The sequence below is a fragment of the Triticum urartu genome, chromosome 1A (assembly GCF_056163025.1).
Source record: "Triticum urartu cultivar PI428250 chromosome 1A, HENAU_Tu73, whole genome shotgun sequence".
Taxonomy (NCBI): domain Eukaryota; kingdom Viridiplantae; phylum Streptophyta; class Magnoliopsida; order Poales; family Poaceae; genus Triticum; species Triticum urartu.
Genome location: NC_141873.1, coordinates 314,727,160 through 314,799,248, shown reverse-complemented (window position 1 = coordinate 314,799,248; position 72,089 = coordinate 314,727,160). Strand labels below are relative to the sequence as shown.

General features: G+C 47.0%; 3 protein-coding genes and 1 pseudogene across 3 annotated transcripts in view; all 4 read right to left on the bottom strand.

The window, feature by feature from the left end:
• GRXS17 (thioredoxin family protein) overlaps window positions 1-1,722 on the bottom strand; it is a 3,182-nt gene extending 1,460 nt beyond the window's left edge. Inside the window, exons 1-2 of the mRNA XM_048671327.2 lie at window positions 1,353-1,722; window positions 803-877 (exon numbers count right to left, since the gene is read on the bottom strand). Coding sequence (XP_048527284.1) covers window positions 803-877; window positions 1,353-1,532 — 255 coding nt within the window. The 5' untranslated portion in view covers window positions 1,533-1,722. The remainder of the gene's footprint in view (window positions 1-802; window positions 878-1,352) is intronic.
• A 1,254-nt stretch (window positions 1,723-2,976) lies between these two features.
• Window positions 2,977-6,043, bottom strand: LOC125506513 (acyl-UDP-N-acetylglucosamine O-acyltransferase). The gene is made up of 4 exons (XM_048671319.2): window positions 4,125-6,043; window positions 3,630-3,854; window positions 3,423-3,542; window positions 2,977-3,319 (listed from the first exon to the last, which is right to left on the bottom strand). The coding sequence occupies exons 1-4, from the start codon at window positions 5,277-5,279 to the stop codon at window positions 3,260-3,262; spliced, it is 1,560 nt and encodes a 519-aa protein (XP_048527276.1). The 5' UTR covers window positions 5,280-6,043; the 3' UTR covers window positions 2,977-3,259.
• A 16,664-nt stretch (window positions 6,044-22,707) lies between these two features.
• Window positions 22,708-56,847, bottom strand: LOC147991023 (E3 ubiquitin-protein ligase SINA-like 10; annotated as a pseudogene).
• A 13,638-nt stretch (window positions 56,848-70,485) lies between these two features.
• Window positions 70,486-72,089, bottom strand: part of LOC125506547 (uncharacterized) — a 6,833-nt gene continuing 5,229 nt past the window's right edge. Inside the window, exons 4-5 of the mRNA XM_048671342.1 lie at window positions 71,431-71,490; window positions 70,486-70,964 (exon numbers count right to left, since the gene is read on the bottom strand). Coding sequence (XP_048527299.1) covers window positions 70,734-70,964; window positions 71,431-71,490 — 291 coding nt within the window. The 3' untranslated portion in view covers window positions 70,486-70,733. The remainder of the gene's footprint in view (window positions 70,965-71,430; window positions 71,491-72,089) is intronic.

The following is a 72,089-nucleotide window of genomic DNA, read 5'->3' as shown; positions in this document are numbered from 1 at the left end:
GAAGGCAATATAGAAAACTTCCAAAGCATTCGATAAAATATACTCCCTCCGTCCGAAAAAGCTTGTCCCTCAAATGGATGTATCTAGCACCAAGTTAGTGCTAGATACATCCATTTGAGACAAGCTTGGGACAAGTTTTTTCAGACGGAGGGAGTAGTGAGCTAAGCAAATATCACCTTTTTCACAGCCTAACCTCACATATGTGCAGGGCAAACACAGCATCCCAAGGCTGTGTGACACATAGGTTGGCATTACAAAGGAATCTCACGATAACAACAAAATGCCAAGTGAAGCCCTGATTAACTAGCCTAGCAAACAAAGACATCGCCGACCTCATGAGGCCCCATCGCAATATCATTAGATTGGTTCTAGTCGTACAGAACATTTCATTGTCCATACAACACTATAATGACATGTACCAAAAGAAACAGACGTCCATGCTAGGATGAACCAATTAACTAGTACAGTCATGCAAAATCTTTAGGGTAGGCAGGAGTGTGTATCTAACTTCATTATCCCACAGTATATGGGGCATGGGCACACATAAGTTATGTCATTGCTTGCAGAATACATCATTCTTAACAATAATATCAACACACGCCTCATCATGAGGGCAGAGCACATGCTTGATTTTTTTCCCTTTAAAACTGGACAAGAGAACTCGTGCAATTCAACTTTAACAAGGAAGAAGGGTACCGTGAGTCCGTGACCCTACCAGGATTTGATATCAAGTACAAACAATGTAAAGAGGTTTATTAGCATGAACAAATCATGTTGCATGACAACTGTAAACAGTAAATACCTTGCATAAAACAAAGTATGGCACTGCTGTAACTCCATATGCCTCTGAAATTTCCGGTTGTTCTTCAGCCTCAACCTGACAGAAGTTACCAACATGACGAGGATAAACAAGAAAAGGATTCAGATATCCAAATTACAAAATGGTGTGTCATTAGCAGACGATAAAGAATGGATCATAATTATATGTTATCTCATGAGCCCATACCTAATGTGGGGAGGGAAACGTTGCAAGCACAAGTGGGGCTGGATTCAAGTTAATCAACCGCATACACATCACATGTTAACTACACACTACAGATAGTGCTTCTCGCATCGCATAATAACTAAATAAACATGAATAATCACAATATAAATAATAATCAAACATGCGAAAAAAGTAACTTGGACAGCAGCATGAATCACGCGCCAGAACCCTAAACGCCAACCGCGAATCTGTACCCAGGGGCCTAGACCGCCGCCGAAGGATCACGATCCACCGGAAACCGGCCCGAACCCAAATCTACCGCGACTACATGAGGGGAATCAGAGTGCAGCAGGCAGCGCGTGCGTACCCTGAGGAAGAGCGCGTGGGGGAAGTCGACGGCGAGGTGCGCGAAGACCTCGTCCATCTGCTTGGAGGCCTCGCACCAGGCCGCCCAGAAGTGCACCGCGGCGGCCCGCGCGCCGCCGACCGCCGCGTCCAGCTCCGCCCTCGACCCCACCTCCCTCACCGCCCCGCCGCCGCTCGCCATCGCCGCCTCCGCTCCCTCACACTTCCCCACCAAAAAACAGCAATCGACGGCGAGAGCGCTTGAGATGGTAGCTACCAGCGGGGGCGATCCGGGGAGAGAGACGACGGACGATGACTCGTGCCGAGGGGTTGCGACCTGGGGTTTTCCTCTCCAGCCCCGTGCGGTGCGACGGCGACGGAAGATTCCAGAAGGGGCCGGAAGCCCGGAACTGACCGACCTAGGCTGTTTGGGCCTGGCCGGAGCGGGCTAACGGCCCAAGAGACAAAAGAATCGGTCTGATGACGCGGACCCACGCGGCCGGCCCGGCAAAAAGCCAGAGGCTGCTGCGGCGGCGGGGTCCAGCCGCCGTCCGGGGGTCCCTCCCCTCCCCTCGCCCCGGCCGACGAGTCTATATAAATCCGAAGCATTTCTCAGCTGCCCTCGGGCGGCCAAAAACGAAACCCTAGTAGTAGTTGCCACAAAACCCTTCTCCTGAATCCCACACGCTGCCTCCACCAACAGATCTGGGCCTGATGATGGTCTCCTGACCTTCCGTTCACTCTTTTCAGTTTGATTCTCTTGAGGTTTGTGTGAGTTTGCTCGATGGTTTGGATCGGTGATGCTCTTGTAGAAATACTGCGTTATCTTCCTGATCAACGTGAGGCCGCCACGATGAGCGGCGGCTTCCTGATGACACCATTATCTCGCTGAGATCCAAGGCGCAGGCAACCTCGCATGCCTTTTGTTTTTGTTTTCCTTTGTCTCTTTGGCCTGTTTTCCTCTGGATGTTACTTTGAAAAGTTAGAAGGGAGATCAGTGTTATGAAGTTCTATCTCTCAACCTCTCTCGCTAGCACTCTTTGAAAAATTGCATAGAAAAGCAGAGAAAAAGGACCGCAATAATTTTAGGTGGCTAGTTTAGTTGTATGTATTTACAGAAATACATCACATTTTCTAGTTAGAAAGCTTTTGCGGCAAAAAGGAGCAGGATTTTGCCGCCTCTTACCAACTAAACTTGCCAAAGAATTCCCCTCTCAGCTAACGTTTGTGAGAAGCCATGTATCTAAAAATTCACGATCAGATAAGAAGCATCACTCGGATCAATTTCCATTGATTCAATATCCTACGAACAAAATCATTCCTCAAATCAAGCTCAACATCATCAACATTGTACAAGCAGTTTGACAACATGATTACACGAAGCGATGGTTCAGAAATTATGTAGCCATTTTAACCACATCTTAAAACAAAATAAAGATCGTGAGCAGTGCAACATGTATATTGTTTATGGATACTACTATTCAGATAAGCAGCAGCACTAGGATAAGTTTCCGTTGATCCAATTTCCTATGAACAATCACTCCTCAAATCAGCATCAATATTGTACACAACCAGGTTGACAACACGAATACACCAAGCGATAGTGGAGAAATAATGTGGCCATGTCTCAAGCAAAATAAAGATCGTGAGCAGTGGAACATGTATATTGTTTATGGTTACTACAACCCAGTCTAGCAGTTTTGCTGGATTGTACCTGGTTGGCAGACAGGCGTGTCTGCGAACATAAACATCATAGATACAGCACGATTACAAGCAAAATAAATGTCAGCATCTCTAGCATACACTGTTCCCAGTATAGTCATGCATGCTTATTTACAGCTGTTCTAGTAGATTTACAAAGGCTCTGGCAGAAAAGTATAGCTCATTTCTGGCGTTAGCGAGGCCTGGTCCATGAGCTTAACCCACGAATTATGCCATATATCCATCAGCTGCAAAGAAAGGAAGTGACTTCAGTGGCATCACCTGCTCCTGCAACAAAGGGAATGTGAATGTGGTTGTGGTGAGTTCAGATCCAAGTAGACTCGTCAGCAAAACAGCAAACAAAGGGAGCTTAAATGTGTACTGATGATACCTCGGCGTTCTCCAGATGTTCCGCAGGGAAATGGAGCCCAGTGGAACAGTTCTCCAGCACCTCAGGGGTCTTCATCCACGCCTTGTGGGCTTCGATAGACTTCAGCTTGTAGCGAAACATCTGCAAAAATAAATCCAGTTTTCAGGACCATCTTATTCACACAAAGCTCAAAGTGTAGACAGTAGCTGATCATGTGCTCCTCCAAACCTCAGACAACGAAATAGTTGGCTTTTCGAGCTCATCTCCCTCGACGTGAATCCCTGTACCCTGACATTCTGGGCAAAGGATGGACATTATTTTGCTCTTTGGAGCTGTTTTCGCCTTTCTTCCTCGTTTGCTCTTTCCCATCTTTGCAATTTGATCAGCCAGCACCTCGTATTGGCACAAAATTGTCCAGTGAAGTAAGCATGAAGTATGGAATAGATGAAAAGCCTGGAAAAAAAACATGTTGTCACAGCATAAGGCTTTGAATTTAAAGATGGAATTATCTAGCTAAATTTGTTTGAAAAGAAAGCAGCATATGTTTGTACTGTACTAAGGAATCTCAGATAACAGTTAAACATAGTTATGTCTCTACTCACAAAAGACTTTTTCAAGACCTAACTTTCTTATTTTATTTTCTTTCTGTTTTTTCCTCTATAAAGAGAAGCAATTAGGGCTCGCTTTGCCTAAATGAAACAGAAAGTGTTTGGAATTACTAACCCCACTGGAGTTTCTACTGCTGCAAGCTAGGTTTCCTGTGCTGCAGTTCAGCAAGGTGGCTACATCCTTTCCAGGAAGCATTGATCGCCCACAAATATCACAAACTTTCTCAGCAGCAAGTCGCTTCTGCTTCCTCAGCTCTCTCCTCATAGACTTGCTGGACAAGGGGCTGACTTGAAGATTGCATGAGGTACCTGTTGGGGAGCCAGTAACAATAGCTTGACTTCTGCTGTCATGGGTATGGCCATTAGACTCTTCTGAAGATGCTTCTTGATCAGAAAACGACTTCTTCCTTCGCTTTCCACGATGTCCAGCCTCATCAATGACAAAGAAAGATCCAGCAGAGATGGGAAGGTCCTGATCTTCAGAAGGCCACTTCCTTCCCAACTCATATGCATAAGAGAAGTTGACTATGGCAAAACCAGATTGTTCATAGATGGTACATGCCTCAGAGCCCTGTGAGGCTTCTTCTCCTACCCAAGCACACCAGATTTTGCTGATCTTCTTACGACCTTCGCTAGTTTCAGCAATCTTGTACGCAATGTTTCCATAACCCAGGAGATGCACAGGCAAATTCAACACAACATCCTTTATCAACACGCTAGGAATAACAAGCGGACCATCGGTTTCGCTGCGGTTTGACAGAGCACTATCTTCAGTTATGGCAGAAGATCTACCATTCGGACGTCCATTTGCACCACTGAATGAGCCTTTTGCACCATTGTGGGAGCTCGAACCATCTCTCAACCTTGATGTCACCTCAGTGCCATTCCCTGCAAAGTCAGGATGGGGAACCAGAGCAAGTTCGCTGGTGTTATGCGAGCTTGAGTCCAGCAAGAGTGGATCATTCTCGCGTGAGTTGTTGAAGAAGAGCACACCATCATTGAACGGCCATGGCATGGGCCCAAACAGGGTGACCTTGGCCTCGGCATACCGCCGTGAGTGCAGATTCCCCTTGAGGTGATCAAACAGCACATTGTCGCTGAAGCACTCGGTGAGGCAGATGGTGCAGAAGAAGATGACGCGCTTCCCGACGCGCCGGAGCTCCACATAGGTGTGCCCATTCTGCCGCACCTCCCGAAGCGTGGCCTTGGCAGCAATCTCACGGATATCCACAGGAGCATTCCTTTGCAGCACCAAATCCTTCCCCACCATGGTGAAATCCCCTCGATTTACCACCACCAGTCCCTTCTATTCCGCCTCTCTGGCTTACAAATCCCTCCAAATCAACCTCCAACACTGATTTTCCCTCTTTGAAACTCTCTCAAGTTTCCACACACAAAAAAAAGTCACCGCACTTGAGATCTTAGTTTCCTCCCGAGCCCTAAGATTGCAAGCTTCTTAACAAAAAGAGACTGTAACTGGTAGTACACGAATAGAACCTAACACGGACGGTCGTATTCGTATCTTTCCAGCCATGGGAATGGAAGCAAGCGTGAGGAATCTGCCCAGCAGCGCGAACTCCTCGCCGGTGGCACCAACCCTAGTCATCAAATCAAACACGGGAGGCAGCAAACCCTAGACTCCTGACGCCCGCCAAATTGGCGCGCCGGGGGGTGGGGTGGGGAAGCGCGGCTGGCGAGAAACCTAGCAGAGGACGACGACGAGTCGAGGCTGCTGTGGCGGGGGAGGAGGAGGAGGCTGATGCAGGCTGCGGACGGTGCTCGGCGAGGCGGCGGAGGAGCGGAGGCGGCAGTCGGACAAGAGCGCCGAGGGCGACGAGGCCATGTAGTGCCAACACGGCGGCGAGGGAGGTCGTCGGCGCGCGGAATTCGCCCTCCCTTTTTTTCGATTGTTTGCTTGGACGGGGAAGTTTGGTCTGGAGGGTGGTGGACAAGGAAGGGGAAGGTGCGCGAGGAGAGGGGAAAAGGAGGCAAGCGCGTGGCGTGTCTGGACTCTGGATTGATGGAGGAAGGCGGGGTGAAAGAAAACGGGACGGGCAGGTAGCTGTACCCAAACCCGGCGGGTTCACAAATTCCTCTTCTTCTTTTTTGCGGGAGGGTTCACAAATTCCATATCCTATAAATCCAATTTGTATCCTTTAAATAAATCCAAATCGTATGCTTTATTTCAAAAAGGTTATTTTTAGGAGATTAAATTTCTTCATCTCGTAGATCCTCTACATCTTGATTTTCAAAAAAGAAAAATATTTTACTCCTTTTCAAATGTTTGTATACAAGCTTTTATTTGGGCATATGTTTTCATAACATGTTTAATTCTAAACTTGATATAGGATACATACGAAATATAATGCCGAGCTGTAAGAACTTTTGTTATTGATTCAAGGTGCATATTAGTAAGAACATACTCCCTCCGTCCCAAAACAAGTGTCTTGAGCTTAATACAAATTTGTACTAGAGCTAGTACAAAGTTAAAACACTTATTTTGGGACGGAGGGAATAGTAGTTTCTATAACTAAGTGCTTAAAATTGCAATGGCTCCCACAAGAAGAAATGTTGTTGCTGATCCAAGGGAGAATGGATTAAATCATTACAACAACATATGTGTAATGTTCTGGATCAGCAGAGGATTCACTTAGTTTGGGACGAATGGAGTGCAAGCTGAAGCATCTTACACTTTCTTCTCCGGGCTTGCATCTCATTGACTTGAGCTTGCATCTCCTTGATTTGGACTTGCTTTTCGTTGATTTGGACTTAATCTCATTGACTTGAGCTTGCATCTCCTTGATTTGGACTTGCTTTTCGTTGATTTGGACTTAATTCTCGTGTGTATCTATCAGCGCAACATCTAGTTTTTCTCTCAGTGGTCGCTAATAGTAACCTAGCATTTGGTTTACGTAAAGCTTTAAAAGATCGCCCATATCCATCTGCTGCAAGTGAATCCTCTTTGCATGTGTGTAATGTTCTGAGCAACGAGATTCATATACCAAATTGCTAACACAGAGGGATTTGTGTTATACCTTGCTTTCACGGCCCCACAAGCGAAGAAGTCTCGCTTGGGGTTCTTAGGTGTGTGTCAGGTTTTTTGAACAATGTGGTATTGCAGCTGCAAAGGAGTAAGGAGGGAAGGGGCTCGCTAGATTTGGGGCGGCATCCATGCCAACGGTGTATGATCTGCGAGTGGATCCGATAAAGGTGCTACTGTGGTGCGATGAACCGCCGAGTGGGCATGCCACCACGAGGAGGTCATGTTCAAGCCGATGGCAGTGGTAATAAAGAGGACTATTTCACTCTGTCGGCCTGCATGCACTCGCGGGCGAGGCTCCTACCTCTTCCCCAACCTCATGTGGCTTCATTTTCGGTCACATGGGGCTCGCCGATGACTGATTGATGCATTGCAATAGCAGTGGTGACAACAAAGAATTTAGCATAAGCCCTAAGCCGATGTCATCGACAGAGGAGAAGGTGGGGGAGGGTGTGACGCCCCCGATTCTATCGTACACTAATCATACACGCAAACGTGTATGATCAAGATCAGGAACTCACGGGAAGATATCACAACACAACTCTACAAATAAAATAAGTCATACAAGCATCATAATACAAGCCAGGGGCCTCGAGGGCTCGAATACAAGAGCTCGATCATAGACGAGTCAGCGGAAGCAACAATATCTGAGTACAGACATAAGTAAGCAAGTTTGCCTTAAGAAGGCTAGCACAAACTGGGATACAGATCGAAAGAGGCGCAGGCCTCCTGCCTGGGATCCTCCTAAACTACTCCTGGTCGTCGTCAGCGGGCTGCACGTAGTAGTAGGCACCTCTGGTGTAGTAGGAGTCGTCGTCGACGGTGGCGTCTGGCTCCTGGGCTCCAACGTCTAGTCGCAACAATCGGGTAAAGAAAGGGGGAAAAGAGGGAGCAAAGCAACCATGAGTACTCATCCAAAGTACTCGCAAGCAAGGAGCTACACTACATATGTATGCATTGGTATCAAATGGAATAAGGGTATCATAGGTGGACTGAACTGCAGAATGCCAGAATAAGAGGGGGATAGCTAGTCCTTTCGAAGACTACGCTTCTAGTGACCTCCATCTTGCAGCAGAAGAAGAGAGTAGATAGAAAGTTCACCAAGTAGCATCGTGTAGCATAATCCTAACTGATGACCCTCCCCTCGTCGCCCTGTGAGAGAGCGATCACCGGTTGTATCTGGCACTTGGAAGGGTGTGTTTTATTAAGTATCCGGTTCTAGTTGTCATAAGGTCAAGGTACAACTCCAAGTCGTCCTGTTACCGAAGATCACGGCTATTTGAATAGATTAACTTCCCTGCAGGGGTGCACCACATAACCCAACACGCTCGATCCCATTTGGCTGGACACACTTTCCTCGGTCATGCCCTGCCTCGGAAGATCAACACGTCGCAGCCCTACCTAGACACAACAGAGAGGTCAGCACGCCGGTCTAAATCCTATGGCGCAGGGGTCTGGGCCCATCGCCCATTGCACACCTGCACGTTGTGAGGGCGTCCAGAAGCAGACATAGCCTGGCAGGCATTCCAGTCCAATCCGATGCGTGCCGCTCAGTCGCTGACGTCACGAAGGCTTCGGCTGATACCACGACATCGAGTGCCCATAATTATCCCCGCGTAGATGGTTAGTGCGTATAGGCCAGTGGCCAGACTCAGATCAAATACCAAGATCTCGTTAAACGTGTTATCTTGAAATAACCGCGAACGCCGACCAGGGCCAGGCCCACCTCTCTCCTAGGTGGTCTCAACCTGGCCTGTCGCTCTGCCACAAAGATCCACTCAGAGGGCCGTCGGGACAAACGTCCTTTCGAACCCAATCCATGAATCACTCGCGGGTACTCCTACGAGCCGACCCATCTTTAGTCACCACAAGTATCATATATTATGTATATAAGTATATACCCGTGACCACCTTCCGAGTGATCATGGCCCGGTAGTATAGTGTGGCAGACGGACAAGAATGTAGGGCCACTGATGATAAACTAGCATCCTATACTAAGCATTAGGATTGCAGGTAAAGGTAACAACAGTAGTAGCAAGGACAGGCTATGCATCAGGATAGGATTAACGGAAAGCAGTAACATGCTACACTACTCTAATGCAAGCAATATAGAGGAGAGTAGGCGATATCTGGTGATCAAGGGGGGGCTTGCCTGGTTGCTCTGGCAAGAGAGAGGGGTCATCAACACCGTAGTCGTACTGGGTAGCAGCGGCGTCGGTCTCTATGTCTAGCGAGAGAAGAGGGGTAAGAAACAATAAATATAATGCAAACAAATGCATGACGATGCATGACATGACAAAGCGTGATGCTAGGTGTGCCCTAACATGGTATGAGGTGGTACCGGTGAAGGGGAAAAACATCCAGGAAATTATCCCGGTGTTTCGCGTTTTCGGACAGATGAACCGGAGGGGGAAATTTGCGTGTTTGCTATGCTAGGGATGCGTGGCGGATGGACGGGCTGCGTATACGGATTCGTATCGTCATTCTGAGCAACTTTCACGTACAAAGTTTTTCCATCCGAGCTACGGTTTATTTTATATTAATTTTAAAAGATTGAAATCATTTTTAGGATTTATTTAATTAATTAAATCAACATTATCCAGAATAATGTTTGCTTACGTCAGCATGACATCAGTAGTTGACCTGGTCAACCTGACAGGTGGGTCCCACCTTTCAGTGACACATTTAATTATCCAGTTTAATTAACCTAATCAGGATTAATTAGGGGGGTGGGCCCCACTGTCATTGACTAGATAATTAACTAACAGCAGTTAGCTTAATTAGCCATTTGGTTAATCTTAATCATGATTAATTACTTTAATTAATTGTTTAGTTTAATTAATCAAGATTAATTAAGTTAATTAGTTATTTAATTATTATTTTATTTATTATTTTATTTATTATTCATTTTTTAAAGCCTCTTTTTTTTAACGTTCTGGGGCATGGGGCCCCACTGTCATAGGCCCCGGGGGGGCTTAACGGGCGCTGGGTTTTCGGGCGCTCGGGTGCGGGCGCCGTTCCGGGCGAGGCGCCCATCGGGATGGACCCGAGGCGACGGGGCGAGCGCGTGTGTGCGCCGGAGCGCCGGCGCCGGGAGTGTGGTCGCGGTGCAGCGGGTGGAGGTGACTCAGGGGCAGCGGCGCGCGTGCGCTAGGACGGCGATGGTGCGGCCGGACGAAGGCGAGGCGGGTGCGGGGAGCAGGGGCGCGACCCTGAGCGGAGGCGGCCGGAGACGGACGGAGGCAGCAACAAACGAGCAGCAGCGGCAGCTAGCAGATCAGCCACTAGGAGCAGCAGCACGGGCGGCGCCGAAGCACAGCAGGGGCATGACCGCGGCGCGGTGAGCGCGCCAGGGCGCGGGCGAGGAGGTGGGCACGGTCGCGGTGACCGCGGCCACTGGCCGGAACTCCGGCGGCACGGGGTGGCACAACGGAACGACGAACAAAGGGGAGACGAGGGGAATTGGCATGGCGCTCACAGGGGAAGGCAGAGGTCGGGGCAATGGGCTTGGCGGAGGTCGGGGACGATAGCGACGTTGGGGAGGAAGTCCGGCAAGGCGGCGAGGGCGCGGTGAGGACCGACGAGGAGAGGCTGGGACGGGGCAATCCGGCGCGGCGGGAGTAAGGACGACGCGGTGCACAAGGGAGAGGAAGGAGGTCGGGAGGTGCGGCGCCTACGAGGTGGCGCCGCGGTGGAGGACCGAGGCGCGATGGGGCGGCGATGCACGTCGAGGCGATGGGGGTCGGGGCACCGTTTTCCCGATCCAGTTTGGGAGTAGAGGGAGGAGTGAGTGGGGTTCGTGGCGGAGGGAGTGGGTGCGGTTAGGGCTTGGTAGTGGGCAGGGGAGGATAAGGAGGCGTTGGCTGGGCCGGCCGGTCCATCGGCCAGCTGGGCCAGTTGGGCCAGGGAGCCTTTTCCTTTTCTCTTGGCTTTTCCCTTTATTTATACTTTTCTGTTTTTTTGTTCCCACCTATTATAGTTTCAATAATATACCAAAGTGGCACCTAAATTGGGGTTACCAATTATGCAATGCCACATCAATTTTCTACCCAAGTAGAAATAGTTTTGGTAATGGTTTAATATTTAAAAGCATTTAAATAATAGTTTTGCGGCAAAACAAACTTAACATGTAAAAAAACAATTCATACAAGACACAAGAGATTCATGTCCCCTTTTACTATATTGCTATAGATGCCATTGAAAAAACTACAAGAAAAATGTAAAAAATTTGGGAGAACAAGATTACCCTGCACAGTGCCAAATTGATTCGCACTTCCCTCAACAACAACAAAAAACAAATCAATTCCCACCAAATAAAGAGTAATGTCCCTTTTTATATGATTACAGATGCCATGATCTCGAATTTCAATTTTTGAATCCACGTTATGCTGAATTCGAATATATCGTTAGGTGACCTTGCGGTTTATAATTGATGTAGTCGTACATTTTGATCTTCCATCATATATGAACATTTTACTCCACCATGTGAACATATATATTCTCGTCTACCATATGGACTAAATTTGAATCAATTTTCCTTATTTGAATACGATTGTTGTCAAGTTATACAATAATTTAAATATTATCTTAATAACAAAAAACATACATATAGCAGTAATCATATTTCACTATGAACTACATGTACCATACGCTCTCCAATTCAAATATTTGTATCCATTTTATGTTGAATTCAAATCATAGTACATTATTGGTCTAGGTAGCGAGATGTTTGGGATAATCTGAACCCTGTTTTCATACGTATAATTTTTGGCTGAATTGGGACAAGTTTTGGTATAAGCCTCTTGCAAAACCGGAGATTCTCTCAACAAGCCTCGCAGTTCTGAGAGGGAACGTGTCACCTTTGTGTGCGAAACGATATACGCTGCCTCCCCCTGATTTTATTTACAGAGGCAACATAGAACTATATGAGTGCCCTGTTAAATTTTGGAATTATTTCAGGTTCATTTGGCCTTTTTATACATTAATTGAGTTTCTGGACTTTTAATGTGCATAATCTAAATATGAATTGCATGCACATGCTCCGGTGCACCAAAGTGGGTTGAAAAATCACATGTGTGTCCTTGGTTGAATTTCTAGGTCCCATGGAAGAAATGAGAATGAAATTCAAACATCTGGGCGTCATGACTCGGCCGAGAACATCGAGAAACTTTGATTTTAAATTCATGTAAATCCAAAACTCGCGTGGAAATCATGAAACTTGACATGGTGTCATGTCATGACACTAACATGTTGTGGTAAAAAATTGGGCCAATTTGGAAGCTCGTGGTTCTAAGAGGGAACGTGCCACCTTTGAGTGTGAAACGATATACGCTGCCCCCCTTGAGTTTCTTAACAAAGGCAACATAGAACTACATTAGTGCCCTGTTAAATTTTGGAATTATTCCGGGTTCGTTTGTCGTTTCTTATATATTAATTGAGTTTATGGTCATTTAATGTGCATAAGTCAAATTTGAACTACAAGCACATGCTCTCGTGCACCAAAGTTGGTTGAAAAATCATATTTGTGTCCTCGGGTGAATTTCTAGGTCCCATGCAAGAAATGAAAATAAAATTAAAACATCTGGGCATCGTGGCTCGACCGAGAACATTGAGAAACTTGGTTTTAAAATTCTTGTAAATCCAAAACACGTCTGAAAATCATGAAACTTGGCATGGATGTCATGTAATGGTACTACCATGTTGGGGTAAAAAAATTGGCCAAATAGGAACGGATTTTGGTATAAGCTTCTTGCAAACCGAATCTTCTCTCAAGAAGGCTCGTGGTTCTGAGAGGGAACGTGCCACCTTTGAGTGCGAAATGATATACGTTGTCCCCCTTGAGTTTATTTACAAAGGCAACATAGAACTACATGAGTGCCCTGTTAAATTTTGGAATTATTCCGGCTTCGCTTGGCCTTATTTACACATTAATTGAGTTTTTGGTCATTTAATGTGCATAATTCAAATTTGAACTACAAGCACATGCTCCCGTGCACCAAAGTTGGTTGAAAAATCATATTTGTGTCCTCGGGTGAATTTCTACTCCCTCCTTCCATCTATATAGGTCCTAATGCATTTTTCGAGGCTAACTTTGACTAAACGTTAGAGCAATAATATATGACATGCAACTTACACAAAGCATACCTTCAAATTTGTATGTCAAAGGAGCTTCCAATAATATAATTTTCATAGTATACATCTCATGTGCTATTAATCTTGTCAATAGTCAAAGGCTGTCTTGAAAAACACATTAGGCCCTATATAGATGGAAGGAGGGAGTAGGTCTCATGCAAAAAATGAGAATAAAATTCAAACATCTGGGCATCGTGGCTCGGTCGAGAACATTGAGAAACTTGGTTTTAAAATCATGAAACTTGGTATGGTGTCATGTCATGGTAGTACCATGCCGTGGTAAAAAAAATTGGCTGAATAGGAACAAATTTTGGTATAAGCTTCTTGCAAATCGGAGCTTCTCTCAAGAAGGCTCGTGGTTCTGGGAGGGAACGTGACACCTTTGTGTGCATAATTCAAATTTGAAATACAAGCACATGTTCCAGTGCACCAAAGTTGGTTGAAAAATCAGATGTGTGTCCTCGGGTAAATTTCTAGGTTCCATGCATGAAATGGGAATGAAATTCAAAATTCTGGGCGTCGTGGCTGGGTTGGAAACATTGAGAAACTTAGTTTTTTAATTCCTGTAAATCCAAAACACGCATGAAAATAATGAAACTTGGCTTGGTGCCATGACATGGCACCAACATGATGTGGTAAATTTGCAGTCCGATTTGCGAAGGCGCACACATTAACAATCAACAAAGTCATTTTGGAACAAGTGCTGTCACGTTACAATCGGAAACACAAGTATTATTGAAACCGTGGGTGTTCTACTTACTAGTACCATTTACGTGCCGCCACGCGTCCCATTTTTTATTAGCTAGGAGGCGCCGTGCAGGGTAGCTATTTGAGTACGAGAGGCGTGCGATCAGACCCCTGCGCGTGCTTATTGGGAGGAGAGCCCTTTGACCTCCATCTGCCATCCACCTCTCTCCCAAGGTCTCTGTAACGCCCTCGATGCGGCTATATCTCCCACGTGTCGAAGCACGACTTAGAGGCATAACCGCATTGAAAGCAATGTCGCAAGTGAGGTAATCTTCACACAACCCATGTAATACAATAGGGGAAAAAGATACATAGTTGGCTTACAATCGCCACTTCACACAATTACATGAATAAAGCATTACAACATCCAAATATAATCAAGGTCCGACTACGGAGCCAAAATAAAAGAAGAACCCTGAATGCGACAAAGGTCCCCGATCGACCCCAACTGGGCTCCACTACTGATCAACTAGAACGAAACAACATAAAGGACAAGGTCTTCATTGAGCTCCTCCTGAGCTTGGTTGCGTCATCTGCACGGACTCATCGGCACCTGCAAGCTGGTTTTTGGAAGTATCTGTGAGCCACAGGGACTCAGCAATCTCGCACCCTCGCGATCAAGACTATTTAAGCTTATGGGTAAGGTAAAGGTATGAGGTGGAGCTGCAGCAAGCGGCTAGCATATATGGTGGCTAACATACGCAAATGAGAGCGAGAAGAGAAGGCAAAGCATGGTCGATAAAAGTATGATCAAGAAGTGATCCTAAAACAACCTACGTCAAGCATAATCTCCAACACCGTGTTCACTTCTTGGACTCCGCCGGAAAGAGACCATCACGGTTACGCACGCGGTTGATGCATTTTAATTAAGGTCAACTTCAGGTTTTCTATAACCGGACGTTAACAAATTCCCATCTGCCCATAACCGCGGGCACGGCTTTCGAAAGTTCAAATCCCTGCAGGGGTGTCCCAACTTAGCCCATGACAAGCTCTCACGGTCAACGAAGGAATAGACCTTCTAGCGGGAAGACCCGATCAGACTCGGAATCCCGGTTACAAGACATTTCGACAATGGTAAAACAAGTCCAGCAAAGCCGCCCGATGTGCCGACATCCTGATGGGAGCTGCACATATCTCGTTCTCAGGGCAACACCGGATAGGTCAAGCTACGAGTAAAAACCAGCCCTCAAGTTTCCCCGAGGTGGCCCCGCAGGCTGCCCATTTCGGACCAACACTTAGACAAGCCTGGCCCGGGGGGGGGGGGGGGGGGGTTAAAATAAAGATGACCCTCGGGATGCGCGACTCCCAAGGGAAAAAGGCTAGGTGGCGAATGGTAAAACCAAGGTTGGGCCTTGCTGGAGGAGTTTTATTCAAAGCGAACTGTCAAGGGGTTCCCATTATACCCAACCGCGTAAGGAACGCAAAAGCCGGGAACATAACACCGATATGACGGAAACTAGGGCGGCAAGAGTGGAACAAAACACCAGGCATAATGCCGAGCCTTCCACCCTTTACCAAGTATATAGATGCATTAATTTAAATAAGAGATATTGTGATATCCCAACAAGTAAAACATGTTCCAACAAGGAACAACATCTCCATGTTCCAACAAGAAACAAACTTCAACCTTCACCTGCAACTAACAACGCTATAAGAGGGGCTGCGCAAAGCGGTAACATAGCCAATCAACGGTTTGCTAGGACAAGGTGGGTTAGAGGCTTGGTTCAACAATATGGGAGGCATGATAAGCAAGTGGTAGGTATCGCAGCATAGGCATAGCAAAAGAGCAAGCAACTAAGCAAGCAAAGATAGAAGTGATTTCGAGGGTATGGTCATCTTGCCTGAAATCCCGCAAGGAAGAAGAACGAGTCCATGAAGAAGAAAAACAGACGTAGATGAACGGGTCCTCACAAACGCGACGTTACCGGAACCCAACCCGAAGAAGCCAACACCGGAAAGAAGCACACAACATAGTAAACAACCAACACATGAACATGGTATGATATGCGGAATGCGGTATGCGATGCATATGCATGATTTGACAAGGAATGAAAGAACCTGGCCTCAACTTGGAAATCGAAGTGTGCCACTGGAAAGATGAGATGAAATCGCTTGAAAACGATATAAAGATCACTGGAATCGGAGTTACGGTTTGGAAATGGCAAGCAATTCAAATATGACAACGGTCTGCGATATATAGCAAGTAGCCATCTAAATGCAACAAGATGAACATGCTACAGCACCCAAACATGGCAACAAAATACATGGCAGGGATCCACTCAAGATGCTTAACAAAAGATAAGCACTGAGCTACGGACAATTCATCCATTAACAGGTTCAAACAAGCATGGCAAAAATGCATTTGGTAAACAGATCTCAGACTTAGTGAAATTAACACTTGTCTGGAATTTCAGATCAGGTAGCACACTTTGGAGCATGAAAACTATATGCTACAGGACCTGAACATGGTAAAGTAAAGCATGGCATGAAGCTACTCAAAGAGCTTAACAAAAGTCCCTTAGTGACCTTGAGCCAAACGGGATCAGAAAATACATTTGTAAGCATGTGAACATAGCAAAAACATAATCAGTTCTCAGACTTGGTGAAAACTGGAGCATGCTGAAACAGATATCAAGTAGGCATGTTTACGAGCTCGATGCACTCACTACAGAGCAAGTCATGACAATCTAAGCATACACCCATCAAGAATACACAAAATTCAAGCTAGACATGGCAAGAACAATAGCATAGCATGCACGGATCAACTACAACATCCTCGGCAAAATCGCTAACAAGTAGACAATCTGACCAGATTCACGAAATGACAAAAGTAGAGCTCGATTGACTCAAGCTAGGGTGCTCCATAATTACAAACAAAGGCATGGATGGATATAGCACTACAAGATTAACAAAACATCCTTACTGATCATCCTCAAAAGAGGCACGGATCACTAGGAAACAACATGAACATATGGCATCATGAGAAAAACAGATCAAGGACTTAGTGGAATTGCTAAGTCCATGAAATCAGCATTACCAAGTGCCTCACTTTGCAAGCTTGTTCTAGTTATCACACACATCACAAAAATACATGGATTGCACCTCTGGAAATATGGCAAAACCCTTAACAAAACGTATGTAGAGCTCATGGGCATAACATGCACACAATAATCATGGCAAAAATGACAAATATCTAAATGGAGCAGCAGATATGATAATTATCTCAAGTAGCTCTCTTCTAACAGCATTTCGGGCATCAAGATGAACTCAAATGAAAATGATGCAATGAGATGAAATGATGTACTCTCTGAGATGAACATTTTGATATGCTATATGCCCAAAATGGAGTTACGGATGCAAAGTTACGATGCGATGAACATGGCCAAATGAATCTAGGAATTTCGGGGACTTAGTGAAATATAGACCTCTCCGGGAAAAGTCAACGGGACGGAGCGGTGCGGGATGACGAGATCCGGGACGGAGGGCGCTGTTTGGTTGGAGGAGGTGGTAGATCTGATCCCGACGAACGGATCCAGCCGGAGTGGAGCTCCGGCGAGCTTCGCGAGCTCCGGCGACGATGGGGAGGCGGCGTGGAAGGACGGAGGAGGCCGGGAGATGGCGGGTGAGGGCGGCCGGCGAGCCCTGTGGCCGCGGTGAGGCCGGCCGGCGAGGCCATGAGGCGGCGGAGGCATGAGCTCCCGCGGCGGCGGCGGAGCTTGAAGGGGCTGCGGTCGGCGGCGCTTGACGTCGGCGAAGAACGAGGCAGCGGCGGCGATGCTCGAGGCGGCGGGGCGCGGCGACCAGGCGGCGGCGCGCGGCGTTCTTCGGCGAGAGGTGCGAGGAAGGGCGCCCGGGCGGCGGCGGCCCAAACTGGCCTGGGGCGGGCCCGATCTGGGCTCCCTCGGGCCCGGCGGCGGGGAGGAGGCAGGGGGGCGACGTGTCGCCTCCTGGTTGGTCGCGGGAGGCGGTGAGCTGAGGTGGCGGCTCCCGATAGGGCGGAGCGAGGTGGCGGCGGCGGCTGGACATGTCCGGCGCGGAGAAGAGATGTCCGGCGGCGCGCGGAGGAGGAAGTTAGGGTTTGTACCGCGAATATTTCAGAGGGGATCACATATATATAGGTAGAGGGAGCTAGGAGAGTCCAAATGAGGTGCGGTTTTCGGCCACGCGATCGTGATCGAACGACCGAGATGATGGAAGAGGTTTAGGTGGGTTTTGGGCCACTTTGGAGGGGTGTCGGGCTGCAACACACACGAGGCCTTTTCGGTCCCTCGGTTAACCGTTGGAGTATCAAACGAAGTCCAAACGATACGAAACTTGACAGGCGGTCTACCGGTAGAAAACCAAGGCCACTTGACAAGTCTCGGTCCAATCCAGAAATGTTTAATCACCACACACGAAAGGAAAGTAGAAATGACCACCGGAGGAGAATGGAGCGCCGGATTGCAAAACGGACAACGGGGAAAATGCTCAGATGCATGAGACGAACATGTATGCAAATGAAATGCACATGATGACATGATATGCAATGCAAGACATGCAAGCAATGACAAGGCAACAACAGCGAATAACTGGACGACACCTGGCACATCGGTCTCGGGGCGTTACAGTCTCCATTAATGGCGCCCGAGCCTCTGTTTAATGGCGTGGCTATGTCTCACTCGACTGAGATTTAAGAGATAAAAAAGAAAATCTGAAAACACGGATCTTGATGTAAGATTCGACGGACCTATATAGCATCTACTGTGACTTATAGCAAGACTGATGAATATATAAGGACGATTATTTTTTTTTGATCAAAGAAGGGCTTGCCCCTTCCGTTTTGCATTACTGAAAACCACCACAATTCACAAGAAGTTCAGCACAACTCCAGCCTAACACGAAGGACTAAAAGCTACCAGATTGATATCGCAACATCCCAAGAGGCCAACAAAGGCCAAACATCCATGCTAGAACCCAACATTTCACAACTGACGACACAATCCACATCCTAAACCGATTATTACATCAAAAGAAACCAGGAAACTAAAGGAAGCCCATCAGCAACTAGAAGAACAGCAACGCCAGGGTCGCCACAGCAAGAGTTTTCTTCATTCCAGCCTCACAACATTGATCTTCCACAGAAAGATAAGGACGATTAATTGTCTTACATAATTAGAAAGATAATTAAAAAAGCCACATGCGGCTACGCCCAAAATACACAAGGGCAAAAGAAGAAGGAAGACAAGGATATGGCTCGCTGATCTCTACTTTCTTGATGTGTTGCTGCAGGCCGCGGGAACTAGTCTCCGTGGCGAGCAGTGATGAGCTCTTTCGTGTCCTCAAGACGTTGCTTGAGAACATCCACGGATTCCTCCACCAGCCTTTGGCGCTCATTGCGGAGCATGTCATTCTCGTCCATAAGTTTCATGATGATGACGCCGGTCCTCTTCAACAAGGCACTGGTCTCCTCCTGCTGGTCTGCACTTCGGACGATCTTCTCCCTCAGCAGGTCGCGCTCGGCCCGGAGCCTCTCATTGCCCTCCCTTAGTTGTCGGATGATGCCGGTAGCCTGTTCAAACGAGGCTTTCATGTCGTCCTACAACCTCGCCCAGCCGAAGATCTGATCCATCTGGCTATGGACGACCGCATGCATGCGCCTATAACAGTCATCGCCTGCCCGCGAGAAATTTTCCCAGGCCACCGCGGCACGGCGGGACATCTCTGCTGCTTCCGCGGCGCGGCCGGACCAGTCTGCTGCATCGACGGCGCGGCGGGACCTCCGTGCTGCTTCAGTGGCGCGGCAGGACCTCTGTGCTGCTATTTCCACGCGGCAGGACATGTCGGCTGCTCTCGTAGTGAGGCGGGACATCTCTCGTGCTTCCGCTTGCATGCTCGCCTCTCCCTGGTGGCAATCTCTCGACCCAGAACTCACGCTGGCCATGGCAGATGATACGTCCATTTTGCATCATGCTTTTATATCGATATTTATCGCATTATGGACTGTTATTCCACTTTATGTCAAAATACTTATGGCTATTCTCTCTTATTTTACAAGGTTTACATAAGGAGGGAGAATGTTGGCAGCTGGAATTCTGGGCTGGAAAAGGAGCAAATATTAGAGACCTATTCTGCGCAACTCCAAAAGCCTTGAAACTCCATGGAACATCTTAAAACAAATAAAGAAAAATCCTCGCCAAAGATGAAGGCCAGGGGGCCCACACCCTGCTCACGAGGGTGGGGGGCGCCCCCCTAGGGCGCGCCCCTACCTCGTGGGCCCCCTGGTGGCTCTCCAACGTCCATCTTCTCCTATATGAAGTCTTTCGATGAGAAAAAAATAAGAAGGAACTTTTCGGGACGAGACTCCGCCGCCATGAGGCGGAACCTTGGTGGAACCAATCTAGAGCTCCGGCAGAGCTGTTCTGCCGGGGATACTTCCCTCCGGGAGGGGGAAATCATCACCATCGTCATCACCAACGCTCCTCTCATCGGGAGAGGGAAATCTCCATCAACATCTTCACCAGCACCATCTCATCTCCAAATCCTAGTTCATCTCTTGTATCCAATTCTTGTCTCAAAGTCCTGGATTGGTGCTAGTAGGTTGCTAGTAGTGTTGATAGTAGGTTGCTAGTAGTGTTGATTACTCCTTGTAGTTGATGCTAATTGGTTTACTTGGTGGAAGATCATATGTTCAGATCCTATATTGCACATTATTACCCCTCTAATTATGAACATGAATATGCTTTGTGAGTAATTACGTTTGTTCCTGAGGACAAGGGAGAAGTCTTGCTATTAGTAGTCATGTGAATTTGGTATTCGTTTGATATTTTGATAAGATGTATGTTGTCTAGCCTCTAGTGGTGTTATGTGAACGTCGACTACATAACACTTAACCATTATTTGGGCCTAGAGGAAGGCATTGGGAAGTAATAAGTAGATGATGGGTTGCTAGAGTGACAGAAGCTTAAACCCTAGTTTATGCGTTGCTTCGTAAGGGGCTGATTTGGATCCATATGTTTCATGCTATGGTTAGGTTTACCTTAATACTTTTGTTGTAGTTGCGGATGCTTGCAATAGAGGTTAATCATAAGTGGGATTCATGTTCAAGTAAGAACAGCACCCATGCACCGGTCCACCCACATATCAAATTATCAAAGTATCAAACGCGACTCATATGAACGTGATGAAAACTAGCTTGGCGATATTCCCATGTGTCCTCGGGAGCGCTTTTCCTATTATAAGAGTTTGTTCCGGCTTGTCCTTTGCTACAAAAAGGATTGGGCCACCTTGCTGCACTTTATTTACTTTTGTTACTTGTTGCTCGTTACAATTTATCATATCACAAAACTATCTGTTACCACTTATTTCAGTACTTGCAGAGAATACCTTGCTGAAAACCGCTTATCATTTCCTTCTGCTCCTCGTTGGGTTCGACACTTTTACTTATCGAAAGGACTACGATAGATCCCCTATACTTGTGGGTCATCAGCAGACGCAAGGGAAGGATGCTGAATGACTTATTTGTTTTTGTGGATGAGGAGTTGAGGAGGAATGTGCAGTCATCTTGGCATACTAGTATTTATAACCGAGTACTAATACGCTCCTAAGTGGGAAACCGTTTAGGTTGTGATCGGTGTGAACAGGCTTGCAATTCAATATAGCGTGGAGTAATTTGGAATGTGACGAGACACAAGCTCAAAATTTATTGATGGTTCTAGTTTCGAAGTGTGGCACTATTCCTGGATGGGGTACTTCTTTTTCTACTCCCTCCTTTCCGGGTTTATAGGGCTTATCTCAAAATTTTAGTTTTTCCATTTTATAAGGCTCAATTTGGTTGTTCCCCAACACATGTTCAGATTCCAAGGTGCATTAAATCATTGCATGCAAGTATTAAGAGAAAATTGACCAATGCATGTACTTTGTGCATGCATGCATTGCAATTAATGCATTGATAAACATATTTTTTTGAGAAAAACAAGAGCATTAATTAGGTGCTTTTGCAAATTACAAAAAATATTCCACCACTCACCATCTTGGTTAGTGGGATTTTTGAATTAAGCCCTATAAACCGGAAAGGAGGGAGTACTGTTGTGTACGTGCAATAACTGGCACCGTCGTATACATATCTTACGGTTAATGGGGCGTTCGACAGGAATAGCCGCGTGGCGAGCTCTAGGCTAGTCTTTTTTCAGACGCATTAAACCTATCTCTCGGGACTTCTCGCACGCACCATCGTGCCACCCACAAAAACTTGTACTCTGAGTTTAGTAGTACGTTATACAGGAAGAGAAGAGGTGCACGCACGCACTCGTCCTCTCACACACGTGTCTATTTTTTCTCGAAAAGGAGGATGATGACCCCCGGCCTCTGCATCTGGGAGTCACACACGCATCTGTAGCTACGAATTGTAGTGTTCTCAACCATCCGATTGGCTCTATCATGGATGTACCTATATACTAAAACATGTCTAGATACATCTATATTTTGACAAATGGAAGGCATGTATTGTGGAATGGAGGGAGTGCTTGTCACCAAAATGGATAAAACAGGACGTATCTAGAACTAAAATATGTCTACATACATCTCCTTTTATCCATTTTGATGACAAGTAGTACTTCTTACGCAAAGGAACTTTATATCCAACAGACACAAAATATCCGTTCGACTATTGCAGATTACTGATCTGATGTCGAAGTAATTGCTGCATCGCCACCAAAACCCACCATTTCTTAAGCTAAAGTAGACCAAGGTAATCCCTATATTAGCATATTACTAAGATAAACAGAAGGCACTGTAGAAACATTTAGGACGTGAGCTTGTCAATCTAAATGTGGAGGGACACAAGCTTAGCCCTGGTCAGCAGCTTGGGCGGAACTGTCAAGAAGGTCAGCTCTTGCACATCGATGTTGCCGGGACCCTTGCTGCTTGTGACCTCCATTTCCACCTTGACGGCGTCGGTCGTGCCTTTGGGCTCCCCCGACGGGCCGTTCGCCCATAGCTTGGCCACGTAGTGCGGCAGTGGGGACGCCCCTGCTCTGATGCAGACGACCGACACGGCGATAGGCGCGCCGATGTCGAGCACGCCGCCCGACCAAGAAAAACATGCGGCGGTCCTCCTCCGTGAACAGCAAGAGACGTGGCTCCGACAGTGGCACTTGCAGCTGGAGCACCTTGCCGTACTGGATCCTGTGCACGGGCATGGGATGCGCGGTGCTGATGTGGTGGTAGAGCACCGGCGGCGGGCCTTCGTAGCCGCAGACGGGCACGGGGCATTTGCAGGGCGCGAGCAGACACACGCTCTGGTGATCGACAAGCACTACAAAAAAAGACACATCGACATTTTGGGCCGAACGAATTTTTTTTCAGTCATACATATGACACTTCTATGATGATAATTGTGACAAAACCTGGTATCATCATAGATGTGGTGGGCTAATACTTCTATGACAAAAAATCATGACAGAAAATGGGCTTTTCGTCCTGGGCGGGCCAGAGACGCAGCTGCATGACATTCTTTGGGCCGTCCATGACGGAAAAAACCGTGGTAGAAGCAAGGGCGAGGAAAATTTCGGGGAGTTCCCGGTTACGGTGGGAGGTCGGGGGCCGAGCGATGCACGTTTCTCTCCTACACGTACGCGCGTGTGTGCGAGGCGTTGGCTCTAACTGAACCCAAGTGATGCGTTGGGCTCTAACTGAACCTGAGCGATTGCACTGCAGGCTACGCGTTACTGAACCCGAGCGATCGATCGATGGCTGTTAACTGAACCCGATCGAGCGATTCCTTCGCTATTGCTGCTAACTGAAGTCGATCGATGCTGCCTCTGGGATGAACAGTGAGTGTTGCAGGGGGGTTTGGATGAACAGTGAGCGGTGGTGTTGCCTCTGGATGAACAGGACCTCGTGGTGTGGTGGAGGGCTGGATGAACAGTAGATGGTGGAGGGGTGCCCATGGAGGGGTGGTTGAACAGGACCCCGTGGTGTGGAGGGCTGGATGAACAATAAACGGTGGAGGGGTGCCCGTGGAGGGGTGGTTGAACAATAGCCGGTGGAGTAGCGCGCGGTGGAGGCTGGATGAACAGGAGCCTGTGGAGGCCGGAGGAGGTCGACGGTAGCCTGTGGAGGCTGGAGGAGGTCGACGGTGGAGATGAACAATATCCCGTGGAGTCCCGTTTTGCGGTATGCCACACCCCTCCCGATGAACAGGATCCCTGTTTCGACCGTAGGAGGTCCGTTTCATCCGTTTTGTGGTACGCCACACCCCTCCCGATCAACAGGACCCCCGTTTCGCCGTAGGAGGTCCGTTTCGTCCGTTTTGTGGTACGCCACACCCCTCCTGATCAACATGACCCCCGTTTCGACCGTAGGAGGTCCGTTTCCTCCGTTTTGCGGTACGCCAGACCCCTCCCGATCAACAAGACCCCGTTTCGAACGTAGGAGGTCCGTTTCCTCCGTTGTGCAGTACGCCAGGCCTCGTTTCCATCGCCTGTTCCGTCCAAGCCCTCCCAATGAACACGACCACGCATTCCATTCCGACCTAGCCAGTTGGCTCCCACGTGTTCCGTTGCCTCCTGATGAACATGGCGCATTCCCTTGCCTCCCCATGAACACGACGCATTCCGTTGCCTCCCCATGAACACGACGACGATATTGTTTCTCTGTTCCGACCCAGCCATGTACACGAGCCCTGGCCGTACGTATGTGCGAGTAGGCGTTCGAGACCCCGCCCGTATGTACACATACGTGGCCGTATTTTCTTTCTTGCACCATGGCCGCTGTACGTACGTGTACATGCTATGTGCGCGCCTCTACTACGACACGTACGCGCCTCTACTACGACACGTGCGCGCCTCTACATCCACCAGTATATATGTAGGTACACGTTCGCGACCAGAATGACAACGCTACGTACGCTTCGACCAGGTGGGTCCCGACTGTCAGGCACTTCCTTGCCTGCGAAGATGTAGCTGGTGGGTCCCGGCAGTCAGGGGGGCGAATCATTTTTTTTGCCCGGACGCACTTCCTTGCATGCGAAGATGTAGCTGGTGGGTCCCAGCAGTCAGGGGGAAACGTTTTCTTCGCGAAATACAGTGGTCTGTCCGGTGGGTCCCAGCTGTCAGGTGGAGGAATCATTATTTTCCGCGTAATAAGGAGGCACTTCCTTGCTGCGGCCGTGGACCCAGCTGTCAGCCTCTCCACGTACAGTCCACATCCGATGGAAGTCGTTCCTTGATCACGTTGACCACGCCGCGCCGAGAGCACCAGGGCGGTGGACGACGGTGAGGCCTAGGAAGGGGACGACGGGGAGGCGGGGAAGACGCGGCAGTGGAAGCCCGCGCGGAGAGGAGTACGAGGGTTCACTGGTTCGGCTGCGGTGTGAGGCTGCCGTCACCGCAGGGCCTGGCCAGCGGTGGGAATAGTAGGGGGCGGTGAGGCCTCCGCGGTAGCACACCCGGCCATGGGAGGCAGGAGCATGCGGCACGACCGGCGCTGCTTTGGGCGGCTGGAACAAGAAGACCAGAGGTTGAAGAAGCACTACGGCCGTTGGATGGACATCGTACGGTCACTGGAGCTAGAATCGTTCATATTGACTAAAGTTGACAAAGGCCCCCGTCCCAGTCAATTTAGTAGGCCCACAAGTCAGCCTCCCACCATGGTGGGTCCTAGCTAGCAGGGGGAGTATTCATTTTTTTGTGCGTAATAAGGAGGCACTTCCGGTGGGTCCGAGCTGACAGCGGGGGGAACGTTTTTTTCGCGAAATACGCAGGCCCGCCCGGTGGGTCCCAGCAGTCAGGGGAAACATTTTTTTCACGAAATAAGGTGGCACGTCCAGTGGGTCCCTGTTGTCAGGTGGAGGAATAATTATTTTGTGTGTAATAAGGAGGCACTTCCTTGCGGCCGCCTGGACCCAGCTGTCAGCCTCTCCACATACAGTACTCTTCGGATGGAAGTCGGTCGTTGACCAGGTTGACCACACCGCGCCGTGAGCACCAGGGCGCTGGTCTGGACGACGGCGAGGCCTAGGAAGGGGACGACGCGGAGCCAGGGAAGACGCAGCAGTGGAAGCCCGCGCGGAGAGGAGTATGAGGGTTCACTGGTTTGGCTGCGGTGTGAGGCTGTCGTTGCCGCAGAATAACAGGGGGTGTGGGTGAGTAGAGGTATGGCCTGGCCAGCGGTGGGAGTAGTATGGGGCGGTGAGGCCTCCGCGGCATCACTGCCGGCCACGGGAGGCAGGAGCACGCGACACGACCGGCGCTGCTTTGGGCGGCTGGAGCAAGAAGACTAGAGGTTGAAGAAGCACTACGGCCGTTGGATGGACATCGTACGATCACTGCAGCTAGAATCGTTTATATTGACTAAGTTGACAAAGCCCTTGGTACGCGTCAACTTAGTAGGCCCATAGCTCGCATTTGGAAGAGAACATATAGCCCATTTGCGATTTGTAAGAATGTACAGCCCATTTTTTAATTCTAATGGAATTTACTACAACCCATTTACAGTTTGTTAAAAGTAAAGCCCAACTTCTAGCTAGGACAATGATTAATAATTTCAAACAACCGCTCAAAACAGAATTCAAAAAAAATTCCCACATTTTGATGGGATCCGAAATATTTTTATCCGAAATTTCTATTCAGGTTAAATATAATTTGAAAATAAAGTTGTATTACGTTAAAATCCAATGAAATATTGCGCATGCAACAAGTAATGAAATTAAAATTTTCAAATTCCAAAAATAATATATTTTCAAACTAACTACGTGTTTGGTGCATAGTAACTGCCAGTTATTATAATTACATCCCATTTATTATTTCTTAAAGTCCATTTTCTTGTTAAGCCTAATGCATACCTCCTAGGAAAGTTTGCAGCCCAGCGGGGCGGAGAATAACAAGTTGACCCGGATATTGTGTACAACTGTCGGCCCAGTTGCATTGCTGATGTTGAAAAAAAGGCCTGTGTAGTACAGTACAACCTAACATGGTTACTCGGCCCACATTAAGCGATGCCGGAAAGGCCCAAACAAGGCTTCTGTACAACTTTTTGAAGTCACTGAGCTCAATTAATAACTTCAGAAAAAAGTTAGATTATAGTGGAACCTAATTAAAAGTTGTCACGAGTAAATAAATAATTCAACGGGTCCCACTTGTGCGTGTGTGTGTGTGCGTGTGTGTGTGTGTGTGAGAGAGAGAGAGAGACCCATCGGTCGATGCTCGTAAATACATCTTTCAGCCATATGCATTGCTGATGCTCAGTAAAAACTTATATAGTTGACACAATCATATAGAACATCATAGCACACTGAACTTGCATACAAAAATTTCAAGCAGGCGGCACAATCAGGATGGAAGCAGTGGATCGCTATGGGAAGGGCTATGTTGAAACCAACGAAGTCGTACATAACGGTTCATCGTCTTTATCAATGATGGGGAAATACCTTGAATGTTGTGCAAAGAAAATAGACAGACAACACAATAAGTTTTGCTAGCACATTAAGTTGACGTACATCCCTTTCTAAAAAAAGTTCAGGTACAAAATTAGAACAGGTCACAATCAAATGTACTGGCATATCAGTGCTTCACACCCATAGCTCGGATTTAACTAGTACTCCCTTCATTCTGAATTACTTGTCGCAGGTATGGATGTATCTAGATGTATTTTAGTTCTAAATACATTCATTTCTGCGACGAGTAATTTAGAACGGAGGGAGTATCTGACAAGATTCAGTTGTTACCTCAAATTAGAGCACATCTAGGCAGCCAGCCCTGCCTCTTCTCCCAAAGAAGCAGTGGCCTCCGCCGTGCGATGGAGTAGGCCGTGTGCCATCCATCGTTCCAAGCAACACGGGGAAAGTCTGACGTTGAGTCCTGTAATGGACGTCGTTGATGGACCCTAGCACCAGCGGTGGCGGCAGGACTTCGATTGATGGATTGACCACTTCTTCGACATGCACGAACACTCGATACAGGTACATCCCTAACGTGGTCCGCGGCAGCCTTGGTGGCGACGAATAGTATAACCCCGGTTCCTGCACCAGTATCTTAACACCAATCACCTTCGGTATGGTGGACGGCTTCTTCATCCATGCCATAACCGTCAGAGCCCAGCTGTCTGGAGGAACAAACATACTTGCGAGCTCACCTCCAAGGTCGTTGATAAGCTCGTTCATGGACTCGCTGTTCCAAGCATGTCGAGGCATGCCGTGGAAGGTAAGCTTTGTTAAAAACTCAAGCTCAGAGGGCACCGAGCCCCATCCTGGGTGCCACCGATCAAAGCTCACCAGCGCGCCATCACAAAACAAACGCCGGGAAGATTCGAACACACGACTGCAGTCAAAAGTTGTCCGGAACCTGACGAAGAAATCAGCTGGTGGCGGACAGACTTCGACGAGCAAGTCACTTATTTGGATGTCATGCGCAATGCCAAGAGCTTTGACAAGGTCATCCAGCGAGACGGGAGGCTGGTCACCGTTGATGGTTACCATCAGCACTTTGCCGGCAAACTGGTCGTCAAGCGCCGCCATGCCACTGTTGAGCAACAGCACGCAGCGACCGAAGCAGGACTAACCAAATTCTCACGCATGCCCAATCAACGCTCTGCCGTGATGCATGCAGTGGTCGTTTTGGTGAATCAAGGACGGCATGCAGATCGTTCCACACTTCAGAAGAGGAAAAATGGAATGGTAGAACGCGACAGCAGAGGAAGAGAACGTTGGCTAACGAGGCTGGGAGGGGATCGAGCAGGAATTTAATGCTCCACGCCTAAAGGTTTTGGGAAAACCAGATTTTCATAAGGTGACTTATACTCACCTAAACGGAGGGAGTATTCCTTAACCAGAGAATGTTGTGTCTCCCACTCACGCGCTCAAAAAAAACTACGACACATTTTTTATCTATTTGCATAGGTCCCACCTATCACGAAGGATGGGCACATACACAAACATGTACGACTCATTAGTCTACCCGCATAGCCTTTTCATTTAGTCTACCTAGCCGTCTAATCAACTGCCTGCACGCCACTTCTCCCATTTACTTCTCCATCGGGAACCGATTCTCCTTGGCTTCTTCACCTCCCCTTCGTCTTCATTTGCATCCAAACCCCACTGCGTTCACATTGTTTTAACCTCTTTAAATAATCATCTACTACTTCAATTAGACTAGCCATCTAATCCTAATTCTCCAAAACCATAGCCCTCCGTTCCAGCGGTTCCAAATGGCGGAAGAGATCGAGATGCAGGTTTTTAGCGTCCAACATGTCCTCATCGAAGGCTTGATGCGCATAGTTGCCACCGTCACCGTCCACCCAAGGGTTGTTCGGCAGTGGATCAACAATGTATCCAACTCCCTCGAAAAAGTAGAGACGAGGGTCATCGGTCTCGACGCAGAGTACACGGAGTGTGCCCCTGGGAAGATCCAGCGCGCCGCCGTCCTTCAGCTGTGCCACGAAGATGATGTTTTGGTGTACCACATCATACACTCGCCCTCCATACCACGTGAGCTTCACGATTTCTTGTCTCGGGAGGACGTATACTTCTGTGGGGCAGCCATCGAAGGGGACAAAAAGAAGCTGGAACCGTACAACCTTGATTTGAAAAGCATCGCTGACCTACAAACCAGAATCAAAATTCCTGTAGAATATTGTGATAAACAGACACCATCCCTATTCGACGTAGCAAATTTTGTGCTCGGTACAAATCTTCAGAAGGGTGATGAGACGGTGGCATTAAGGTCGTCTGGATGGGAGAATTATCCCTTGACGTACGAGCGGATAAAATATGCTGCCCTCGATGCCCCTATGAGTTTCGAGATAGCTGCAAGGTCCAAAGAGCTTGTTGCGAAGCTGTCTCCCACAGAGAATGAGAACAAGAAGAAGAAGAAGAAGAAGAAGAAGAAGAAGAAGAAGAAGAAGAAAAGGCTGCACCAGCAGGAGGGCATTATGGATGGATGAACTATTTCCTCTCTTGTAAAAAAAATTATTCCCTCTCATTGTATATTGATATAGATGGACTATTTCGATGGTGTGCATGTCTTTGGAACAGAGTAGTAGCGTGGGTCTGCTTGACTATAAGGAACTATTTATCCGCATATATAGCTTTCTCTGCTACTCCTTCCAGTGATCGACTGCAGTGCATGTGTCCGTAGACATGACAGCTTGTCCATGGAAGTTCAACTACGGTGACCATCATGTTTCATCTCGCGATTCCCACGACACCTCTCCAACCCACGGCACCACGACACCATGCCCCCGACGTGCACCTCACCCCTCTCGGCCACACCGCCCCTCTGCCTTTGTGTGCATGACATGTGGGCCACCTAAAATGTGGCGAGCATCAAGTTTCTACCACAGCCACCCGCGATTCCCACGACGCCGCTCGAACCCATGAAACCACACGTCCCCCGACCTGCGGCTCACCCCTCTTGGCCCCACTGCCCCTCTGCCTACGGGAGCATTACATGTGGACCAGTCACCTATCGGGTCCACATGTTATTGACTCAAAGGCAGGTGTAGTAAGGCGCTGAAGTTCAGTCCCGACGGCCCTGAGAGGGAAATGTAACTCCTGCGCCAGGGCTTGTGGTGCTCCCGCAGCACGAACTCGTGCCAAACTCGAGATTTGTTTCTTTACTATACATGCATGCAACGATTTAATGGACATTGTAATCTCAACATGTGATGGGGAGCTCTTAATTTGAATTTCAAACTTATAAAATGGAAAGATTCAAAACAAATAAACTGGGAGAGAGGGAGTATATCGTAGGATGTGTCCCATACAAAATAAGTCCCCTGGTTTGTCACCGCGAAGATGCAGTTAGAAAGGAGCACAACGTCTTCCTACTCGTACGGCAACAAATCGGCCATAGACAGCATGGTCCGCCTTTGACCGCCATGTGCAAGGTTCATGCTATCTTATTCAATCTCACCGTGGTTCGATCGTACCAATTCATGCGATGGCCCGTTGCATGGCTGATCCCAATGTTGGGACAAATGTTCTACGAGAACGGTGTCACCGTTGTAAATGTTGTGCAAATTGATGTTGGTACCCTCCCGTACATATGCAAGCCAATCTCCACTCGCACCGAGCCTAACCTGTGAAACAGTGGGCAGGGGGAGAATTAGGAAATGGACACGGAAGTAGTCTTTAGAATGCATTTACTACATGATCAAACTCATCTTACCTGCTCATCGGAGGAAATCCGAGTGCCCCTCAACGTCGGCATCTCAGGGGGCGTCAACTTGCAACTACGGCCACGCCGCGCTAGAGAGACCCCCAAGGAAACATCCTCGTGCGTTCCACGGAACATCAAGATGCATTTGTATGAGTAGTTTATCTTGTGAGAGAAAAGGATGAATGAGGGAAGGCCTCTAGAGATAGAGATGGACACTACTACTACCAATGTGCTGGCCCGTGCGTTGCAATGGATCCAAAGTAGTAGAATAATACTTGTTCACGTGCTTGAAATATAAACACTCTAGTTTTGATATACATGTGTCAGCAGACATGACAACTTGTCCATGGAAGTTGAACCACAGCGACCATCACATTTCTTGTTTCTACCACTACCACACCCACACGCAATTCCCACGACGCCGCTCCAACCCACGGCACGACGTCCCCCGACGTGGACATGGATCCTCTGACGTGGCTATCACTGCCTTGCCCTGCCTTTCCTTCGCTGACAGGTGGGACCCACGCTTATGGGTCCCACATATCAGTGACAGAATGGTAGGATTGTTCGCGTCAGGGGATCCTCATCACCCCGACGTGCCCCTCATCCCTCTCGGCCCCACTGCTCCTCTGCCTTTGTGTGCATGACATGCAGGCCAGCTGAACTGCAGCGACCATCAACTTTCTACCACAGACACACCCGATTGGACGCGGTTTGCCTGCTCCACTGCTGTGCTCCGACCCGTACTCCCGCACCATCGAATTTTCATCCAGCGGCTGTGACACATTTCGTCCCGGGCATCAATCCTCAGCTGGAGTACTTATGTACTACAGGTAGTACCCGCCGGTGTGGCCATCTATGCCTCGTAACGCCCCGACGCCCAGCTGTGGCACCCTCGCCACGGCCATGCCACCACCGGCCGGTTCATCTCGAACGAGTGAGTCACGAACCACACCACCACCATGAGAATGACATGTGGGCCAGCCGCATTTAAAGTCCGCACTCTAAACACATTATCTATTTATTTTTCTCTAACCTTCCGTAGCTATGCAACCAAGCCACATAAGCTTCATGGGTGCCCCCCACATCATATTATTCATACTACGTTGATTGAAAAAAAAGATAAATCACCCAAAACAAGATCTTCCCCTTTTTTGTTCCTACGATGTTGTGTCGTGCACATGCCTACTAGTTGTATAGTGGTAGTACTAGTAATATAGTATTAGGAGTACAAACTTGGTACTAGTAGGAGTAGTACTAGTACGGAATGCTCCTACTCTATCAACGAGCCCCGTCTGACACCAAATTTCTTGGCTTCCGTGCTACAGCTAGATCTTCCCCTCATTTCTATTTTCCAACCCAGCGGCGGGCGGGGTGTCGATTTGCTCAACGGCGGTCCCACATGAAAGTGAAAATGCTAGGCAACATGCCTTCCCTAAGCTATGTGTCGTGCCGGATGGGTCGTGTTGTACTCCCGATTCCCGGGCATGTGGGGGTGCGACACGAACGCGGCACGCCTTTTCCTTTTACCAGCAATGTGCCCATGCGTTGCGACGGATCCAAAGTAGTATAATAGTAGTATTTGTTCACAAACTTGAAAGAAATCACTATTGTTTTGATATACTCCTAATATATTACTCCCTCCGTACCTAAATATTTGTCTTTTTTGAGATTTCAAATGGACTATCACATACGGATTATATAGACATATTCTAGTGTTTCTAGCAAGATGCCCGCGCGTTGCACGAAGTTGATGGAAAAGGTAAGCACAACTTATAAATTGACGGATGGAGTACTAGTTACAGTGATGCATATAATTAAGAAAAGGGATCGCACATGTCGGTATTGACTGGAACGAGAATGCAACGGCACAATAAGAATTAAGGCCACGATGATGCGATCGCAGTGGTGGTTACAGAAGGCAAGAAGAAAGATGGATCCACGAACGTACGAACTCCTCCTCCTCAACTTAGTGCGCCGGGCCACCAACCGGCGGCTAAGGAGCGGCGGCTTTTGTGGGGAGGTCGAGGTGCTTCTCAGCAAAGGCATCCAAGGCTTCCAGCCGGTTGAGGAAGGCCAACGTCGTAGCGTCCTCACTGGCCTTGTAGATACCTATGTACATGATTTCCTCATACACGTGGATGTGTAGGTCGACGAATTCTTGCAGGGCGAGGCGCCTCGCGGCGAGCGCGACCTCCAGGTGGACATTCTTCGTGGCGTCGGCGGGCAGTCGCAGGGCCACCAGTGCTTGAAAGAGGTTCCAGCCATGGAGGCCGATTAGGGTGGTAGGCAATGAGGAGCCCGGGCACGCGGGCTGGAGGAGTACGGTGATGTCGTCCGCGAGCTTCTTGAGGACAGTGAACTTGTTGCTGGTGGCAACGATCATCTGGTCCAACTGAGAGTCGTAGTTGGCGTCGACGGCGGCCATCCACCAGCCGGTCTCCAACACCGTTTGGAGACGATCCTCGGCGCCATGCCGCAGGCCGGCGTCGTGGACCATCTGGCACAGCCGCTGGCCGCTCATGCGCATCGCCGCCATGGGTCTGGAGTGAGCTCTTTTGCGCTTAGTGTAGGTGCTTAGGCAAATGCTTAGGTGCATACGATGTGGTAGATGCATTGGAATGGAGGGGCGCCTTTATATGAGGGCAAACTACGTTGCATTCACATCGTGCAGCCTCTTTTCCCGGATCTCCTCCCATTACTTCCCTCATGCATTAATTGAAGGGGGATGCATTGGTCGTTCAACATATCGGGAACCACTACTCCCTCCCTCGTCTGCATTAAAGCCGTATCGGGAACTGCGCCGCCCGCTGTCAAATCAAATACTCCCTCTCTATATGTACCACCTTTTTTTTAATTTCAAGTTTTGCTCCATGGCGCAATCCATCGATACTACTACTGTACAAAAGTGGAGTATATATATTTTTTAAAAGGCTAGAGGGCGGGGCAGTCTAGCTCGACCGATTTCACGAGAGGCGAGGGCCTTTGTGATTTGACGGCTCATTACTACTGTCAAATCGAATAGTACTGCGCCGCCCGCTGCACGCCCGCCGCCTCCATTAAACCCCTCCGTTAAACCCGCATGAAAACCGAGAATCCTACTCCGGCCACACGTCCGTTCATGAGCGGGCCGGAATTAAACGCAACACCGGCCGAGCTCCTCCCGTCCGCCCTCAGTTTAAACGAGGCCAGACGCCGGCCAAGCTCCTACCGTCCGCCCTCTATTTACACGAGGCCAGACAGATAGCGGGCAAGAATCGCACCCCTCCATCGCTCCCCCATCTCCTCCTTCACCATTTTCTCCACTCTTCCGATGGCTTCCGATGAGCCGTTCTCCGGCATATTACCCAGCTGGGTGGCCCGCCGAGCCCTCCGGATATGGGCGAGGCCGCTCGGTGCTTCACCAACCTCGCTTGGCCCGATGGAGCCAGTTGCCGCCCCAAGCAGGCGCGTGGTTCAGCAACTCGCCGCTCCACTTCAGCTTGATGAGGAGTGGCGAGTTGCTGCCGGCGAGCACACCGGTACGAGCGCCGTCGCTGCCGCGTCATACCGCGCCACCAGTGTCTGCGGTGGCCGCGCCTCCCGTGTCTGTGGGCGCGCCTCCCGTGCCTGCGGCAGCGCCATGCAGGCAGAGACAGAAGCATGGTGCGTGGAGAGCGGCGAGTCGGTGGCCAGCTTCTCCGTGTCCGCCGCCATCATCAAGGAGAAGTAGAACACGGGAGGCCGCCGCCACTTGGGACCCATGAAGGCCACCGCCGAGGCGACAACCGCAGATTCAGGTGGTTTCTTTGCTGCTTCATCTCTTCCGAGGACCTTCGTCGACCCCGCAAGTGTCTGACGGACATGAGGAAGACAAAGGGATTCACGGGCGGCCATTTAGAACTAAAATAAGTCTAGATACATCCATTTCTAGGACAAGTATTTCCGGACGGAGGGAGTATTAATTATACAAGAGAGCCGGATTGGCACCTCTTGGTTCATGTAAATGTAATGAAATCCATCATGTTTATATGAAGATCCGGCTTTTTTATACGAAATCCTTCATGCTTATATGAAATCAGTCCGTGTTTGCATGAATTTCATCTGGTTGGTTAGAGTTGTAAAAATGTATGTCGCTGGCGTTTGATGTCGTCCTCCGCTTAAGGAAGCTGGAGGAAATTTGCCGGCTGCCGTTGGAGATGATCTTTATGCTGGAAATAATAGAGTGACATCCAATCCATTTGACTTAATTGCCTGTATGATTGTCCCTCTATAAAAAGTTGATTGCATGTACAGTGTACACATGACTTGCAGGGTGGCTACAGCTTCGTACAGAAAGTTAAAAAGAAACGAGTCCATCCTTAATCTTGTATTCTAAGTACTCTGTGGGTTCCACTGTCAGTACAGTAGTGAAAGAAGTATATATTAAATAAGTAGATTAATATATAATATAAAAATATAAAGTTAAAAGACAGAATTCGAACTCATGTCATCGCGTTGCGAGCATCCGGCGCTAACCAGCCCAGCACATTTTTGTTGTAGACCATGCTGGAGATATATCTCCATGTCTACTCTTATATATACTCCATTCGTTCCTAAATATTTGTCTTTTTCAGATTTCAAATGGACTACCACATACGGATGTGTATGTAGACATATTTTAGAGTGTAGATTCACTCATTTTGCTCCGTATGTCTTTTCAGGAAGGGGTCAGATTTGTCCTTGATTTATTTATGAGGTATCTAGATGGCACTGCACCGCCAAGAAAAGAGGGTAACATCAAAATTATGGACTACTTTTTTGATTATGTTGGTAAGGTCCGGTCATAGTCACTTGTTGAAATCTCTAAAAAGACAAACACTCCCTCCGTCCGGAAATACTTGTCATCAAAATGGATAAAAGGAAATGTATCTAGACGTATTTTAGTTTTAGATACATCTCTTTTTATCCATTTTGATGACAAGTATTTTTGGACGGAGGGAGTAGAAAACAGAGTTGGTGATGATGGTGTGCGTGCCATCCTGCAATATAGGCCGTCGGATTTATATCTAACGGATAGGAAAGAAACTATGGCAATTTTGCAAAAACATACCCACGCGTCTCTCCACGTTCGCAAATAAGGCCTTACCTTGTTCAACCTTTTCTCTCACAAGATAAACTACTCATACAAATGCATCTTGATGTTCCGTGCAACGCACGGGCAACTAGCTCATTTCTTTTAAAATAGTTGCTGCGATAATTGGGTTGAAGTGATATATTTTATGTCTGCCCCGAATGATTTCAGATTCACTAGTAGTAACAAAGAAAAGGTTGCCTTGTTAATTAACAGAAAACAGGGTGAAAACTATCACATGAGGCCGGTAAAAACAAGGCACACTGGGTTTAGCGTCATCGTCACTACAGCTGTGCGCGCGCGAGAAGTCTACATATCGAGGGGGCTATCGAGCGACGCACCGAGACACAATGTTTGAGAGAGAAACCAATTGACAGATTATGATCAGATCAAGTTGTCACCCTTCTGCTGTCATTGTTAAAGGGGGAGGGAGAGAAAGATGTATCGAGAGTGTGCGCGGTAGGCACAGAGGCACAATTAGCGATTGTGTGTGTGTTTGAAAGAGGAGTAGATAGATTATTATCAAGATCGATGTGCCACCCTACTCCTTCGGTGCCGGGTAGTGTGTGTGTGTGTGTGTGTGTGTTTGAGAGAGAAGCCAGTCCATAGATTAGTATCAAGATCGAGGTGTCACTGTGATGCCCCAAGACCGGAGCTTCAGGTGCCTTCCAGGGTTTTCGAGATTCGCTGGGTGATTAGCTTGTTGCTTGTTGCTTTCATCATTGCATCATGTGCATTGCATCATGTCATCATGCCATCATGTCATTAATCTTTGCATCTCAAATCAACTAAATAAATCATATGGATGTTCGGTCCATTCAAATTGAGGGAATTCACATGGTGAGTTCTCTTTATAACATATCCTCCCGATATTAGGGAGTTATATTAAATATTCCATTTTCGAAATCACCCATGAACACACTTGCAAAAATCCCAATGCCTTTGTTATCGCAACTCTTGGCCTCTAACTTTGCCATATGTCCTTTCTTCATTTTCCGGAGCTCCACCTAAATTCTCAACATTTATGGACCTTCCTCTTACCGAGTCCCAGTTCAAAACCATTTGAATCATATTCAAATGAGTTTGAATTTATATCTTTCAATCTTGCCTTTTCTAATTTTCTTGGGTCAAACTTATTTTTGGGAGTCCAAGAAAATTAACCGCATGTCCAAATTCCTCTTCCAACCTTCTCTTCTCTCCTTTTTCCTTTCTTCTACTTCTCTGTTTTTTTCGGAAGAAAGAGGAGAGAGAAGAGAGCTAGTTGGGCCTCCCCTGTTGCGCCAGCCGCAACCGGTAGCTAGGCCGGCCCATTCGGCCCAAGGCCAAGGCCCAGCCGCCACTTTGCTAAACCTAGCCCGACCACAACCCTAGCCCGATCGAAAAACCTCTCTCGCTCCCCTGCTCTAACCTCCAGCGCCGCCAGGAGCCCAATCCCCATCTCCTTTCTACTGTTTCCCTCGATCGCTCTCTCTCCCTCCAGCGCCGCCTCAGCCTCCCTGGTCTCTCTCTCACGCCGATCCCCTCCACCTCCATGCGCGTCGCTGGCCCTCAAGCTTGCCGATGCCTCGCGCGGCGCTCCTTCATCTTGCGAGACCCGCGCGGTCGCCAGCCAGGGAGACCACCATGCTGGCCCATAGCTTCGCCATCGCGCCTTGTTTCTCTGCCGGCTATCACGACCAGATGCCGCGTCGTACCCCGCCGCTAACCTCTGCTCTATGTGTCTCGCCTCCCTCGTTGTGCCCTCGCCTCTGTTTCCGGCCACCGCCAGCGAGCAGCTCCACCGGAGCCACGTCAGCTCACCGCTCCCCCCCATGGCCGTGACTCCTCTGCTCGGGAGCCGCACTTTTGCTGCCTCCTCACAGGATCTTCCCTACCTCGCTGCTGCTGCTCTTCACCACGCCCCATGATTCCTGGGATGCCTTGCTATTGCCGCTGTTTTCCCGTGTCAAACGAAACGGGCATGCCGCCTGTTGTGCCACGGTGCCGCACCCCTGTTCATCATCGTTGTCTCCACGAGCCCCTATTCTGCTGCTGGCTCCGTCAAAGGCTGCCAAGGTCATCTATTTTGCTCCGATGACTTTTGGCTCATGTGCACGCCCCGTGTCTTGCACCTCCATTTGATGTTGTTGTTGACATCAAGATCGACCCCCGAACAGGGAATAACGCTAAGTACCAGGTCAACGAGGACCGCTGAGTTCGTCTTCTGCTATCTCCGGAACGACCAAGTCCCTAGACGACAAGTTCTTCTCCGAACGTGTACGACTACAGCTGGTGTGCATTTTTGTCAAGTCCGACTACGACAAACGGCTACATGATGAAACGCCAAGTACCACTATCGCTGGGTACGACTACTTCCGCGATGGTACAAGAACAACTACCGTCGACCCTCGAAGCCTCCGTGGACGTCAAGTCCCTCGTCGTGATCCCGAACATCTACGGAAAATTGTGCAACTAAGAACGTGAACGACTACCGCCGCCAAGATCACGAGAACCACTACCGTCGTCATGTACCCCTACTTCCACTACGAACATCCCGAGAACATCTACTTCCTCTACCTGGCACCGAACGAGAACCGTCCCGTTTGCACACTTCGAAGGTATAACCCCGAGACGACGTCCGTGAACGTATGCTTGCGATGTTTGAGATGCTCGTGTTTGCACCATGTCCAAAGTGTCACTCGTTTTCCTTGTCGCCAACTCATGGGACACCCGGAATTCGGGAGCGCCCCACCATCTTTTGCACGCATCCACACACTTCCCCTTTGCATCGGTATCTCAATTAAGTACCGGAACCATTATTGTTATCGTTGCCGTGGCACCCTTTTTCGTTTCTGCCACGATGACAAAATGCTTCATAATGCCCTTATCAACTTTTAATAAAAAATGCATAAAACTTGTTCATGTCATCTGCATCATGATAACAACAATTAAAATGTTTAAATTGTTGTTGCAATAAATCACTAAGGCATATGGGGATTTACCGGATTCGTTGTTTGTTATATCCGGCCCCATTTAAATTGTTTAGATGGTGTAGTTTTGTTATGCCTCACCTCTTGCCATGTTTAACAACATTTAATATTGTTGGGTACATAAACGAGAGAGAACTAAATAATTGATGTGGTGTTCCATCAATATGCAACTTGTTGCATATTGAGCTCCACTTAACTTGTAGTTTTGTTTGTGCCCTTTGCCATGCCATGCTTCATTAAACCGGACATGCATCATACTTGATTGTGCATCATGCCATGTTTATGTGATGGTTGTTTACTATGTTGTTTGCTTCTTTCCGGTGTTGCTTCGTCGGTTTAGTTTCGTTAACGTCGCGTGTGTGAGGATCCGTTCGACTACGTCCGTTTGTCTTCTTCATGGACTCGTTCTTCTTCCTTGCGGGATTTCAGGCAAGATGATCATACCCTCGAAATCACTTCTATCTTTGCTTGCTTAGTTGCTCGCTCTTTTGCTATGCCTATGCTGCGATACCTACCACTTGCTTATCATGCCCCCCGTATTGTTGAACCAAGCCTCTAACCCACCTTGTCCTAGCAAACCATTGTTTGGCTATGTTACAGCTTTGCTCAGCCCCTCTTATAGCGTTGTTAGTTGCAGGTGAAGATTGAAGATTGTTCCTTGTTGGAACATGGAGATGTTGTTCCTTGTCGGAACATGTTTACTTGTTGGGATATCACATTATATCTTATTTAATTAATGCATCTATATACTTGGTAAAGGGTGGAAGGCTCGGCCTTATGCCTGGTGTTTTGTTCCACTCTTGCCGCCCTAGTTTCCGTCATATCGGTGTTATGTTCCCGGATTTTGCGTTCCTTACGCGGTTGGGTTATAATGGGAACCCCTTGACAGTTCGCTTTGAATAAAACTCCTCCAGCAAGGCCCAACCTTGGTTTTACCATTCGCCACCTAGCCTTTTTCCCTTGGGTTAGGCCAGCCCAAGGGTCATCTTTATTTTAACCCCCCCCGGGCCAGTGCTTGTCTAAGTGTTGGCCTGAAACAGAACCACTTGCGGCGCCACCTCAGGGAAACTTGAGGGCTGGTTTTAGCTATACGTAGTGTTCATCCGGTGTTGCCCTGAGAACGAGATATGTGCAGCTCCTATCAGGATGTCGATGCATCGAGCGGTCTTGCTGGACTTGTTTTACCATTGTCGATGATGTCTTATAACCGGGATTCCGAGTCTGATCGGGTCTTCCCGCTAGAAGGAATATCCTTCGTTGACCGTGAGAGCTTGTGATGGGCTAAGTTGGGACACCCCTGCAGGGATTTGAACTTTCGAAAGCCGTGCCCGCGGTTATGGGCAGATGGGAATTTGTTAACGTCCGGTTGTAGAAAACCTGAAGTTGACCTTAATTAAAATGCATCAACCGCGTGTGTTACCGTGATGGTCTCTTTCCGGCGGAGTCCGGGAAGTGAACACGGTGTTGGAGTTATGCTTGACGTAGGTTGCTTTAGGATCACTTCTTGATCATAGATTTTCGACTGTGCTTTTGCCTTCTCTTCTCGCTCTCATTTGCGTATGTTAGCCACCATATATGCTAGTCACTTGCTGCAGCTCCATCTCATACCTTTACCTTACCCATAAGCTTAAATAGTGTTGATTGCGAGGGTGCGAGATTCTTGAGTCCCTGTGGCTCACAGATACTTCCAAAACCAGCTTGCAGGTGCCGATGAGTCTGGGCAGATGACGCAACCAAGCTCAGGAGGAGCTCGATGAAGATCTTGTCCTTTGTGTTGTTCCGTTCTAGTTGATCAGTAGTGGAGCCCAGTTGGGGTCGATCGGGGACCTTGTCGCATTTGGGGTTCTTCTTTTATTTTGGTTCCGTAGTCGGCCCTTGATTGTATTTGGATGTTGTAATGCTTTATTCATGTATTGTGTGAAGTGGCGATTGTAAGCCAACTATGTATCTTTTCCCTTATTGTATTACATGGGTTGTGTGAAGATTACCTTACTTGCGACATTGCTTTCAATGCGGTTATGCCTCTAAGTCGTGCTTCGACACGTGGGAGATATAGCCGCATCGAGGGCGTTACAAGTTGGTAATCAGAGCCTTCCCCGACCTTAGGAGCCCCCACTGCTTGATCGAATTAGCGGACGTTGTTGAGTCTAGAAATGTTTTGAGTCATTTAGGAATTATATATCGGAGAGTTTAGGAATTCTTTTACTCCCCAGTCCCTTCATCGCTCTGGTGAGGCATCCTGACGTAGAGTTTTGACTCTTCTCTTCTCAAATTTCACTAAAAAAATTTAGGATCACGCGGGTATCTTGGAATCATTCCGATGGTTTTGTGACGAGAACATTGTTCTTGGTGCCTCCTGACATTTAGGGGTTGTGGCAGTGTCCCGGGGAGTTGAGCTCCGAGGTGTTGTCGTCACAATTTTATCGTTGCAGTTCTGGAATACCTGAGTTTAGTTTCGCCGACATCGAAAATCTATTTTATGCAGTTGTTGGTGAGATAACCTCGACGCCACCCAGTACTGGGGCGGGAGTTCAGGAGTATTGCCATAACTCGTATAACGGATGCTTTTCGAAGGTTGAGGTAGATGATTTCCGAAGGTTTCTTGGTTATGTGTTGAAGGATGGATACAGCTGGATGTAGGATTTGCTTGTTTTGGGTGAGATATTATGCTTCCCCTGTATCCCCAACACCTGATTGCATAACCGGAAAATTTCGGGAGTTTATAAGTGGGAATTCAAGTAGCTCTTAGGATATCTTTCCGACAGATGTATGATATGAAATTGGGGTTCGACGTCTAGTGGTCCGCCTATCCACGGTTGGTTTTACAGTGGTCTCGTTGTGTCTTAAAGAGTCCTTGGCTATGCCGACTCGGGGACGCTTCGTATGTCATGTGCACTGCCTTGTACATGATGGTGCTGTACGATCGAGCCCGTGTAGGCCCCACCACGAAAACTCCGGATGAAATCTCTATCATATGTTTGTTCCGGCTTATTCTACAAGCCAATCCTTTGTTTTTTGTTTTGAGTTGTGGTATTCGAGTTGCTTCAAAGTCAAATGTTGATTCCATATTTTTCCTAAGCGGTGTTCTCATACTCCTATGTGAATACTAAACCTTCATGATAATCGAGATTGTCATGACAATCCTTTTCAACCGGTGTGTTTTCTCCTCAAGCGGTTCCGTTCATTTTCAACGTCCGCAAGATCAATTATCAGTTCTTCTCAACGGTGTCCTTTTCATCCGTCTCCAAATTGTCTTTGTTTTTTTCCCACCTGCCCACCCTTTTTCCTCAAGGACTCAGATTTCTTATTCAAGTATCCTTTTATTGATGAGAAGTCTCTCCATTCTTTTCCGTCAATGTTCTTATCCGTTGATTCTCAGGAAGATGCTAACGAAGCTTCAAGTTCGTCTCTCGTCACTCATTTTTTTCTCCACTGGATTCAATTCGAGTTTTCGGTGTTGATCATATTCTTTTCCGTATTTCAATGTTTTCTCATGCCGTTGCACCTCATAATCATTCCCCGCTTTCTATTCAATTGTTCCGGAGTGCTCAAGATATCTCGAAGATTTGTGTTTTCCACTCTGCATTCGTTCAAGATCTTTCAAGGATGTTCTCTCATTCAAGTCTTTTATTTCAACCGGTGCATTATCTCTCTTTTAAATCGTTCTACGGTGTTTCTTTTGAGTGGGCCCTAACCCACAGGTCTTTTCCCAAGATCTTACCTGACTCTTCTTATTTTCTCGGAGCTATCCTCAGATTTCTTTTCCAAGTTTGACGTAAGAATGAGTTATCATCAGTCAAATGCCTTTCTCCTTGATCTTTAAAATTCTTTTCATCATTGGTTCAACTTTTCTATTCTTCTTTATTCCGGAGTGTCTCAACAATTCACGGTGGTGTTTCTTGTTGTCTTTCTCAACATTTGAAGACCGAAGAAGAGTTTCTCTTCAATCTTATCCATTCTCTCGAAGATTCATAATGCTAGCTTACTGCCATCCTCTCATAATTATTTTGATTGTGAGTATTCTTTTCACCTATCCGGAGCATTTCATGAGTTGTTTCCATTTCTTTACTCCGAAGGCCATCTTTTCAAATATTTTTCATTCTAGCTTTCAGCTCTCGTTCTCCAAACCTTACCGGTGCATCAATCAAATATCCTCTAATCAGCTCGTGCTCTCTTCGTTCTCTTGTATCAAATTCCCTCAAGTATCCTGATTCGTTCTCTAATTCTTACCGGTGATTCATCCTTTACTTCGTTCATTTTAATTCTTACGGTGGTTCAATCAAGATTCATTTTCTCTTGGTATCTTATCGATTCATACATTCTTTCCAAATCCTACCAGTGGTTCGTTGAAGACCTTCTCAAGTTATGCTATATCTATCTTAATCCTTTTCAAAGAGAGTAAGTAGTATGCCAAATCCATTATTTGTCATCAATTTAATTGGTGAAGGATGAGCATAATATAATTCTTATTCTTGTTTCATCGAGTAAATTCAATTCCTTATTCTGGAGGCTCATCAAATTCTCGGTTTCATTTGTTTCATCTTTTCTTTTCCCGGAGTTCCAAGCTCTCTCAATTTTCTCGTCATGAAGATCCATCTAATCATTGCAAGTCTTCACCTTGTGTTTTCAACTTCTCTTTCATTTCAATTGATCATTTCTTTTATTACCGGAGTTCTCACAAAGTTTCCACATGATGGTTCATCAAGGATTAAATTCCTTCTCGAAGTGTTCATCAACATTCTTTTCAGAGGAGCTCAAGCTTTCTTCATCTCTTAATCCGGAGTGCAATTCTTTCTACCGTATCATTGGAGGTGGTATTATGTTATTCTTGATAATTTGAGTTCATGTTTCTTGATTCTCAAGTTATCAAGAATGAGAAATTTTAAATCCATCAACCTCTTCGTTGGGGTTATCTTGGGTTATATTTCACCTAAAGTTTTTCCTAAGGATTTTGCTATTTATGGTGGTTATAAATTATCCAAGTTCTTCTTTTATCCTTCCGGCGAATAAGTTTCTTGTCTCCTTGTTCATATCAATACAATCTTTTTTCGTGAGTGGCAGGTTGTCACCTCATTATTTGAGATGTATTCCATAAGACCATATCAAGCTTATTCTTTTAGTTGTTGTTAACCCAACAACTCCGTTTTAGCATATGTTGTAAGCGTGCTCTCTCAAGATCTTGTTTCCCTCCGTTCATTCCTTTCCATTCTTACTTTCGTTCCGGAGGCATTGTGATGTTACTCTCTTCAGTCATCATCTCGAATGGTGAGGATCGTGTTCTTTTCGTGCTTATCCATTTAACCAGAGTGTTGTGTCCTCTGCTCAAGTTCTTTTCACCTTATCAAGTCTTGCATCTCTTTTCAGCCGGAGTGCTGCCCGAATTGGTTCTCCCTTGTTCCTCTTTTCTAACGGAGAGTTATCAACTTTGTTCACATTCGTTGTATTCTTTCATTCAATTTGCTCAACCTCGCAAGGTTCTTTGGTTTCACTCGTTTGTCCAAGAAGCAACTTAGTTTTACCTCTTCTCCTTTCTCTTCCGTTTTCCCTCCGGTGCCATTCTAGATCTCGGGACGAGATTCTCTCGTAGTGGTGGAGTGTTGTGATGCCCCAAGACCGGAGCTTCAGGTGCCTTCCAGGGTTTTCGAGATTCGCTGGGTGATTTGCTTGTTGCTTGTTGCTTTCATCATTGCATCATGTGCATTGCATCATGTCATCATGCCATCATGTCATTAATCTTTGCAGCTCAAATCAACTAAATAAATCGTATGGATGTTCGGTCCATTTAAATTGAGGGAATTCACATGGTGAGTTCTCTTTATAACATATCCTCCCGATATTAGGGAGCTATATTAAATATTCCATTTTCGAAATCACCCATGAACACACTTGCAAAAATCCCAATGCCTTTGTTATCGCAACTCTTGGCCTCTAAATTTGCCATATGTCCTTTCTTCATTTTCCGGAGCTCCACCTAAATTCTCAACATTTATGGACCTTCCTCTTACCGAGTCCCAGTTCAAACCCATTTGAATCATATTCAAATGAGTTTGAATTTATATCTTTCAATATTACCGTTTCTAATTTTCTTGGGTCAAACTTATTTTTGGGAGTCCAAGAAAATTAACCGCATGTCCAAATTCCTCTTCCAACCTTCTCTTCTCTCCTTTTTCCTTTCTTCTACTTCTCTGTTTTTTTTGGAAGAAAGAGGAGAGAGAAGAGAGCTAGCTGGGCCTCCCCTGTTGCGCCAGCCGCAACCTGTAGCTAGGCCGGCCCATTCGGCCCAAGGCCAAGGCCCAGCCGCCACTTTGCTAAACCTAGCCCGACCGCAACCCTAGCCCGATCGAAAAACCTCTCTCGCTCCCCTGCTCGAACCTCCAGCGCCGCCAGGAGCCCAATCCCCATCAACTTTCTACCGTTTCCCTCGATCGCTCTCTCTCCCTCCAGCGCCGCCTCAGCCTCCCTGGTCTCTCTCTCACGCCGATCCCCTCCACCTCCATGCACGTCGCTGGCCCTCAAGCTTGCCGATGCCTCACGCGACGCTCCTTCATCTTGCGAGACCCGCGCGGTCGCCAGCCAGGGAGACCACCGTGCTGGCCCATAGCTTCGCCATCGCGCCTTGTTTCTCTGCCGGCGATCACGACCGGATGCCGCGTCGTACCCCGCCGCTAGCCTCTGCTCTGCGCGTCTCGCCTCCCTCGTTGCACCCTCACCTCTGTTTCCGGCCACCGCCAACGAGCAGCTCCACCGGAGCCACGTCAGCTCACCGCTCCCCCCATGCCGTGACTCCTCTGCTCGGGAGCCGCACTTTTGCTGCCTCCTCACAGGATCTTCCCTACCTCGCTGCTGCTGCTCTTCACCACGCCCCATGATTCCTGGGATGCCTTGCTGTTGCCGTTGTTTTCCCGTGTCAAACGAAATGGGCACGCCTCCTGTTGTACCACGGTGCCGCGCCCCTGTTCATCATCGTTGTCTCCACGAGCCCCTGTTCTGCTGCTGGCTCCGTCGAAGGCTGCCAAGGTCATCTGTTTGGCTCCGATGACTTTTGGCTCATGTGCACGCCCCGCGTCTTGCACCTCCATTTGTTGTTGTTGTTGACGTCAAGCTCGACCCCCGAACAGGTAATAACGCTAAGTACCAGGTCAACGAGGACCGCTGAGTTCGTCTTCTGCCGTCTCCGGAACCGCCAAGTCCCTAGACGACAAGTTCTTCTCCGAACGTGTACGACTACAACCGGTGTGCATTTTTGTCAAGTCCGACTATGACAAACGGCTACATGATGAAACGCCAAGTACCACTATCGCTGGGTACGACTACTTCCGCGATGGTACGAGAACAACTACCGTCGACCCTCGAAGCCTCCGTGGACGTCAAGTCCCTCGTCATGATCCCGAACATCTACGGAAAATTGTGCAACTAAGAACGTGAACGACTACCGCCGCCAAGATCACGAGAACCACTACCGTCGTCATGTACTCCTACTTCCACTACGAACGTCCCGAGAACGTCTACTTCCTCTACCTGGCACCGAACGAGAACCGTCCCGTTTGCACACTTCGAAGGTATAACCCCGAGACGACGTCCGTGAACGTATGCTTGCGATGTTTGAGATGCTCGTGTTTGCACCGTGTCCAAAGTGTCACTCGTTTTCCTTGTCGCCAACTCGTGGGACACCCGGAATCCAGGAGCGCCCCACCATCTTTTGCACGCATCCGCACACTTCCCCTTTGCATCGGTATCTCAAATAAGTACCGGAACCGTTATTGTTATCATTGCCGTGGCACCCCTTTTCGTTTCCGCCACGATGAAAAAATGCTTCATAATGCCCTTATCAACTTCTAATAAAAATTGCATAAAACTTGTTCATGTCATCCGCATCATGATAACAACAATTAAAATGTTTAAATTGTTGTTGTAATAAATCACTAAGGCATATGGGGATTTACCGGATTCGTTGTTTGTTATATCCGGCCCCATTTAAATTGTTTAGATGGTGTAGTTTTGTTATGCCTCACCTCTTGCCATGTTTAACAACATTTAATATTGTTGGGTACATAAACGAGAGAGAACTAAATAATTGATGTGGTGTTCCATCAATATGCAACTCGTTGCATATTGAGCTCCACTTAACTTGTAGTTTTGTTTGTGCCCTTTGCCATGCCATGCTTCATTAAACCGGACATGCATCATACTTGATTGTGCATCATGCCATGTTTATGTGATGGTTGTTTACTATGTTGTTTGCTTCTTTCCGGTGTTGCTTCGCCGGTTTAGTTTCGTTAACGTCGCGTGTGTGAGGATCCGTTCGACTACGTCCGTTTGTCTTCTTCATGGACTCGTTCTTCTTCCTTGCGGGGTTTCAGGAAAGATGATCATACCCTCGAAATCACTTCTATCTTTGCTTGCTTAGTTGCTCGCTCTTTTGCTATGCCTATGCTGCGATACCTACCACTTGCTTATCATGCCTCCCATATTGTTGAACCAAGCCTCTAACCCACCTTGTCCTAGCAAACCGTTGTTTGGCTATGTTACCGCTTTGCTCAGCCCCTCTTATAGCGTTGTTAGTTGCAGGTGTAGATTAAAGATTGTTCCTTGTTGGAACATGGAGATGTTGTTCCTTGTCGGAACATGTTTACTTGTTGGGATATCACATTATATCTTATTTAATTAATGCATCTATATACTTGGTAAAGGGTGGAAGGCTCGGCCTTATGCCTGGTGTTTTGTTCGACTCTTGCCGCCCTAGTTTCCGTCATATCGGTGTTATGTTCCCGGATTTTGCGTTCCTTACGCGGTTGGGTTATAATGGGAACCCCTTGACAGTTCGCTTTGAATAAAACTCCTCCAGCAAGGCCCAACCTTGGTTTTACCATTCGCCACCTAGCCTTTTTCCCTTGGGTTAGGCCAGCCCAAGGGTCATCTTTATTTTAACCCCCCCCGGGCCAGTGCTTGTCTAAGTGTTGGCCCGAAACAGAGCCACTTGTGGCGCCACCTCGGGGAAACTTGAGGGCTGGTTTTAGCTGTACGTAGTGTTCATCCGGTGTTGCCCTGAGAACGAGATATGTGCAGCTCCTATCAGGATGTCGGCGCATCAGGCGGTCTTGCTGGACTTGTTTTACCATTGTCGAGGATGTCTTGTAACCGGGATTCTGAGTCTGATCGGGTCTTCCTGCTAGAAGGAATATCCTTCGTTGACCGTGAGAGCTTGTGATGGGCTAAGTTGGGACACCCCTGCAGGGATTTGAACTTTCGGAAGCCGTGCCCGCAGTTATGGGCAGATGGGAATTTGTTAACGTCCGGTTGTAGAAAACCTGAAGTTGACCTTAATTAAAATGCATCAACCGCGTGTGTTACCGTGATGGTCTCTTTCCGGCGGAGTCCGGGAAGTGAACACGGTGTTGGAGTTATGCTTGACGTAGGTTGCTCTAGGATCACTTCTTGATCATAGATTTTCGACCGTGCTTTTGCCTTCTCTTCTCGCTCTCATTTGCGTATGTTAGCCACCATATATGCTAGTCGCTTTTTGCAGCTCCACCTCATACCTTTACCTTACCCATAAGCTTAAATAGTCTTGATCGCGAGGGTGCGAGATTGCTGAGTCCCTGTGGCTCACAGATACTTCCAAAACCAGCTTGCAGGTGCCGATGAGTCTGGGCAGATGACGCAACCAAGCTCAGGAGGAGCTCGATGAAGATCTTGTCCTTTGTGTTGTTCCGTTCTAGTTGATCAGTAGTGGAGCCCAGTTGGGGTCGATTGGGGACCTTGTCGCATTTGGGGTTCTTCTTTTATTTTGGTTCCGTAGTCGGACCTTGATTGTATTTGGATGTTGTAATGCTTTATTCATGTATTGTGTGAAGTGGCGATTGTAAGCCAACTATGTATCTTTTCCCTTATTGTATTACATGGGTTGTGTGAAGATTACCTCACTTGCGACATTGCTTTCAATGCGGTTATGCCTCTAAGTCATGCTTCGACATGTGGGAGATATAGCCGCATCGAGGGCGTTACAGTCACCCTACTCCTTCGGTGTTGGGAAGTGTGGGTGTGTGGGGGGGGGGCAGTGACACTCACATATCTCTACTCTTATAAAAAAACAGAGTTGGTGATGATGGTGTTCCTGCCATCCTGCAATATAGGCCATCCGACAGGAAAGAAACTATGGCAATTTTGCAAAAAGATACCCACACCCCTCTCCGCATTTGCAAATAAGGCATTCCCTCGTTCATCCTTTTCTCCCACAAGATAAACTTCTCATACAAATGCATCCTGATGTTCCGTGCAACGCATGGGCATCTTGCTAGTAGGGAGAAGGAGTTTGTGTGACACGTATCTAGCTATATTAAGGGATAGGTAGATAGCATATGTGCGAGAGACATTATTTTACTTTGAGACATTAGTGGCTGTGGGTGGGCGGAATTAAAGGGGTGGACGTGTTAGACATAGAGAGTGTGTGTGTTTCTGTGTGAGAGACTTGTAGGATGGGGTAGAAAGACGAATTTAACCCTGACGGAGGGAGAGAAATACACGAAGTGCGCGTGTGTGATTCCGATGCCCACAGGGAAATGAGATATGTATGCGTGTGAGAGAGATTGCACAATTCATTCACGTATCACTATCTAGTGATCGTGGACATGCATCGCTTGAACATAAGTCAATATCTACTTCATATCGTGGCCAAAGGTACAATATCGATTCAACGCTATAAAGATTGGACAGTCACATATCACATTTTTTCTATTTAAATAAACCTTTTCAGTTGTGCATGCCAAAAGTTACAGTGATGTTTCTTCAAACAACCAATGTAGCTATCATGTACATGCACCATTGTTACTCTTGCATTCAAATTCATTAGTCTTGGATGATTTAAGTTTCTATTTTGAAGTAATATATGTAATATTCATATATGAATTCAACGGGTACGCAATTTATGAAATGGAGGCTATGTAATAATATGAGGTAACACTTTTAAGTAGCTGACTACAATATCCATTTTTTTGTGCGCCTCTACACTAACATGTCAATGCATTAAGTTTAAAGTAAATAACCAATGGCACTAAATTATCTATTTACACGAGAAATACATAGGCTGAGCGTTTGATCCCTTTTTTGTGAACGCGCCACTACACCCGTACGATTGGCCGTGCCCGTGTGAACGTCCAAGTTATCGGCGCATCATCCCGAGTTATTGTCTTTTTTTCTGGGGTGGACTTCACACCAGTTATTAACTGTTGACGCGTGCCTCGTGTACACAGTCTAGCATGATCTTCCCGCTAGCACGGTCCAAAATTAGTTGAAACTAGATACGAACGATCCCGCGAGCGGCAAAATCTCCCGCCTCCTTCTAAAATTTCCGCCACCTTAGTCTTTAGCATGCGAAATCCCCCTTTTGTCCTTGGTGCACGGAGACCAACAGTTACAATACTGCCCTCATCTACATGATAGGTCGGGGCTGCTTTGGTAACTTCCGGCTCCCCCACTACACGGCACCCCCATTTCCTCTCCCCCTCCCGCAAAAACGACTAACTCCACAACACCAGAGCATCTTACATCATGTCGTCCGTACTTCATCGCCCTTTCTCCCCTCCCCTCTCGAAACCCTAGACTGCTCATCCACCGGCGTACCATAGCCCATTCACTGCCAGCGGCATCCACCTCGCCGGATCTGCTTCTGCAGCCGCATCTACCCCTCCCACCTCTCCTAGAAACAAGTAGACTGCTCATCCACCACTGTACCACAGCCCATTCAGTGTCAGCCTTGTCCACGGCGCCGGATCTGCTTTGCCGGTACTCTCGTCAACCGCCGCGCATCTGCAGCGGCTCATTCGTACTCCCCACCGGAGACGCTTCGTCCACACCCCCCGGAGCCGCCCCACCGACGCCCCCGTCGACGGCCTCTGATCATCTTCACCGACACCTTCCTCAACCCTACCAGAGCCGGTTCACCGACACCTTCCTCAACCCTACAGGAGCCGCTTCGCCGACACCATCGTCAACCCTACCGGAGTAGCTTCGCCTATACCATTCTCAACCCTACCGGGGCCGCTTTGCCAACTTACAAGTCCACGGCCTCAGATCCGCTTCCTCGCACCCTCATCCAACCTACCGGAGCAGCTTCTGACGCCCCATCCACGGCCGCAGATCCGCATCATCGACACCACCCTTAACCCAACCACCTGAGCAGCTTCTGACGCCCCGTCCATGGCCGCAGATCCACATCGTCGACACCATCCTTAACCCAACCACCGGAGCAGCTTCTGACGCCCCATCCACAGCCGCAGATCCGCGTCGTCGACACCATCCTTAACCCAACCACCGGAGCAGCTTCACCTACGCCCTCGTCCACGGCCACAGATCCGCTTCACCCACACCGTAGTCCACCCTACCGGAGCCGCTCCACAAACACCCTACTCGACGGTTCTAGATCTCCTTACCCGACCCCGACAGCCAGCGCAGCGTCATCACCCTCGACGTTTCTAACCCGATTCCCACCATCTGGAGAGATGCCAAGCACCCATCGCGGCCTAGGTACTTGTCACCTTTAAACCCGTCCAGCATCACCTGCCCGATGTACTTCAAATATACTAACCGGTCGTTGTTACCTGGTATGCAGCTAGCAAATACTACAAGGACGATGTTTCTTCTGGATCTAACAGCTTGGCCAACCAAGATCCTGGACTGAGGCATTGCTATGATCTTGTAAGCGCATCTCTCTCTCTCTTGTATTGTTCTGTGCCTGCCAGCGTGCTTTGCTAGGATTTTCTTCCAGTAATCCCTTTGTGCAGACAATGATTTCTACTACTGGCTGCTAAATTAGATATGTAGATACCATCTACTTGGCACAATCTACTTTGGTCAATGTTTTCCATAGAGATCCCATTGCCTAATTTAAACGAAGAACGCATGACCCACATTTAAATGAAGAACAATTATTTATTGAAATTCGATGGTCCAAGTGGCTAGTTATTATCGTATAGCAGCACCACCTGAAAGCATCATATAGCAGTAGCAGCAGCTCATAGAAACTCATCATACAGCAGCAGTATGCAATTCATCATATACCAACAGCAGCTCATAGCAATTCATCATATAGCAGCAGCAGGAGCAGCTCATAGCAATTCATCATATAGCAGCAGCAGGAGCAGCTCATAGCAATTCATCATATAGCCGCAGCAGGAGCAGCTTGTAGCAACTCATCATATAGCAGCAGCAGCTCATAGCAATTCATCATATAGAAGCAGCAACAACTCATAGCAACTCATCATACAGGAGCAGCAGCTCATAGTAATTCATCATATAGCAGCAGGAGGAGCAGCTCATAGCAATGCATCATATAGCAGCAGCAGAAGCAGCTCATAGCAATTCATCGTATAGTGGATCAGAATGAAAATTTGGCAAAAAATCAGAGGAGATCCTCACCTTGTTGGATGAGCTCATCCTTCAACAGCACCTCAAGGCCATGGCCTGGGAGGAGGGGAGGGGGAATAAGGTGCCTTCTGCCATAGTGTGGCATCAGCCGTAGTTGTGCAGCGCCCGCCGGAGTAGTGCGTTGGACGAACCACAGTGGAGCAGCTGCTGGAGACCATGAGAATGAGGGGCAGCGCCAGAGGGAGGAGCAGACAGGGAGATTCGCCCCTACCCGCTGGCCATGTAGCCTAGCTGGACATAGCATCGTCCAAGACCAGGCCAGATGGGACCAGTGGCGACGGCTCGCTGGAGGAACCCTAGTGCTGCAGGCAGGGGATCAAGGTAGAGGGAAAGGGGAGAGGAGATGCAAGCGGGCAGGGCAATGAATGCTTGTGTGTTTATTTTTACTTGAGGGTCAGGTGTGACATGGGCGTCATCAGTTGCATTTTGTGTAATAGGCAGACAATAGAGTCATTTCACTATTCCCCTTCCCTTCAATTTTTAGTGAGGTTCTACCCGAAACACCCCCCTCCAAAGAGAAATTAGTTAAGCCCAAGCCCATAACTCAAAAATGACTTGTTTACATCTTTTATGGCTTATTTTGACAATATGCCCTGAAAAGGCGGAATCGAACTGGCCCTTAACCTGCAATTCAATTGTGCGTGCAATGATGAATCACTCCTGCCTGCTATCTGTACATTTAGGCATCATCATACATGGCATAACCTAATACATGTGCATTCCATTGTAGAATCTGGAATATGCAATGTTTATGTTAGTTCATACGTTGCACATGATGTTTAAATGCCCCTTAAATCTGGTCAGTCAAGTGATGGTCTTTAAGCCTCCTTCTTTGCTTCTTTTCTTGATATGTAAGATTTTCTCACACATCTGTTCAATTGCTTGTTTGCATCAGCCAGCCATACTAGGATTGTTTGCTTTGATTACTTGTTGTTCTTGACCTAACACTCTAACAGAGCTTGTCAATGATTTAAACACTAAGGGTTGCTGTAGTGGGGCCTTGTCTAACTCATAGGTGACATAAAGGTTTGGCTGTACACTACAGTAGGCTCTCCAAGAGTACCTGGAGATCCAGTTCGAAGGTATGCCTAGTTTTTACATAGTGCAGACATAGTAAATGCTCATTTCATTGTGTGCAAGTGCAAGAGATGCGGCATGTTTCATTATGTGGTGTTGTCTTGTTATAATCTCATCCTTTTGTGTTCACAGACTGGAAAGTATGCATATTTATCTTCCGAGGAGACGAGTAACTAGTTTGTGTCACCTTGCAGAGGGGGTGCAATGAAGATAAGATTGAGGATTTCCAAGTACAAGATGTTAGGAAGGAGCCTTGCAAGAGAAGTAGGAGCTGTGTTGAGCCTCTTCAACCTGCTAAGGTAAGTCACTATATGCAACTCAACAGTTCAATTCCTTGTTTGTTTCAGGCATAGTTAATTTTCTCTTTTCAATTGCTTTATTTGTCCTCAGTTAATGAGATGCCCAAATAATCATGCCTGATGTTCGGTACTTGTATCACTATTAGCTGACATAATTAAAGGCCTTACCATTTAATTACTCTGCCGAAGTGTGCCTGAAGCTTTGAAGTCTATTAACCAACTATTATTGCATGAGGCTCACAATCTAGTTTATACTACGCTAATGATTGCATAGTTTTGCCTGTTGTAGTATGTTTGTATGAAACCCTCTGTTGTTCATTATGCTCCCTAAGACTTTAATTGAGGCACAGAATGGCCAACTGCTTGCTTACTTATACGCAACGTGTTGTCTAAATTTGTAACTTGTCTGTGTTTTCGATTGGGCCCCAAAATCATGCTCCTCTGGTGAGCTAAGAGGGATTTCTTTATGCAGGCTGCACAGACTATCTTTTTTATAATTTTTAAAATATCGCCTACTTATGCTTCATGACGTGTAACATTTTTTTTGAAAGTGACGTGTAACATTATTGTTAGTCCTGTTTTGCCATGTAGTACAAAATAGTGTCTTGTTCACTTCACTGTTGTAACTATATTTTTGCCCTAGTCATGTGTACTTACAGAAACATTTCAGGATGAAGTGACATCAACACAAAGATCTACGAGCAGTGCAGCATGGCCGTTGCCAAATGATTATGGATTGGAATTGGAATGTGCTGATGTTCTCGAGCGTCAACTAGAGGTGGCAAGACAACATGTACATGATTGTCAACGTATAATCAACAAGTTGAGACTGGACATGCAGGTATTAGATGCAGGAGTCAAAAAAATGAAACAAGACACTGAGGTAACCATGAAGGAATTAGAGATTTTGCAGACTGAAATTTGTGCTATCTGAATCCGGCCAATCCTATTTTCTGAAGAGATTATAGTTCAAATGGAGTTAAGTTGATGCGCGTCCATGATGTATGAGCTGTATTTGCCCAGTGTATGTAATTTGCTGTTTCTGTATGCTTTATTATCACCTGTGCCGAACCATAATACCCAGTGGGTATAATCGGCTGTAATTTCTTTATTGTATAGTGTAGGATTATTCTACCTTTCTATGCCTTGATATCTTTGTTGTATAGTGTATGCTTTTTAGAGGTGATAGTATTGAGTAGGATAATTTTTTGAATATGCTATATCGTTCAAACGGGGGCCAACTCGCCCGACCATGGCCCTTCACGGGCCGTCGGTTCCATGGGCCTTCTACGTCTCGTAGGATCCATGGGCCTTCTACGTGTCGTAGGATCCATGGGCCTTCTACATCTCGTAGGATCCATGAGCCTTCAACGTCTCATAGGATCCATGGGCCGCCGACTCATTTATGGGTCTTGTATGGGCCTTTAATGGGCCGTAGACGGGCCTTTAATGGAAATCATACGTTTTATGGGCTGACCATAACGGGCCGTTAATAGGCCGTATTTGGTGATGCTATGAAAATGGCCCAACAGACTAACGGTCCACAAATGGGCCGACTGTAACGACGGGCTGAATTTGGCCCATAAGCAGAAAATAACAGTAACGGGCCGTAAGTAACCGAATGCTGCAAATGAGCCCAAGAATAAATGGGCCCTCAGAAGGCCGAAAGTTAACTTGGGCTGGAAATGGCCCAACGGAATAACGGGCCGTTAATGGGTATAAAGTGATACACTGTTTATTACAGGCCCGTTTCAGCACGGGCCGTTAATGGGTGTAAAGTAATACAATGTTCATTACGGGCCAGTTTCAGCACGGGCCGCTAATGGGCCAAGAGTTACAAAGGGCCTCATATGGGCCGAAAGACGTCATGGGCTATACATGGGCCAGAAGTGAAAACGGGTTGGAATCATATTGGATGGCCCAAATGACGCTACTGGGCCTAATTCGGATAGGGCGTAACGGGCCTTGGGTTAGTAGGCTGTAAATGGGCTATATGCGAACAAGCCGTTAATAGGATTTCCATGGGCCGGCCCGCCAGCTTTTGACCAAGTCAAACGGGCCGGCCTTTTCACAGGAATGGGCCACTGTTGGGCCGTGCCACGTGTTGACGTATCATAGGCGCCTTCTGTCCAGTGAGTGGATGACATCTGTCCCAAAGATGAGCCGACACGTGTTTCCTCTAGCCAATGATGATTTTACACGTGGAAAATCCCCATTGGTCGGGGCTGTTAACGGGTTATCGGATCCAAAACCCGACCCGATAGCTTAACGGCGTTCCGTTACGGTGGATGCCACGTGTCGATCACCCTTGACGAAAGCACTTCTGTGATGCGCGATTTATCTTCATGGAAGTGGACACTTTCGTGATGATAATTTTGGTAATGTCATGGAACACTTCTACGACAGCACAGGTATGACTATCTTGATTCTATCATAAATTTGTCATGGATGTACATGCATGACAAAAAGCGCGACCTACTGTGACAAACACGTATCATCACGGAAGTGTATTTTTTGTAGTGGAGCTTGTGGTAAGTGACGTAGAGCCCATAGCCTTCGTGCGGGCACTCCACCCTCACCGACGAAAGGACGGAGTCCACCGCCGTGTTCCGCACGTCGAAGCCACCGCCGCGCTAGCACTTCTGGCACTGCCGCTGGTTCCCGGGGCGCTTGATGCGGCAGTCCGCACAGGCCAGGTGCCCTCCCTTGCACTTCAGAAAACAATCGAACAGCACATCAATCAAGAAACCTGCACCTTGCTCAATCAGCCGAACGGACGAGGTGTATTCGAACCTCATACACTGGAGGCGTCAAGGGGCGGAGGCACAAGGGGCAGTGGAGCACGGTGAGGTCCATCGAGACCTTAGAGAGCTCCATCGTCGAGTCCTGTTCGGTCTGCATGATCTCGCCCTCCTCGTGCACAACCATCTCTCGACTTGGGCCGGGGTATTACAAAGCTTTACCGTCACATATTTTATACTACTTCAAGGTGCATTAAATCAACACATGCAAGTATCAAAAGGAGAGTCACGACATGCATCCATGCGTTGTAATTAATGCATCGGTAAACGCAAATTATTGAAATATATCGAGTGCAGTGCTTTGATGTGTCGCGTCAACTCGTACATCAACGAGAAGTTTGATTATCCTCTCCCTCGCGGACTTAACTGCACCTGCCTTTGGCTGTATGACAAGTTGGCCACACACCTATTGGGCCCACCTGTCATACACGCAAAGGCAGGAGTGTCCCTCCCTCGCCCATGAGCGTGGTGGCTGGCAAGACTAGGAGAAGCTTTCGCTACACGCTCTCCCTCCCGCACGCGGTGGACATGCAGCAGTTCAATCGATGTCAGATAGCCAGAAGCATACTGTAGTACTCCTCCAGTGCAGTAGTACTCCATCATTGTTCGACTTCCCGAAGAGGCGAAGAGCCAAGCGCAGCCCGGACGCTCGTGTGGCAGTGTCATGTGTAGAGTAGTCTAGGATAGCGTGTACCATGCCTGTAAGCTTAAAATCGTTGGTGTCGGCTCCATGCTATGTGGTCGTCTCGAAGTTTTTAAGAAAATTTAAAATAGTCTTCTGGCCCTACCTGACACCCTGGTGATTGTAGTTTGCACGCTCATCTGGTCAAGACAGGAATATATATTTTAATTTGTTTTTTTCGAAAAGGGGGGACTCCCCGGCCTCTGCATCAGAACGATGCATACGGCCACATATATTTTAATTTGTGGTGGTTAAATGTTAGAGGTTGCAGCAAATATATTGTACACTGCGGGTCTTTCAGCCAAGTTTAGAGGCAAGCATGTGGGGCCAGTGCTATGATGTGTCGCGTCAACTCGTACAACGAGGAGAAGCTTGATTTTACTACACGCCTTCTCCCTCACCCATGCGCGCGGTTGCTCGCAAATGAGGACAGGCTTTTGCTTAGTAGTACTTCTACAACAAGCTATCTGTCCCGCTCGTAGTGGACGGACATGCAGCAGTGGATTCGACACTGTAGAAGCAATAGTAGTAACATCATTGTTCGTCTTCTCGAAGAGGCGAAGAGCCAAGCGCAAACCGAACGTTGCAGTTGCGAACATTGGAGCACGCATATAGCCAGGCTCTTGCATGAGACAAAATTGCTATGTGAGCCCACTATTGTACTAGTACGTACAACTACTTGCTAGTATAGCCCCACTACTCCAATCCATCTACTCCCAAGTCTCTGCGCAACACTGCTCACTCCAATCCAAGACCAAGTGACCAGAAGCCACAAGAACCTATGGAGGCGATGGACGCGAGCGGCAGTCGGCTGTGCCAAATCATCCAAGGCACCAGTTTGCGGCCCCGCACCACGCAGCATTTCCAGACGGTGCTGGCGACCGCAGGCATCGTTCACGTGGTCATCGCCGCCGAGGGAGGAAACCCACAGCTGTCGGAGGGGCCCGATCCTCTGCCCGTGCCGTTCTCTCTGACACAGCGCCGGCTCGGGAGGTCCTCCGACCCTTCTTCCTCCCTGCCGTATTGTCCGCAGATTCGACCTGCCGTCGCCGACATCCCGGCGACCCTCGGGTATAAGTTCTTCGAAAGTGGCCTTACTCTACTGCCCCAGCTCCCCACGTGTCTGCATGTGCATCTTTTTATACTCCCATCAGCTCTTCCAAAGCCACCTAAATTTTTAGTATTATTAGAGGTAGAGCTACTTCATGCATTTGAATCTAGGGCTTTATTCAAACAACGAAGAAAGGGGGAAAGTTGTAGCATGAATCTAGGACTTGATTCAAAGAGGAAATACTATGGTGAAAGTAGTAGAGACCGGATACCCAACCGGTCTCTTGGTTGAAAAGGGAAATAATGGGAAAACACAGTACAAACTGGATAAGGAATAGATTTATTATTGGTTGAAAAAAGGATAGAAAGTGGCAGCTGGTGGACAAGTCAACAGAGTATGTCCAGGATTAGATTTCCTGCCATCACATAGTAAAAGGTCTCCAGGATTAGATTTGCTGCCCTCACATAGTAAAAGGTCTCAGGATTAGATTTGCTGCCCTCACATAGTAAAAGGTCTCAGGATTAGATTTGCTGCCCTCACCTAGTAAAAGGTCTCCAGGATTAGATTTGCTGCCCTCACATAGTAAAAGGTCTCCAGGATTAGATTTGCTGCCCTCACATAGTAAAAGGTCTCCAGGATTAGATTTGCTGCCGTCACATAGTACAAGGTCTCCAGGATTAGGTTTGCTGCCCTCACGTAGCATGCACAAACTCGGCATCACCACTTTATGCCTCCTTGTAGGTACATTGTGCTGATGCGTCCACTGTCGCATGTCCTTATACCAACCTTTTGCTATTGTTAATGTAAGGGCGCATGTAAAATGAAGCGATCACACTGTTACCTTAGGGACATGTCTAACCAGTGTTATTGTTAATCTAATGCCTCCAGTGATAAGATGCAATTAAACTGTGTTACAAATGGCACTCCTGCTATTTTCCCAGTATGATAAGTAAGTTGCTCCTTTACGCTGCTGAGTGTCCTGGTGTCCCCATGGTCCCATGCCCTTAAACCAACTCTTTAGCTGCTGTTGATTTACTGTGTCTGGTAAACAAGCAATGCCACCATTAAAGTAATCCCATATTTGAGGAATCTCATTGTTGATCGTAATGCTTCTGGTAACATGAAGCATTGCTGACATTTTAAAATTTCTACTGTCCTTGCGTGATTGCCATGAACATAATTAAGATGCTTCTTTTCATTTTGTATGTTTCGTATATTCTTATTGACCAACAAATGTTTACTTTCTATCTTTTTGTGCAGATAGGGATATCCATTTCACCTTGTTGCTATTGTGACCTTTTGGTGAACTGCATAAAACACTTTTTTGGAATGAGTGTCTTGTGCAGTTCAACTAGAATGTCACGTGGGCAACATCTCTCAATTTTGGTGGAACTACACAAAATGGTGATTGGAGTTTCCAAAATCTCCGTCAAGTTCTGCTGGTAATCTCGTGCAACATTTTATTAGCCTTTGCAAGATGGAGTCGTCACTGTCATCACAATGGCACTTTATTTTAGTGAAACTGCACAAAAGGATAAGAAAATTATAGTTGCACCTTACATGAGCCGGACAGCCAACCTTAATGTTCCTCAATTTTAGTGCAACTACTAAAGAAGAACCTGACAGCTCACAAGAGCAAGTACTTCTTACTAGCTGAATGATGCAATCTTTGCTTCATTTCAGGTGAACTGCAGAAAAAGGCGCATGAATTGAATCATGGAACTCCAGGCAGACCTCATCCAAGTAGAGCTGGAGGTTGAGTTCAAGGAGGCCGCTATTAAAGTGAAATCATGCTCTCCTGTCTCCTTGTTTGTGCTGTGCAAACATGCTGTGCAAACAGGAATACTCAACTACAGAGGTTGTGACGGTCAAGAGCATTCGCCAAGTTCTTCGATTGTATGACATGGCTAGCCAAGATGGATTTAATCCCGATATTCACTTTATCAAAAGGCTCTAATGGGTTGGTTCTGAATCTTGCAAGCTGGGAATCAGTGAGATGTGTAGGCATATTTGTTGTACTTATTATTTGAATCTTATTTGTTGATTCTGAATCTTGCAAGCTGGGAATCAATGAGATGTGTAGGCATCTTTGTTGTACTTATTATTTGGATCTTATTTATTGGTTCTGAATCTTGCAAGCTGGGAATCAATGAGATGTGTAGGCATCTTTGTTGTACTTATTATTTGGATCTTATTTGTTGGTTCTGAATCTTGCAAGCTGGGAAACACGGCATGATGATGCAGAGGACAACAACCATAATAAACAGTTCAAACTTGGTAGTATTATCTTTGTGAAAGTGCGACAAATGTGATGATCGTGTGCGTCGTGAGAATAATAATTCTAATTGTTGTGCATGTTGATCCTGTGGCACTGATAGAATGAGCGAATGCATTGCTTGTTTTAAGTATAAATTTCTATTAAAGCTAATTAAATTTAGTAAAGTGACCACTAACTCCTGTTATTACAGTACCAATACAGACCCGCTCGTGAACCGACGTGTGGCCGAGGGTGCATCTTCTGCCGGGCGTGCAGCGGACGAGGGACGGGTAGTAACTATCATATATGTGAGCCAAAAGGCGCAAACGGTCCCGGGCCATGGTAAGGCGACACCCGTGGGAATACCGTGCGTGAGGCCGCAAAGTGATATGAGGTGTTACATGCTAGATCTGTGTGACTTAGAATCGGGGTCCCGGTGATGTGAGGTGTTACATGCTAGATCGGTGTGACTTAGAATCCCGGGACCGTTTGCGCCTTCTGGCTCACGTATATGATAGTATCGCTAGCATCCATATGACAGAGAACCTGGGCCGACATGACTAGTCGTGAACCCAAAGTGGCACTGACTTACAGGGACAGGCATACATGAAACAACATCGAGCATGTCGGTCATCAGCGTGTGAATCCGGGCTGTAGCAACTGGGCTAACAGGACTCCGGTGAACCGGGATGTAGCAGGCTAGCAGGACTCCGGAAGTCACCGCGTGACATTTTCACGAAGGGACAGACACAGGAACAAAGTGAATCACATGCCGGCCAGTCTAAGTGTTCCGGAGCAGTAGTGCTGGGCTAGCAGGACTCCGGTGAACCGGGCTGTAGCAGACTACCATGGCTCAGTGGAAGCACTAGACTACATTTCCCCATAAGAGAGGCTACCAAGGATAAACAACTAGGTTGTCGGATCCCACACATAGCAATACACGTCACACGTACGCATAACATGCAAGTATGTGTTGTACAACATGGCATCACAACATAACTCAAACTCATATAGATAAAGGCCCAGAAGAGCCACATAGCATTAAATACAAACAAGGTCACATGACCCATCATTCAGAGCATACAAGCAACGGAAGCATTACATGTCTGAGTACAGACAACTACAAAAGGAAAAGGCTCAGAAGCCTGACTATCTACAAGTCCCTCCCAAGGGACCAAGATCGTAGCTGAGGTAACAAGCTACTCGTCGAAGTCCAAGTGGCACTACTAGTGAGACAGATGTCTCACCTGCAAAATATAAATAAAGCAAACGTGAGTACAAAGGACTCAGCAAGACTTACATCAGATCCTATCATACATGCATTTGTATCAAGAAGGTAATATGGGGTTTATTTGCAGCAAGCCAGCTTTGACTCAGTGGCTATCCTGTTCTACGACAACGAGAAACTTCTTTGAGGTAAGGCAGCGCACACGAGTCCACTAATCACCACATCAATACACTACTATGGATTCATCCCCGTCTCCTTACGAGAAGGCCATCCATAGCACTCACACTTGTCTTGAGCATTTTAGAGTATCCACTTTAAGTTGTCTATGTACCACGTAAGCATCCAAGAAGTCCATAACTGAGGACACGGCTATTCGAATAGATCATGATAACCCTGCAGGGGTGTACTTCTTCACACACGCTCTCACCACTTATCACCATATACACGTCATGTATCTCGGCAACCTTCAAGAGGAAGCCTGGCAAGGGTGTCGGCCACGTCCTGACTAACCACACAAGACTCTAGTCCAGGTTTATCTCCTATTCAGGTTCCATCTGCAAGGAGATCCGGCCGGGGTTTCGCTCACGGCCCCAAACGATGTGTACAGGGTTCCCGAGCCCACCATCCGGGTGCCATTCGGTACACCGGGCCACGTGTGCCTAGTCTGTCCCAAGTCCACCCTGCCGGGTGCCACTCGGTAGAAAAATAGCACTACCTATAAACACCAGAAACTATTTGCAACTCCTGGACAGAGATCAAGTTGGCTAATAAGTCGAGAGGGGTCGAGTTACCGGAACCCAATGCGTGGTAGTAGCTAGTCCTTGGACAACATACACAGAACTCAGTTCCTAGGGACGGTTCTAGTGAGACAACCCACCATGTACTCCTACATGGCCTCTCACCACTACCTTTACCAAATCGTGTTCACACACTTAACTCTTGGCATCAGAACATAGCATTGCACTCCAATTCATTCCCAATGAATCAGACTTGACATACTCTAAGCAATAGCAGGCAAAGCATGGTAGGAACACAACATGGCTCAATCAACTCCTACACATGCTAGTGGGTTTTAACTATTTACTGTGGCAATGACAGGTCATGCAGAGGAATGGGTTCGACTACCGCAGCATAAAGTAGCAGTTGAATCGTTGTTGTCCTAATGCAATAAATGAGAGCAGGAGCGAGAGAGTAGGATTGTATCGGAATGAACAAGGGGGTTTGCTTGCCTGGTAGATCAACAGGGGGGCACTGCTCCACTGACAGGTACTCTGGATCGGTCTCCGGAGCAGGACCTAACGAGAAGGAACGGTGTCGAAAATCAAACACAAGCATATGCAACAATATGATGCATGAATATGGCATGAATATGTGATGTGTTTGAGCTAATGCAACTAGCATTCTATTTGGATGAAGTCCATTTGAATCAAGAATTCAAATGCAACTCCAAGTTAAGCTCTTAAATATGCCATTTATATGTTTTCATATATACATCATGTATAGATTGGTTTGTCATGCATGAAAATGGTACAGATTGATAGATTGAATTTTTTTGATCATTTTCCATATATAAATTATTTCAATCTGAGCTACGGTTGAATTTCTATGAATTTTTGAAGATTATATCATTTTCTAGAATTTCCTGATTTATTTTTAAACCAGAAAAATGATATATTGCGTCAGCATGACAACAGCATTGCGTCAGCAGGTCAAAGGCGGCTGACCAGGTCAAACCTGACGTGTGGGGTCCACACATCAGTGTCTGTGGCTAATCCTAAATTAAATTAAACCTAAACTAGTTTAGTTAATGGGGTTGGGCCCACGCGTCAGTGACTCAGGAATTTAGTTAGATGGTGATTAGCCTTAAGCTAATCACCTAACCCATGGGGCCCACCTGACGGGCCGGCGAGGTCAAAGGGTCAAACCCCACCGGCGTTTAGCCGCCGGCGAGGCCGAACGTGGCGGAGGGGCTCGGGATCGCGTTTCCGGCAACCAAAAGAGCCGCTGAGACCACAGGCGAGGAGCCGGGGCCCGTCCGCGTCTTCTGGAGTAAGTGGGAGAGGCGGGGACGACCGGAGCTCGCCAGAATCGAGCTCGAGGCGGCGGTCGGAGCACGGCTTCGAGCGGGAACGGCCTACGGGGCACGGCAGGGGCTGCGGAAGGCGTCTACGGCCTCCTGGCGTTGCGCTGAGCACGGTGGCAAGCTCGGGTGCTAGCTACGGTGGCCCTGGCCACGGTGGCGACATGGCCGGCGGCGAGGCGCTCGCGGTTGCGACGGGTAGCAGGGCTACGGCACGAAATCGAGCGCGGGGAAGGAGGGGAAACGGAGGAGAGCTCACAGCGGTCTCGATGGCGTCAAGCGCGAGCTCGGGGGAGGTCCAACGAGGGCTGAACGGCGACGGCGATCTCTGGCGGCCGGAGGTGAAGAAGACGGCGGTGACGGCTCCACGGGGCGTTCCCGGTTGCTTGGCTTGACGAAGACGGAGAAGGCGACGTGGCGGAGCTCGTGGACTCGTCAGAGGGGCGAGGGGACGGCTCTGGCGACGACTACGACGAACGGCGGCGAGGATGGCGCTCGGCCATGGCTGCGGCAAGCGAGGGAGTAGGCGAGGGGAAAAGTGAGGAGGTCGACCGGATCGGGACGGCACCCGTGACGTCACCCAGCGCGTCGCGCTGGCAGGGGAGAGGGCAGGCAAGCTGGTGGCGTGGCGGCACGGCGGTGCGCGCGCGTCGGCCACACGCCTGTCCGAGTGGCGCGAGGACAACGACGACTGGCACTGGGCCAGTGGGCCGGCTGGGCTGCACAGTGCCAGGTAGGTCGGCCCAGGTAAGCTTTCTCCACTTTTGTTTTCTTTTCTATTTTCTGACATTTGTTTCTGCTTTTAAAATAATACTAAACTAATTTATTTAATTCTGTCAAATTTTGCAGGGACCTAAGGAATTAATCCAAAGCCCCTCACCAAAATTCAGAATTTTTGGACATATATTATATATATAGCAAATATATATATCCAAAGCAAATAATTACTAGATTAATTCCAATTGCCCAAAATAAATACTTATGAGCTCTTAAAAATATTGGTTTGATTTTTATCTCTGTCCAATATTTTCAGAGAGCAACATGAGCATTTTCTTGGACCCTTTTGGAGCAATTTTTATCTGGGTCATTTCCAGAAATGATTCTGAGGGTTTCACAAATCCCCATTTCAAATTTTAATGGAATTTAAACATGATGCAAACATGAAGGCTAGCCTAGGTCATACCAGAACTAGGGATGTGACACATGTTTTCCTACAACTATTTTTATAGTGTTTTTATTCATTATAACACTTTGTTGAGTAATTCTAATGCCTTTTCTCTCATAATATGCAATGTTTACATAAAGAGGGAGAATGCCGGCATCTGGAATTCTAGACCTGAAAAAGCTATGTCAGAGATACCTATTCTGCACATCTCCAAATAAGCTGAAATTTTACAGAGAATTACTTTTGAATAAAAAATACTGGAGAAAAGAACTACCAGAGGGGGCCACCCATGTGCCCACTAGGAACCAGGGCGCGCCGTAATGGGTACTGGGCTCCTCGGCCCACCTTCGGTTCCCATCTTCTGGTACATAAGGTCTTTTGACCTAGAAAAAAATAAGGGGAGGACTTTCGGGAGGGAGCGCCGCCGTCTCGAGACGGAACTTGGGTAGATAACTTTTGCCCTCCGGCGGAGCGATTCCGCCGGGGGAAATCAAGGCCATCGTCATCACCAACAACCCTCTCATCTTTGGGAGGCCGATCTTCATCAACATCTTCAACAGCACCATCTCATCTCAAACCCCAGTTCATCTCTTGTGTTCAATCTTTGTATCAAAACCTCATATTAGTACCTGTGGGTGACTAGTAGTGTTGATTACATCTTGTAGTTGATGCTAGCTGGTCCATTTGGTGGAAGAGTATATGTTCAGATCCATTATGATCTTTATTACTCCTCTGATCTTGAGCATGAATATTATTTGTGAGTAGTTGCCTTTGTTCTTGAGGCCACGAGAAGTCATGTTACAAGTAATCATGTGAATTTGATATTCGTTTGATATTTTGATGATGTGTATGTTGTGATTCCCTTAATGGTGTTATGTGAACGTCGACTACATGACATTTCACCATCTTTGGGCCTAAGGGAATGCATTATGGAGTACTTATTAGATGATGGGTTGCTAGAGTGATAGAAGCTTAAACCCTAGTTTATGCGCTATTCCGTAAGGGGCTGATTTAGATCCACATGTTTAATGCTATGGTTAGATTTTATCTTAATTCTTCTTTCGTAGTTGTGGATACTTGCAAGGGGGGTTAATCATAAGTGGGAGGCTTGTTCAAGTAAGAATAGCACCCAAGCACCGGTCCACCCACATATCAAATTATCAAAGGAGCGAACGCGAATCAAACCAGCATGATAAAAGTGACTAGATGAAATTCCCGTGTGCCCTCAAGAACTCTTGACTTATTATAAGAGACCGTTACGGCCTGTCCTTTGCTATAAAAAGGATTGTTCTACCTTGCTGCACTTTTGTTACCGTTACCGTTACTTGCTCATTACAAATTATCTTACTATCAAACTACGTGTTACCGACAATTTCAGTGTTTGCAGAAATTACCTTGCTGAAAACCGCTTGTAATTTCCTTCTGCTCCTCGTTGGGTTCGACACTCTTACTTATCGAAAGGACTGTGATTGATCCCCTATACTTGTGGGTCATCAGTGGCCTCCGATGATGATTTCCCCTTTGGCAGGGATCGCTTCGGAACAGAGGCTTGCGGCAGCGGAACAGCTCATCTAGGCTAACTTTCGGGGGTTTGTGAATATATAAGAATTTTCAACATTGGAATCACGCAAAGAGGTGCCACATGGGCCCCACAAGTTACTAGGGAGCGCATGTGGCCGCGCCGTAGTACCTTGTGGTCCCCCTGTGGGTCTTCTGGTACTCCCCCAAAGCCTCCTGGGTCCCTTCCCTTCTAGAAAAAATCATCAAAAAATTTCGCTGCATTTGGACTTCATTTCATATGGATTTTCTAGAAAACCAAAAACAAGTAGAAAACAACAACTGGCACTAGGCACTAGGCCAATATGTTAGTCCATGAAAATCATATAAAAGTTATATAAAAAGTGCACCAAAACCATATAAAACTATTGTAAACATGGCATGAATACTTCATAAATTATAGATACGTTTATCAGTGGCTCCGATGCGGATCTGCTCTATCCGCCCTTGGAGCGGCTGGTAACTGCCTCCGCCGCTCGCTTCTTTGCAAGTCAATACGACTCCGGGTGTGGTTCAGTCGGCACCCCAGACGGGCAGCTGCGGGCAGTGCTGGGTGGCACCTGGAAGGGGCTGGCAGGGATCGCATCGGACGAGTGTGGGGCGTCGCGAGGCTGCAGCTGCCCACCCAGCCCGCCACTGAAGCCCGGTCCAGCCACGACCGGCGAAGGGCAATGCAGAGCGCTAGCTCCTCCTCATCGGGCACAGGCGAGCCGTCGGAATCCATGGCGGCCTTCTCCCAGTCCAAGTCGTCGGAATCGTTGTCGGACATGGCGGACGGGGGGGAGACAATGTGGATTTGGGGGAGAAGCGAGAAGTTGAGTGAGGACAGACTGAGTTTGACCAGGGTTTTCTCGTCGGTCATCGAATATTTGTGGGGGCATGAGTGGGGGTCGTTGCGGGCCAGGTCGATGTCGCAGACACGCCCGGGCCGCCTCATATCTGCCCTATATTTTGGCGGGTTTGAGGGCTGCTGGTGAGCCCAAACTTTTGAGACCAGTTTGAGGCGCCCAAGTGGGTTGTTTTTTTATCTGTCCACCTGTCTGGGTGTTTGGGACCGGTTTGAGGCGCCCAGATGTAGATGCTCTTACGTGTAGGTAGAATTTGTATTTAAACATTTAGGGATTTTTTTGACGAAAAGGAGTTCTCCCAACCTCATTTTATTGAAAACGCGGCAACAAGACCAAACCTAAACTGTTTGCAGCGCTCGGGCCACAACCAAAGTAGCTGAACCAAATAACTACAAGTTCACAAGTGGAAAGTAGAGTGACTACTACGACAAGCCAGATAATAGACACCAAGCTACTTATTACATGGATCATCGGCTATTAGCCGGAGTGAGCGCTCAAACAGAAGCCATGGTGCCTACCCTGACGACCCTTGTTCTTCTTCCTCACCAAGCAATCCACAAAAGCTCCACTCTTTTTCGGTCCAGCAGTTGGAGGCATTTCTTCAGCAACTTTGATTGGCGATCTGAGGACAAGACGATCCACTGACGAAGAAGAAGACTTATTTTTCCCGAAATAGTCCGGAGATCCTTCCACACTACACTCTGAAAACAGAGATCATTTCGAGATGTTCATAAGCTCCACATGGTAGCAACCCCGGCAATACCAGACACACTTTCTTTGTTATTCCCAATTCACAAATTGGACATAACAGAAAGATTAATATCAGCAAAGAAGCCAAAGATGTCAACAATATATATCCATATATTTCTAGCCACAATGTAATCACAGAACAAATGTTGGAGAATTTCTTGTTCACCAAAGAAAAGGCAAGAAATATCATCCACGTGTTGTCTTTTAAGAAGATTGTCTCTGGTTAAAACCTTATTATGAATAGCTAACCAAACAAAAACAAATACTTTTAGGGATTGTAGACACATTATTCATTTTGGATTTCCCCTTTTTCATTTTCCCATGTGCATGAGTGTATCACATTTTATATATCTTGTAAACATCCAGAGAGTTTTTTGGTTTTCGGAAGACATTTAGATTTGAATTTTGTGTGCTAATGCCACGGTACGTAGTTCACGTAAAAGGTACTACCACTGGATACTTTTTCGGTGAAAATGAAAGCAAATAAAAAAAATGAAATTATGTAGTACTCCCTCTGTATCAGTGCATAAGTCATCTTACGTTATGCACCACGACCAAGGTGGAGGAAAAACGAGAGAATTTAATGTTTATTTACTAATTAATACTTTTGCATGCAATGAACTGACCACTGCATGTTGTACTAGGTACTCTAAGTAATTGAAAACATACCCAACGTCTGTTATTGGTTGATTGAGTTAATGCACCATGTCTAAGGCCTCCTTTGGTTTGGAGGAATTTCATAGGAATTCTAGAGGATAGGGTTCTTATAGGATTTTTTTTCTTTAGAGCCCTTTGATTCATAGGAATGGATCCCTATTCCTACATAGGATTTGTTTCTACGAAAAAACTAACGCCTACACGTGTGGTATATTGCACGTCGCCCACACGCCTTCTTTATCACTCATTTTGCCACATGTGAGCAGATGACATCAGCAGAAATCTTTTGGTTTTCGGCTTAATAATATTTTATCTCCTAATTAAAAAGTCGAATTAAAAATCCGTTTTCACCATTAAATCTGTCTCGACGAGATCTTCAAAACTAGACCCATGTTGATATGTTTCGACGAAATATTTTTTTTCCCAAAAATTGCCATGATGTTTACACTGTAGTTGCCATAGTGCTTAAACTAAAGTTGCCATGTGGCAATTTTAGTTTGTAGAGCATGGCAATTTAATATTTTGATGATGGCAACTGCAGTACTTTGATCATGAAAAATATTTTTTGTATGAACCATGACAATTTGAAGTGCTATCATGGCAATATCAGTTTATGGTTCATGGCAAGTCTAGTTTCTTAATTTCTTGTTTTATAAATATCAAAAATTACTTTTAAATGTAGAAGAAAAAATAGTTGAAATATATAATGGCAACTTCAGTGTAAACACCATGTCAATTCATGTGCAATAGACATGGCAAGTTTTAACCGAAAAAAATTCGTCGAAATATATTGATATGAGATCTAGTTTCAAAGATCTCATCGCGAGAGATTTAATGGTGAAAATGGATCTTCAATCGAATTTTCTTTAAGAAATAAAACATTTTAAAAACTGAAAATCCAAAAAGATTTCCACATGCATGCATGCGGTGACGTGACGCAGTTTGTGTGCTATAGGGTGTGTGGGCGAATTTCGCTCCCACCACACGTGTGGGTGTTAGCGTTGTCCTTGTTTCTATCCTCCATATTTCATAGAAAAATAAAAATGAGCCTAGACTCAATGAAAAATTTCCTTTGATGTGAACCAAATGACATCTTGTTTCCTATTCCTACTCATAGGATTTGAGATACATGTCATTTCATTTCCTACAAATTTTCTATTTATATGATAATCCTATACTATGAACCAAAAGAGACCTAAGTGTTTTAGAATTATATGGTTTTCATTATATGACTAATGCACCGATAAAAAGGGAGTAGGTATCATTATTCCCTGAAACTGTTTGCCCGTTTAGTTCCACCACATATTCGTAGAGTGCACACGAATATGCTGCAAAAGCTCTACCCCGACACCCAATTATGATGATTGACACTTGAGAGGTGCAACCAACACCACACCGACATGTCACCAAACCGAAAACGAAATGGAAATAAATATGCGCGTTGCTGGTGCACGCTCCTTTTTCCCGCAGGTCGACATCACAAGGCAAAGTGGGCAAAAGGCATATCTCCTTCTGAAACCATAAGCAAAACGAGCATATGCTTATTATGTGTTCCGCACATTCTCTTTCAAAGGCGAACCTGAAAATGAGGATAACTGAGCACAAGGCATATCTCCTTCAGAACAAAGAACAAAGTAACAGTTCGTCACAATATCCTTAAGTCGTCGGCCGCTGCATTTTTAGACATCTGCAGTTTGCAAATTGGGCGAGCTTGTAGAGGCGACAACGCCCACACTGTTTACGCGGCCTCCACATTGGGCACGGCATCGGCATCGGCAACGGCATCTTCAGGCCCAGCATCCTTCTCGACGAAGTCGTACCCATACTCCTCCTCTGAAGCATCCTCCTCTGCACTTCTGCCAAACATGAACGGCTTCTTGCCCATCGTCGTGAAAGGCATCAGTCCCAGCGCACGCGCTGTCTTAATCTCCCTCGCAACCTTGCGCTGAGCTTTCGCGCTTATCTTGGTCTGGAGAGCAGATCAATAAGTTAGAACGACAATGGGCAAGGAAATACATCAGTGAAGAGCATGAACACGTTTGTGAGGCTGACCCTGAAAACTGACAGAGATGATACTTACATGTCACACCTTAATTAATTATAATATAGATTAAGCATGAAAACATTTGTGCTCGACGAGCATGAACAATGAACACCTCAACAGCAGTACCATCAGTGAAGGGCATCATTCAAAATAAACTGATGGCTCCATAAGAGTAACATTTAAAACATAATACATTAAAGGGCAGTTGCTACTTGAAATCTGACACCACTTTATATGAAAGGTGTCATTCATCTATGAAGAAGAGAATATGCATTATTGGCAACAATCTGAGAAAGCACGATCTGAATTTGTATTATATATCAGGAAGGCACGAACCTCTCCACCCAATATTTCCTTATCTTACATAAAAGCCGAGAAAGTACCCTATTACCTGATTCCTCTTGATGATAATGCCAGCTTCTGTAAGAAAGTTGGAGAGGAATCTAACATTCTGCAAGGAATAATTACTGTGGTCAGAAACTGCAACTTGTTTAACACAATTCTAATAGCTCAAGATATGGAAATGTATGAAGCAGATCAAAGTTGGTCTCTCGAAAACTACGTATCCATGCATGAAGGCGGCTATCTGTAGGTAGTTATTTACAAAAATTGGTTACAAACCACCAAAAGATAAGCAGTTTAGTCATAAACTACTTAAGCAAAGTGGCAGACTTCCAACCAAAACATTACCCCATTTACATCTTACCAACTTACACCATTACTCTTTACTCCCTCTGTCAAAATGTAGGCAGTATTTTTATTGGTCAAGACAAGGTCTGAATTCAAATCTAATGACATGTCATCAGTTTGATTCAAACGTACTTACTTATATTGTAACTTTGTATCACATAAACAGATAAACCACATATTGACGGATTAATTGTTGGTTAAAACCTTATCTTAACAAATCAAAATATACTCCTATGTTTTGCAACGGAGTGTACAATTTTTTCATGTGCCTCTTTCCCTGTAACCCCCCACACCCTGAGTTCAATTACACAATCTTGCCGTTTCAAACTGTATTATTGGTCTAATTTATGGTCAAACTTA

What these genes read in the sequence shown, in the direction of transcription:
- LOC125506513 (XM_048671319.2), bottom strand. Translation starts at nt 5,279, where the DNA reads ATGGTGGGGAAGGATTTGGTGCTGCAAAGGAATGCTCCTGTGGATATC. An exon ending in CAACTATTTCGTTGTCTGAG is followed by an intron (nt 3,543 to 3,629) that starts GTTTGGAGGAGC and finishes TTATTTTTGCAG; the next exon opens with ATGTTTCGCTACAAGCTGAA. An exon ending in AACATCTGGAGAACGCCGAG is followed by an intron (nt 3,320 to 3,422) that starts GTATCATCAGTA and finishes CCTTTGTTGCAG; the next exon opens with GAGCAGGTGATGCCACTGAA.